Below are 72089 nucleotides of genomic sequence, written 5' to 3' on the forward strand. Positions count from 1 at the left end.
AATCACCTTCGAAAGGTAGGCCGATTTTGCAGAGGCAAGGGCCGCTTTATACTTTAACAAGCTGTCACACCAGGTTTGATGGAAAACCTCAAGCTTGGTAGCGCGCCATTTTCTTTCCAATTTCCTGCATTCTTGTTTAAGGGTTCTAGTTTCATCAGTAAACCAAGGCGTGCGTCTTTTAGGACGTGATTTTAGATTTATGGGCGCTATTGAATCCCGGACACTAGTCAGGGTGGTATTGAACTCATTCATGAGTGAGTCAATCGAGCCATTGTATGAAGGAAAGGACGCAACTGCTCCAGGAAGGAGTTCAAAGAGCTCAGAAACTGTGCCAGTGCTTATACCAGCTCAGTAGCCTAGATGGTAAGGCGCCCGCTTTGAGACTGGGAGGTTCGGGTTCGCGCCCCGGCCGAGTCATTCCTAAGACTTAAAAAGTGGTCGGCGGCGCCCTCTCTTGGCTGCGGCTGCATCGGGTCAGATGCAATCGACATTTCGTTCTGTGTACATTGTTACACAGAATGACAATACAAGGAAATTATTATTATTATTATTATTATTATATTGCGTCCGCTAAATTCTTCAGCTTTTTTAACACTACATTTAGCTAGCACCTCAAATGTAACTAAATAATGATCCGAGTTAACGGTAGTACATACATATGAGTGCAGTACCAGCAATCAACATCGAGCTTAATGGTGCTGCAGTCAGACTGCAATTCTACAGTCCGTGGTTTGGCGGTAAAATTATTTGGGTTTTGGCGCCACCAGCTGGTGTAGTGTAAACGTACACTTGACTCTATGGGACTGAGGACAACAATACATGGGGGCATGTTGGTTTGTAATCCTGTGCAGTCCTTTGATACATTTTTGTGATTAAGGGCTATATAAATAAATGTGACTTTACTTGACTACAAAAATCCTAGGAAGTGCATTGAAATACATCAGGTTAATGATTTATCAAAGATAATGTATTATAATAGATGTCTATGCGTCCAAATAGTTTACAAAGCATGTTTTGTGTATAGTATGTAGCGGGCCCCCAAACATAATAATGTACAAAGCACAGCATAATGCCATTTTGAGCATCTACTAGTTCTCGGAACCTTATGGAAATTTTAGCTCCATTAGATTGAAAATACACACACAAATAAACGAAAATGTACATATTCATACCTGTACGAGGGTTACCAAATTGAGGCGAGGGCCTCACAATATCGTCCCGCGGCCCAAGTACTTGAGACCCAACTGCAGCGGATATGACGTCACATCAAACTGACAGGAAGCACATGGTTGATGCATCCTCATGTCAAGGAGCCTGTTTCACACTTTCACTCGGGACAGCTGTTAGCTCGATCAATATTAAAAAGGACAAGAAGAAAATTCTGTTTACACGTTGAGTTTGCATAGCTTTGCTCTTTTTAGTAGTTTAGTTTTTATTCAATTGATTGTTTGTATCCTCATTTTAGGACAGGGAAAACCGAAAGTGTCGTTAGTTCTCATGGCTAGAAATTTATTAAGCGGACAGATTGGCGATAATGTCCCAGAGGACGGACTGACGGGACAGCAGCTGGTACATGGAGGACATGGACTCACATACAAGTAAGTTAAGTGTTCCAAGTAGCCTCGTCTTGCCTCAAAATATTAATTTCTATTATTACCATTGCGTACAATGTTTTAAGATTTTGGTAAACGGCACATACTAATGCATTAATACTTACCCATACACACAGGAGCAATTTCTGTCGTCTCAATTTCATGCAACTTCGAGTCCTGTGCGCCTTATTAAAATTCTACGATAAAAGACTTTGGGGCTGCACCTTGTAACCGGTGCGCCTTTATAGTGCATACTATATGGTATCTACTTCTCCCCTTTATAAGAACCGGCAAGTGATGTTACAATGAACTACTTTGAAGCCTATGTTTCAACCCATTTCATTGTGTCTATTTTTATCTATTTGACAACCATGCGACTAGTTGCGTCCGCTTGTGTCGCACCAGGAATCATTTTTTGTCTTTTGGAGTAATGGGTATTGCACCTTTCCCCCCACTCAGTTATGAGTGTAAGATGATGTGTTAAAATATATTTTTCCCGTCTATTCAGCCAAATACAATGTTAAAATACTTCAAAACCAAAAAAATATGATACAATTGAGAAAAACAAGTAATTTACACGCTTTGGTCCCGTCCCCTTGGGAGTGTAAACACTTTTCACAATATTATATTCTTTAATTATCTTAGTTACTCTCTGCTGCTATCCCTGGATTTAAGTCATGATTGCAGCCTTAGCTCCTTCAGGGTGTGCATACAAGTACAGTACGTGCATTTCTCATACGCGCTCGAATAAACGCTTATTTTTTTCTTTTTTTTTGTACTTTACTAGAATAAGGCCTCATTACTTTCTGAATTTTCATGCTACACCTACCATAATACATGCCTATGCTCACTTTGCACAATGTTGCCTATTTTTGCACTACCGCATATTGCACTAATACGATCCCAAAACCGTATGTAACATCCTACTTCTTGTGTAAATATTGTGTAAATTATAACTTTTATCTTCTTTGTTCCTTTATCTTCTTTTTTTTCCTTTTATCCTCACTCTTAAATGTGATACTGGAGTGCAACCTCCAATTTCGTTGTCACAATATGTTCAACCCATTTTGTAACAATGACAATAAAGGTATATTCTATTCTATAAAAACACGGGGAGGAGCATAACATCACTCACTATCACTTCCCCCAACACCCATTCCTTGAACGTAATGTGATCACCTCGAAGAGCTTTGCTATAATACAAAAGCAAAAAGGCCCCGTGGAAAAAAACAACTAAGATAAAGCTCTTCGAACTCAGTCGGGCATTGTTGAGACATACTTAATATATTAAACTTCAGCTTGTTAAGGACACCTTAAACGACGCACCCCACCTTTAAGAGATGAACTTTCTTCTTGTTACCTCATGTGCGGTCTCTTCTCAAGGTTTCTTCATTTTCCTCATGTTGAGGTTTTTAAGTTTTTCCTTGCCCTCATGTAGGTTTTAGATCAGGGGATTGTGTAATAATAGTCTGTGGTTTGCAATAATCTGTGGGCTGTGCAGCCCTTAGAGACTCCTTGTGATTAACGGCTGTACAAATAAACATGACTTGACTTATTTTCAGTGACTTCCTCATTCTGCCTGGCTACGTTGATTTCACCTCAGATCAAGTGGTAAGTCCCTATGACTTTTCAATTTCCCAAAAAATGTTACACAAAATTTATAAAAATGTGCTTGTATTGAAATGGATTAAGCAAAGCATGGTGGTTTCAGAATTACCGGAAGATCACAAATTCAAAATCAGATGATAGATTAATATTTTTTGAGGAATTGACAATAATCAGTTGTTGCACCTCTAATAACCTTGATCGATACCCAACAGCGTGTGTTAATTCTCACCTACTTCAATAGGATCTGACATCTGCGCTCACCAAGCAAATCACAATGAAAACACCTTTTACATCTTCGCCCATGGACACTGTGACTGAGGGCACCATGGCAATCGCAATGGCAGTAAGCATTAAGTTCACACTTCATACATTATTTTTCATGTGTGTGCGCACAAATATATATATATATGTGTCATCTCCAATCTATTTGCCCTTCTCCAAGTTAACAGGGGGAATCGGCTTCATACACCACAATTGCACTCCAGAGTTTCAGGCCAACGAAGTCCGAAAAGTCAAGGTACAGAGACCCTTCACCACTTTGCGCTTTGTTTATCACTATTTCACCGCTTCACGGATTTTGAATTGTCTGTCTTTATTGTCATTGATATCAACGTATAACACTTTGTGTTACATTGTGGGCAGATAGCACAGTGGAAACGCTATCTGGGGGCAGGTTAGGGAGGTCTTTCTGTGTTGGGTGGGCATTACTGTCTGTGTGCCCGACTGTGATAGGGTGGTGTACGTTGTCAGTCAAACAGCAGGGTGGGCGCAGAAGTCAATGTGTCCAAAACAAACTGCCAAGCACAGCTACAGCTAGTATTTCAGCAGCTCGTCACATTGAAATTCATCAATTAAATTGGACTTTGGGGAAAGTCAGAAGGGCGCAAAGAAACGGTGATCAACAGGAGGTGCTCAGTGGATTATTATCAGGTCCAGGAAGCGACCTAAGCGCCTTCTGGAGTGAAGGCAATAACAAGGATATAGGTCTGGCCTACTGCTACGGCTAGGCTAATAACACTCCTAAGCCACCCCTGCCAAGGCTGTATCTCACCTACGCCAGATCCATTAAACAGATGACATGGAGGTACAACTCGTGGGGAACCGCTGCATTATTGACTCCTGTATTTTATTCATTGCTGAGACCTGGCTCAACTAGCAATCCCTGATGCTAGTGTGTAGTTAGCCGCACACTTTCTAAATCTCTATCCGACTTTGCTAAAAACCTATTAATACGCAATTTGGTCTTCTGTGTTTTTATATGTAGATCTATAGTCTTTGCTCTGTCGGTAAGGACATCCTTGAGGTAAGTTTGACCCTTGGGGGCTTTTATGAAGGTGTGACACTACTTCTTTGCACCAAATGCAGCCCACTTCAAACCGGTAGCAATTTGTTATTCAAACATTCTTTACAAAAACAAAACTTTGCCATTATTTTTCTGCTGCTTCAATTTTACTTTAACATTTATTTACAAGCCTTAAATCCTTCTTATTTGCCAAATAATTGTGCCCGCTCCGCAACAAATAACGATAAATGCAGGCCTGTAATGGATTGGTAATTGAATTTCCATTACTTACATGGGGGCGATTATAAAAATGTAAATTAACCAATACAAAAGTAAAGTCCTGCCGGGTTTCTCTCGCGCAGTTTTTTAAAAAATGAATATCTGTTTTTATAAACAATGGTTGGATACTAAAATATTAAAAAAACAGAACACATTTATTGGATTTCTTAACTCCTTACTGTCTGTGTCTGGTAAACACTCCTCATTGTTCTTTTTGGTTTCACTGCTGCTCTCTTAAAGTGCCACACTCGATTTTTAAGGACGAACCTGTCAAAATGACGGACGGCCTTAAAATGTTCCCGCCAAATCTTAAAAATATCCGTCAATGATGGAAAATTGTCGACTAATGTAACCTCTGCAGGTACAGAAATGTAAAAGATGCAAATGTTTATCCAGTCTTGTTAAACTTGGATTTCGTTATGAAAGACTGGCTTTAACTCATTCATCTCCCGAGTCTTCCCAAATAAAATATGAAATTATGCGTTTTCTTCGGACTTAGTCCTGCATACCAAGTTAATTCGTCGTGCTGGGTTGGGGTTTAATAACCCAGGGCTTTGATCAGGTGGGGCATGATTTTTTTTTATGCCTGGTCTTAACTCTTGGTTGGGAGTTTAAATGGAACACTTTCCCCAGGGTCATGAGGCTGTAAGGACAATGCTTTGCTCAGTTTTTAGGTCCATGTAATGTTTAATATTTAACTAGAAAATGCGTCACTAATTTACAATAATCATAAAACTCCAATTACTGTTGTTGCAGAGATACGAGCAAGGCTTCATCACGGACCCGGTGGTGATGAGCCCTCAACACCTGGTACGGGACGTTTTCCAGGCCAAGGCTCGACACGGTTTCTGTGGGATCCCCATTACAGAAGATGGACAAATGGGGAGCAAGCTGGTTGGAATAATCTCTTCGAGAGACATCGATTTTCTCAAACCGGAGGAACACGACCTACCTCTCAGTCAGGTGACGAACGTTTTTCTAATGATTACAAATTGATTACTGTATTTTTTTCATGTAATAACGTGCAACCCTGTTTTTTTTTTTAAATAAAAAATGGGTATGAAATTCATCTCAATCTACACTGACACTTGAAAAAGCTTTATATTTTACCTCTTCGTAACGCTGTTATTACTCACTGTACCACTACAGCACCTTTTATATCCTCCAAAAACGTGCAATTAGAACCATACACAGGGTAGGATATCAAGATCATACTCATATTTTATTCCTGCAGTCCAAATTATTAAAATTAGATGATTTAGTAAACTTTTTCACTGCACAACTGCTATTTAAGGTCAACAAAAACATATTGCCAAAAAACATCCATAAATTATTCATTGGGAAAGAAGGAAATTATAACTAAAGGGGCTGTAGTGAATTCATTATCCCAAAGGTGAGAACCACCAGAAGTATGTGTGTGTCTGTGTGAAGTCAAGCTCGGGAATGGTTTGCAAGACGAGATCAAACAATGTCCAACTATTCACTTTTCCGAATTTAAATGCAAAAAAACACACCTGGCGGAATACAGAGATGAAGAAAATTGGGTATGAGTGATACGAGAGATTGGGAATAGTGCATCTAGAACTATGATTAACTTTGTGTTATTGTTGCTGTTGTTATATCATAACTGTTATTATTGATATTATTACAATTGTTATATAATTGGTGTGTTTACTAGGGAAGATGAAGGGGTAGGGAATATAAGCATTTGCTTCTGACTACCCCTTTCGAACATATTATGTAATATTATTTTGTTGTTGAGTTATTGTTTTTGTTCTGTTTTTATTTTAATGTTTGAATAAAGTTTTATTCATTCATTCATTCATACATATACCAGAGACATACGTTAGAGAATGGAGAAACCAGAAAGTTTCTCTGAAAGATATAAGTGCAAAAAAGCACGACAAGAGAAATGACTCTTAAGTGTATCCTGATGATCAATCAGGCTTTAAAAGACATTGAATAAATATGTATTTGTATGTGTATAGTTCCATTCTTTACCATTGATCTCTGGTATGGTGAGTAAAAATAGTCTAATTTAAAACCTCTTCATATATCATTGATATCACTGGTGGTCTTGTGGTTAGGATTTGGCGCTCCTACCGCCGCAACCCCGGTTTGCATACAATATGTTGCGATTTTTGTCAGCTGTGTTTTGCAATACGACATCATTGCACGACTACCATGAAACCTCATGTAGTAACTCGCACCCAAAATTTTAGTTATTGTTTCGGTACAAAAAAGTGCGTGTGATATCCATGAATAGATAAAGTAGATGAACATTAGTGATGGTCAATATTGCTAGGATTCTGAATTGCATACAAAATAAATAACTGAAATAGTAATCTGCATAGCTTATTGTGAACGTCCTTTTTGACTCTTAAAATAAAAGAATCACATTTTTGGACACGATAAACCAATTCTCTGTTTACAAATTTTAGACGAAAAATGAAAGATGTGTTACACATAACTGATGTTGTCTTGCTGCTTTCACAAAACTGTACTGGTGACAAGTAAGTTTTAAATTTCAACTGTTCATGTTGGGTCACATTGTAAATTAGCTCCTGGTTTTCATTTGATCATTTTCAGTGCATTTACATGATTTGTATAATTACATAATTATTTTTGGGAGTATTGTGTTGTAACCTTCCAAATATATATATTTTTTCTTACCCTTTTAAGACTATCTTAGTTTGCATTATTTTGTTACTTCTTCATTTCTTCTACAATCTTCACTGCTCTTGTTCATCTTTCTATACTTTTGTTACTGCGTTTGTCTTTTCGCTCTTGCCTTTCCTCCTGTCTTTCCCCTTTTGTTTATTCTTTTTCTCATTTATTTCTTTTCACTTTTCTCATTGGTTTCTTTCTGTCTTCATTAGTTTTTTCTTTCTTTTTCAACTTTCTATATCGTTTTCACCTTTTTGGTCTTAGTTCATACATATTTTTTATTCCTGACTTATTTCCTTTCTTTCCGCTTTCTTTTTCAATTTGTTCCTCCTTGGTTCTTACCTATTTTATCTGTACTTTCGTTTCTTTTTTTTATACCCTTCTTTATCCTCTACACCTATTTTTTTATTTGCTCTTACCTATTTTTCCTTTTATTTATGTCTCTGCTCCTTTCTTTTCCCCAATCTTTTCTTTGTTTATGGCTTCTTTTTTCTTTTCGTCCATCCCCATTTATTTTGTGTGTCCTCTTTTTCTTATTTTTTTCCTCTTTTGTTTGTTTCTTTCCCTGTCTTTTCTCCTGTCATTCATTTGTTTGTTCTTCATTTCCCCCTCTCCCTACTCCTTTCTTTCCACTCTTTAACACTCTATTTCTCTCTCAGGTTTTCTTTTTATTTTTCTCTTTCTCCCTTTGTCTTTCTAATCTCTTTCTTCTTTTCTTTTGTTACTTTATTTGTCTTTCTCTTGTTTTTTCTTTGTTTCTCCATTTGTCTTTCTTTCTGTTTTTCTATTTGTCTTTTTCACTTTCTCACTCTTCTCTTGCTCTGTCTTTCTCTCTTGCTCTTTCTTTCTCTGTATTTCATTCTTTTTGCCTTTGTGTCTTTTCTTTGTGTCTTTATTTTCCTCCCTTCCCTTTTCTTTTTTTAGAAAGTGGTACAAAACATGTTCCTACATTTTGAACCATCAATACATCCCATAAACACATTTTTGAATCTTAAAAGATTACATGTAATTTTATTCTTATGAAAAATCAACAGGCTACACAACTACATGTGTTTATTCTCAGATATAAATGTTGTCATTAAAACTTTAATGTGTTGGATATTGTGACATTGATGCCAAACTGATATCGCTAAACTTCGATACAGTACAGCCCAGTATTTCCCCGCTCAAAACTAAACTAAAATTCACAGATGACAAGTTCCAAAGTCCTGACTTTAGAGCTTTTTCTTAATCTTTGGATGTCATAATATAATGTTTTTTTGTGTTTCGGGGTCCATGGCCTTCAGAATATTTAGTAGGTCAAGTTTCAGTATTCTTGTACTGTGTTTTAGGTACTTCATTCAAATGGAGAAAAGTGAAAGGGCCTGTTATCAGTTACCAGGTTGTTTTTTTCTTTTTTTTTTACTGATATGGAATCTTGTGCCGTTAGAGGCAGTTAAACCGAGTGCCCAGCCCATTTAAGCAATACAGTTTTGGCGTAAATAGAAAAACTGACCTCAATAGTTGCATTATTCAGGTAGGAGTGGGGCATGATACAAACCGTGAAGACTGCTGTTAAGAAATTTGACCTGCAGTGTTGTTGTTTTTGTGGTCTACTTAATGACAGGTAATGACAAAGCAAGAGGATCTTGTAGTTGCTCCTGCTGGTGTAACACTAAAAGAAGCCAATGAAATCCTACAACGGAGTAAAAAAGGTAAAGAAAAAAAAAATAATAAAAAAAATGTGTTTTGCTTTTATTTTTATATATTTTCCACACTACTGGACTGTCTCAGAAAATTAGAATATTGTGATAAAGTTCTTTATTTTCTGTAATGCAATTAAAAAAACAAAAATGGCATACATTCTGGATTCATTACACATCAACTGAACTATTTCAAGCCTTTTATTTTAATATTGCTGAATTTGGCTTACAGCTTAAGAAAACTCAAAAATCCTATCTCAAAATATTAGAATATCATGAAAAAGTATACAAGTAGGCTATTCAACTAATCACCTGAATCATCTAATTAACTCGAAACACCTTGCGAGAGTTTCCTGAGCCTTAAAAAACACTCAGCTTGGTTCAGTAAACTAAATCACTGCTGATCTGACTGCTGTCCAGAGGACCATCATTGATACCCTCCATCAGGAGGGTAAGACACAAAAAGAAATTTCTCAAAGAGCAGGCTGTTCACAGAGTGCAGTTTCAAAGCATATCCACAAAAAGTCTGTTGGAAGGGAAAAATGTGGCCGGAAACGCTGCACAACCAAGAGAGATGACCGCAGCCTTAACAAAATTGTGAAGAAGAGCCGCTTCCAGAATTTGGGGGAGCTTCAAAGACAGTGGGCTGAAGCTGGAGTCCAGGTATCAAAAGCCACAGTTCACAGACGTGTCCGGGAAATGGGCTACAATAGCCGTATTCCCATGGTCAAGCCACTTCTGAACTCAAGACAACGGAAGAAGCGTCTGACTTGGGCTATGGAGAAGAAGCACTGGACAGTTGCAGAGTGGTCCAAAGTCCTCTTTTCAGACGAAAGCAAGTTTTGCATTTCATTTGGAAGTCAAGGCGCCAGAGTCTGGAGAAAGGCTGGAGAGGAGCAAAATCCAAGTTGCTTGAAATCCAGTGTGAAGTTCCCACAGTCAGCAATGGTTTGGGGAGCCATGTCAGCTGCTGGTGTTGGTCCACTGTGTTTCATCAAGTCCAGAGTAAATGCAACTGTGTACCAAGAGATTTTAGAGCACTACATGCTTCCATCTGCTGAAAAGCTCTATGGAGATGAGGATTTCATTTTCCAGCATGATCTGGCACCTGCCGACAGTGCCAAAACCACCAGTAACTGGTGCACTGACCATGGCATCACTGTCCTTGATTGGCCTGCTAATTCCCCTGACCTGAACCCCATTGAGAATTTGTGGGGTATGGTTAAGAAGAAGATGAAAGACACCAGACCTACAAATGCAAATGAGCTGAAGGCCGCTATCGAAGCATCCTGGGCATCAATAACACCTCAGCAATGCCACAGGCTGATTGCCTCCATGCCACGCCGGATTGATGCAGTAATCCGTGCAAAAGGATTCCCAACCAAGTACTGAGTGTATCAATGGACATTTTCAAATGTTTGATTTAGTTTTGCTGTTATAAAATTATTTTTTTACTTGGTCTGAGGAAGTATTCTAATATTTTGAGATAGGATTTTTGAGTTTTTTTCAGCTGTAAGCCAAAATCAGCAATATTCAAATAATAAAAGGCTTGAAATAGTTCAGTTGATGTGTAATGAATCCAGAATGTATGACATTTTTGTTTTTTTAATTGCATTACAGAAAATAAAGAACTTTATCACAATATTCTAATTTTCTGAGACAGTCCAGTATAATGCGCACCAGACTAGCTTGGAATCAAAACTACTGTAAAGGCTGGGGTTCCGCATGAAGTAAAAGTGCTTTAATTACGCATTGATTGATCCATTGGAACATCATGATTGCATACATTTGCATAATAATTGGATGCAACGGGAATTGAACCCTGATCACAGCGTGGAATGGGCCGGATTCTAAAGACTAGTCAACTAGGGGTATAGACGACAATATTGTTTTTAGTCCCAGTCCCAAATTGTTGATGTTATTATTGGGCCAGGCAGAAAGAATGTTGCATCCTCATTGGTGCCCCTACAACCTATGCGGTTAAGGGATCCGTGAAACGTGATTTTATATATAATTTATGTTTTTTTTTTTTTTTGTCTGTTTTGATGTTTGATGGTTAGTATGGCCGCACGATTAACCGAAATCGATATCGTGATGTGACGTAGTGCGATAGTGTAAGCTCAAACCACTGCGTTTTTTCAAGTGTTTGGCCAGCTAGAATGCTCACATTTCGTGGTTTAACAGCGCCGGCCAATCTGAAGCAGGTTTTTAATGGCACCAACCAATAAAGGCGAGACCAAATTTTCAAGATGTGCGCACGACTTTGATAGGCTGGTGTAAGCTGCCAGTCAGCCATGCAGCGGGTGCACAAATGGCCACCAAAACAAACGCCACAGTTCGGCGTTTTAGTGGCCTGTTGCCTTGAAAATAAATTCATTGAACACAACTCGTGGAAAACCGCTTTATCTGTGACTCTTGTTTTTTAATCATCACATAGACCTTGCAGAAATCGCAGTTACCAGTTACTAGCCATCCGTTCTCTATATTGTCAAATCAAGTCATGTTTATATGTATAGCCCTTAATCACAGAGTCTCAACGGGTTGCACAGGCCACAGATTGCTGTCTTACACTGAGAGGAATAGCCCTCCAATTTCGTTGTCCTTTTTAATAATGGCATTAACAACCATTTATTGAACTGCAACTCTGTTTTTATTTGTACATCTACAGTCATATGCGAAAGTTTGGGCATCCTGATCATTTTCAAAATTTTTCTTTATAAATCATTGGTTGTTCAGATCAGAAATTTTTGTGAAATATATCATAGAGCAGACAAACACAGTAATATCCGAGAAGTTAAATTAAGTTTATAGGATTTACAGAAAGTTTGCAATAATTGCTTGAACAAAAGTAGGCAGGTGCATAAATTTGGGCACCCCAACAGAAAAATTCCATCAATATTTAGTAGATCTTTCTTTTGCAGAAAAAATAGCCTCCAAACACTCCCTATAGCTTCCAATGAGAGTCCGGATTCTGGTTGAAGGTATTTTTGACCATTTGTCTTTACAAAACATCTCCACTTCAGTCAGGTTTGATGGTTTCTGAGCATGGACAGCCCGCTTTAAATCACACCACAGATTTTCAATAATATTCAGGTCTGGGGACTGAGATAGCCATTCCAGATCATTGTACTTGTTCTTCTGCATGAATGCCTTTGTAAAATTTGAGCAGTGTTTGGGGTCGTTGTCTTGTTGAAGTATCCAGCCCCGGCGCAACTTGAGCTTTGTCACTGATTCTAGAACATCGTTCGCAAGAATCTGCTGATACTGACTGGAATCCATGCGACCTTCAACTTTAACAAGATTGTCAGTACCTGCACTGGCCAAACAACCCCACAGCATGATGGAATCACCACCAAATTTCACTGTGGGTAGCAGACTGTAATGCCAAAGATGGCTTTCTTAACAAATATATATTCAAGTACTTTATGTCAACACTGTTGAATAGTGAATTTGCTGTAAAGCTGTCCTAAATATTTTAACAAAAAATGATTACCAATTAAATAAAACGAGCATAAAGCTTGTGGTGTCAAAGACAAATCTTCCATCAACAAAATATTCAAGTTCCTTATGTAAACATTGTAGGACACCCATCTCTTGCACCAAAACGAATTCAAAGTTGTTTGACGAGGTCCGCTGTCTGACTGTACCATTGCACTGGGGTGCTTAGCTTTCGAGTGATACATCAGGAAAGAAGTGCTCCGATGGAAATTACATTCAGCTTTGCAAAGCATACATATCACTTTTGCCTTGTCAATATTCCCATCAGGCATTGTTTTAAAGCGAAACGGTCTAAACATGTTTCCTTTCTCTTTTCCATCGCTAGCATGCTATGCCGCTTTAGCCTTAGTAAACGAAAGAGACTCTTCTTCGTTTGTTGGAACAGCGTTGGTTATTTACAGTGCAAATATGACATAGGTTCAGTTTAATTGATTGCATATTGATTTTAGTATTGTGACAGCTTTGGAGAAGAAGCTGTCTCTGTGTCTATTTGTTTATGCTCAAATGGATCGGTATTGCCTACTAGAGGGTATCAGGCTGAACAAATAGAAACTGGGGTTCAGTAATGTCTGTTATAATGCATTTTGCTCTGTTTAGGCATCTGGAATTGTAAATGTCATTAAGGAATGCAGTGGCTTTCCAATGATCTTTTGTGCAGTATCTGCGACACTCTGCTGCCTCTTCCTATCTGCTACTGTGCAGCTTGAGTGCCACACTGACACAGCGTAGGTCAACAGGCTCTCTATGGTGGAGCAGTGGAAAGTCAGCTCAACTGTTCCTTTTTTAGCACTCTAAGAAAGTTTATGCTCTTCCTTAGTATAAATAGTGTGAGAATGAGATAAGACCAATTGCCTTTTGTGTGTCATCTGTGTCCCTACTGGTTGAGTGGATAAGATCGAGCACTCTCATCACCGCTTCCCTGGTTCGATTCTCATTGCATTCAATGTTATGCAATTATGAAAAACCTTCAATGTTCAGAGTGGCCTGGTGAATAAAATTCAGTAATCCTACTATTGCTATCTTTTCCAATCCCATCACCGTCATTGTAACGCAATTGTGGTCAGCGATTTTATCAACTGGAGTGGCAGTATCTCAGGAGGTAGGTGCGCTTATCTTGGGACAGAGGTCAGTTTCGATTCCCAGCTCCACTGACTAAAATGTCGAAGTGTCTTTAGGCAAGACACTGAACCCCTAAGGTTTCCAATATGCAGGTGTGCATGGCTGACCCTGTTATTTGAGTGTGAGTGTGTATGTGAATGGGTAAGCGTGAGGCACGTTGTGAAGCGCTTTGGGAGGTCTTCAGTGACTTTAAAAGCCTTATATAAATGCAGACCATTTACCATTGACTGATCATTAATTGGACAGATATGGTAATGAATTTCCAGTCTGTCTCCATATAAGGCACACTGGATTATAAAACGAACGTTTAAATTTCTGGCTAGTTTGGTGGTTTTGGGTGCGCCCGAGAGTCTGTTAAATACGTTAAATGCCTTTGTATTTTTAAACTTCATCAAGTTATGTTTTTTATTGAAAAACACCTCCTTGGGCCATGTTCATCTTTCAGGCAAACTTCCCATTGTTAACGAAGACGGCTGCCTGGTGTCCATCATTGCTCGAACGGACCTAAAGAAGAACCGAGACTTTCCTCTAGCCTCCAAAGACTCGCGCAAACAGCTGCTTTGTGGCGCTGCAATCGGCACGCACAATGATGACAAATATCGCCTGGACCTGCTAGTACAAAGTGGGGTGGATGTGATTGTATTGGTGAGGACAAATGCTTTTAAAGCATGTAGCTGTTTAGCGACTGATTGCCCTCTTCCACCTTGACTCAATATTGATGCTTGTCATTTCGTGAAACTGGTATAATTTGTACTGCTTCGGTGAAACTTTTTTTTTTTTTTTTTTTTTTAACTGTTTATTTAGCAATGATTACAACTATGCAGAGACAAATACTGATACAGATTATTGAGGGATCTCGCCTCATGGATCCCTTAACTGCCAGGGTTGCTGAGGCACCACTCCCAGTAGTGTGTCTTGGGCAAGCACAGCCTGGCAGCACCTATCCCACTCGAGACTGTATTTTTACATAGGGTTTTACTCCGCCGCATGAAACAGAACAGTTCTGGTTTCTACTGTTACCAGTTACAGGAGAAGCCTCTTTATCTAAATGAGATACATCACCTTCATCAGCTGGTCGCTGTTGTTTTTCGGTGTTACGTATCATCCGGGTCTTTAGAGATGAGCCGGACCCTCTACATTGATGGGCAGCGGAGTGTGACGATACTAATACTGGGATTTAATTCACTAGGGAAAAATATTTTGCTACAAAATTATGAGGGTCACATTGTACAATACAAACTGCGTCACTTGTGTCTTTCTAATTTTTGGTAAACTGTGGTGGTGATGTTACACCCTTTGCATTTGTGACGGATTGAAGTTTTAATGGGGTGCGCAGTATTATTTAATGCCTCCTAGTCGTAAAAAAACGTCATTCATTAAAACTTCATTTAAAAAAGCTTTACGGAATATTCTCCTCGCATGTATTATCATTGCAACCCTATGTCGTTCATGATACACATGCAAAGTATGTGCATTTTTTTGACGCTTGAATAAAACTTTCATATTTCTTTGGGTTTGGGTTGCCGTTTGACCTCAAAGGGGTTCTCTTACTCTCACCATTTCCATGCTACACAAACTAATGAAAACAAAAAACCCCAGGGGTACAAGCATGTCGTCACTCTTCAGCATTAACCCCCACCTATGACCCCCATTCCTCCCAACTTATGTGCTCCTCCGCAAACGGTTTTGCAAAATATAGGATACAAGCAGATGGGCATGGGGGGAAACATTAGTATTCTTTAAACTCTTTAAGGATTGTAAACGCATCCAAATATTTTCAAGAAAATATTTTAACTTTCAACTTTTTTTAAGGACCCCTAAAACGATACACCCACCTTTTGAATAATTTACAAAAATACATTAACTGTCATAAAAACGTGCATTTAAAAAATATATATATATTGATTGAGTATATATTGCTCGAGTAATGTGCATTTTTTTTCCCCATTTAACGAACTTTAACTGAGGGCGTAACATGGTTGTCAGTCATCGCGCTGCTACAGGTACCTAAAAAAAAAAAAAAAAGCAAAGCTTGCAAAAGGTTCTGCAAAAAAAAAAAGGGTGCAGTTTCGTCACTTTGATTCTGCCTTGTGCTTTTTAGCACGTTTTCGGCTGCACGACGCAATACAGAAACATCTAATGGTCAACTAATACTCACTGTATAATTTGCGTCATTCATTCATGTTTTCATCTTATTCAGATAATGTGCGTTTTCCCTAATTTCCATCCTTCTGCTTTCAGGATTCTTCACAAGGTAACTCAATATTCCAGATCAACATGATCAAATATATCAAGGAAAAATACCCAAACCTCCAGGTCATTGGTGGTAATGGTAAGTGGAAGGTAAATTTCTCACCATTTTCCCTGATTTTTTTCATTTTATTCCTGATTGTGAAAAAACGAATGAATTTGTTTTGTTTTTGATAAGCTAAATTCTACCAAATCCTTTGCAATAAATTAGACTTTGTTCTTTCAGATGGATGGTCCTATTACATTCTCATAACTTTATTCAAATATTGCTCTTTTTCTCTGTACTTTCCTTTAGTGGTGACTACCGCTCAAGCTAAAAACTTGATTGATGCAGGAGTGGACGGACTAAGAGTCGGAATGGGTAGTGGGTCAATTTGCATCACACAGGAAGGTGAGCGTCTTTACTGAAAAGTAACTCCAAATGTCATCAAATCGGCCTTAAGTCCTATAAAGAATTGAAGTATACAGTAATATCTTTATATACAAGATAAGTTAATAGATCCGGCACCCACCATATTTACGGTATCCATGTGTCACATGCGGAGCAAATACAGCAGCCAAAACAACAGCAAGCAACTCTTTAGTTTCTATTCCTGATTACATAGTCGTATCATTTCTTTCCTATGACGAAAATATATCTCAAAAGTCAGAAAAGGGTCTCAATTATTATATACAGTTATATTCATGGTATCAAGTTGTCCAAAGATGCTAATAACCTTTTAACGGTGGATGCAAAATGTTGGATGTCTATGAGGAAGTCAGAAGCCTAGTACCAACTACACTTGGAAATAAATTAAGATTTGTGAGAAAAAAATTGTATACAGAGGATATACTAATATATAATATATAAATTTCCAGCAGCTGCACTGTTATCTCTCACTTTTTGTGATTTATTGTTTTATTGTCTGCTCCTATCTTTGGTGTTTTTCTTCCCGTTTAACAACTACACTTTGGATGACTTTCTATCCTATGGACATGGGTTTTAGCGCACAAAAATGCGTTTATTCGAGGAATCAACTCCCTGCCCTGAAGAATTCTCGTGCCGGCATGATGAGGGGGCCTATGGTGGAAGAAGAGCTGGAGCTAGCTAAGCGGCTAGCGGCGTTATAAGTCTTCGGTACCATCCGTAATCATGGTAAATGTGAACTCACTACCAAATAAGACCAACGAGTGCTGGTGGAAAACATTGAAGCGCACAGGGAGTGCAGTTGCTGTGTTTTGCGGAAACGTGGCTCACGTTTAGCACCCCGGATGCTAACGTGTAGCTACCCGGAGCTATTCTGGCTTCAGCGTCGCTATACAGAGACACAAAAGCCTACGGGAATCGGAGAGAAAACGGACTTGCTAACACGAGGTGGTGTATTCCTGGACACAAAGAAAAAGATTTCCATCTGCCGCAGGAATGTCGAACTTTTGCACTGGCGTGTGACGTCATCCACTCCGCTACAAGCACCCCTAGGGCATCATGTTAATCTGTTAATAAACAACAGGGTAGACTGCTGGAAGTGTGAATTTCCCTACGGGGATGAATAAAGTATCTATCTATCTATCTATCTATACAAATGAGTTACCCAGCACATCACATCAGGAAACAAGTGGCGATATCTCCACCCTTTTCGAGTCTACGGCGAGGAACATATGGAAACTACATCACGAACCACATAAACCCAAAACACCGGATCACAAACAGCAAATCCTATCCATCCCATAACTTACATTTTTTCCTTTAATTACAAAATGCCACTTTCGCTTGTATTTGTTTTTGTCATATGCTAACGAGGGCACAGTGATACACTCGACGAAAGGGCAATTAAAGCGGCCGTAGTAACTATTAAACTTCTCCCTTTGATAACTAACTGACCCAACAACAGTGTAATAAAACTAAAACACCTCCTGTAGAACGAATTACTTTGTTTTGGTTCCCATTGATTCTATGCATGCTGAGATGGTCAAACATCTAGTATGCCATGCATTGTGTGTGATACAAAAAGGGGCAGGGCTGTCGTCTGTCTCGTGTTCTGATTGGCTCAATCCATCCAAGGTCACGCTCATATCTAGAATTGCTCGCAAGCACGTTTTTCCGACATAAAGCATTTGAAAACAAATGTATGTGTTCTGGACCCCCAACAGCATCTAAGTTATCCTATTTTCCGGACTATAAGGTACCTAAAAACTCCAAATTGGGTAGAAATTTTAAAGTACGCCTTATAACCCGGTACGCCTTAATATGCTACAGAAAATTAGATGTACATGTTACCATACAAGGTTATAGAGTATCTTACCGTATTTGAGCAATGGCTGTGCATTGATTGATCAAAACGATAAATATCGCTGACCTACATTGATAAAAATGTTATGCAACGGGAATGTAACCCGTGTAGTTGAGGTGAGAGTGCTGACACTTTACAACTAGACAACCTGCTACAAATAACATATGACAAGGCATTAGACCTTTTTATTTTACACTATTTTTATTTACGGTGCTAGGAGCAGTGATTTGTATAGTGATGGGTTATACAGTCTCCACTTTTTCGGCAGCGAATGCTAGAGAATGGAGAAACAAAGTCTTTCGATGAAATACTGCACAAGCTCTTTTACGTATGTGTATGTATTTTATATCGAGAGGTTATTGATGCACAGGTTAAACCATCTGTTCACTTCTTCACATTTCCGAATAAACTATGCAAATCATTGTTTCTGGCACCGTGAGTAAAAATACTTTGATAATGAGAGAAGTTCTAATGCCTTTCTGTTTGTCATCTATACCACTGGTAGTGTAGTGGTCGCCCTCACCACCACAATCTGTGTTTGATTCCCGTTTTAAACTATGTTTTGCGATTTTAATCAGCAAAACTTATCAACAGATTAATCATTGCACTATTATGTTTAAGTGTATACAGTGCCCAACAGCTTTGTATGAAACTGTATGACAAAAGACTATTTTTCGGGGGTGTGCCTTATAGCGCGTAAATTACAGTATATGTTGAAAAGAATTTTAAATTGTCAAAAAAATTATCTAAAAATAGCCGACTCTGAGAAATATGGCGACACCAATGATCGCAGCAAACCCAAATGTATCGGTACGGCCCGGTATTGCAGTACCTCCGGGAACGGTGCATTCGCAATGATCGCAGCAATGCTTTAGGGCTAGGACATTAGCTTGGCCTTTTGGCTGAGAGTAAGTAGGCTTTGTGGCGTATTATGAACTAACCGATAACGGATAATGGATAATGAATAACGAAGATAGAACAATAACCCTTAAAAACCCCAAAACCCCAGCAAGGCTTTAGGGCTAGGACCTTAGCTTGGCCTTTTGGCTGAGAGTAAGTGTCCCGGCTCCTAGGCTTTGTAGCGTATTATGAACTGACCGATAACGGATAATGGATAATGAATAATGAAGTTAGAACAATAACCCTTAAAAACCCCATCTAAAAATAGCCTTATTGTTATGAATAGTGGCTTTCAAAAAGCTTTAAGCCATAATATAAGCTATAAATGTGATCATTGTAAGACCGGACTTTGATCCCATTTCCGTTGCTTTAAAGCTTCTTGCCTATTCTCTTCCAAACAGTACTGGCCTGCGGCAGACCTCAAGCCACAGCCGTCTACAAGGTTTCTGAATATGCAAGACATTTTGGTGTGCCTGTGATTGCCGATGGTGGCATTCAGTCTGTGGGGCACGTCGCCAAAGCACTGGCACTTGGTGCATCTACAGGTAAAACAAGACTGGTGTTACACAACTTATTCATCTACAGTGGAACCTCGGTTCTCGACCATAATCCGTTCCAGAACCCTGTTTGAAAACCGATTTGTTCGATCACCGAAATCATTTTTCCCATTAAAAATAATGTAAATCGTTTTAATCCGTTCCAACACCCTGAATGTTTACCTTGAATGTTTAACGTAAACTTAAAGCTAACCCAGGCTAATCGTACGTTCGCGTTACGACACGGAACCTAGCTAAAGTTACTCGGAGAGGCTTAAAGTACAACTTTGAAAATGTTCGCCAAAAGCGGTTGTTATTTCTAAGCCTCTGAGTCATATACACACACAATTTGGGATTTATGAAGTAGTTAAGATTCGAATTAGATTAGATTTGAAATACGTAGATAGTTATAGATGGGTTAGATAACAATAATAACATTACAACATTGATAATAATGAGCGTAAATCCATTGTGTAGTCATGTGGAATATTTAGATCGGACCGAAATCACATTCATTAATTTTCTGAACCGCTTATCCTAACGAGAGTCTAGGGGGTGCTGGACCCATCCCAGCCACGCTTTTGGAATGAGGGGAAACTGGAGTGCCCGAAATCACAGGAAAAACATGCAAACTCCGCACAAGGAGGATGGTAGCTGGAATTGATCCCGGGACATCTGAACTGCGAGTTGGACATGCTAACAGCAACACACTCTGGTTCCTATTGCAACGTTTAATGCAAAACGTCACACCAATCCACATGCCAAATCATTAAAAATACAAGCTCACCAAATGAACCAACCCAGTTAAAGGCATGTTGGTGTTACGTGGTTTCGTGTTCTTGACTTAGGGATCCGTGCATCCTCCAACTCTGTTGTCAAAAGTTTTCCATCATGGCAAGTTTGTTTAATATCTTCCTGGCATGACCCAGAAGGCTGCAGTTGATCATTCTTCACAGCTATGAGCGCAAAAGTTTGGTTTAATTCATTTGGCACTGTATCTTTGGCGAGCATGAATACTTGTTTCCAATGTGACAGCTGTAATCTCTATGGGGAAAGTCTAACTTCCCTTGCCTTTTTGCAGTGATGATGGGCTCTCTCCTCGCTGCTACCAATGAAGCTCCTGGTGAATATTTCTTCTCAGATGGCATCAGGCTCAAAAAGTACCGTGGCATGGGTTCCTTAGATGCCATGGACAAAAATCTAGGGTCACAGACGAGATACTTCAGGTAAAGTAAAAAATAAACGCAAGCTTCCCTTCATTTATGAAGGAGTCTTTTGTGCAGTGTGTAAGATATACCGCTAGGTGTCAGTAAATTGGCTTTTGAACATGTCAAAGTGGCATTTCAAAATCTACAAAATCAAAATATTTTTAAGGGCTGAAAGTGTTAGAGGCTGTTAGTTCTTCAAAAAGAGGGGTGCCCAAATGTATGCGCTTGCCTAATTTCGATTAAGTAATTACAGAATTGCACATTTCCTGTACATCGGTAAACTTCATGTTACTTCTCAATTATCTGTTTGTCTGCTATATGAGATATTTTACAGAAATTGCTGATCCGAATAGCCAATGATTTTTTAAGTAAAACCTTGTCCCGCACTTTTTCATAAAACAGTAAAACCTTAGTGTGTAGTGTTTCCAGCTCGGTATCTAAGACTTACAACATTGGTACTTATTGCCTCCCTGCTTGGCGCTTGGCATTAAGGGTTGGAATTGGGGATTTTGGTCACCTAATGACTCCCAACACAGCAGTTGGGTCTAAAATGGCGGCGCCCTGCTTGGCTGCGGCTGCATCGGCTCGCTACAGTTTAACTGTACGGGTCAGGTGTATCGACATTTTGTTCTGTGTGCATGGTTACAAATAATAACAATAAAAGTAAATTCTATTCTATTAATTACTTTGATTAAAGTGTTGTAATGATATAAATACCAACAGATCTATGGAAAACGTAACTTTTTGTTGATGGACTTTAGAATTTTCAGTATCTGACAATAGCTTTACACTCAAGAATAGAAATGTCCCTTCTGCAACAAAATATTTTTTTTTTTTTAATGCATTGTTGCAATTATCAGATTTGCAACTGCACATATAGTCATGATTGTAGGATTCCCCTATCATAACCTCTTTATTATTCCATTTATACATGTTTTATTTAGTTTAAGGCTTCTCTGTTGTTTCAGTTGTGTTTTATTTGGTAGACGGACAAGGCTTTGGCTCATCCTGAGTATTTGTTAAACTGGTTTGAACACGGACGCCTCTTTCGAGCAGAAAATGTAACTTCGTATTGTTTAGCTTAGGTATGGTCTTATGGACTGCCCTCCCAGTATGAAATTGTCAGACATGTTGATTGCAAACTTATGAATCCTACAAGTTCTCGACGTTTAACTCATGTTTGCACAGAATGAAGGGTGTAGATTTTTGGTCCTGACATTGGTGGGGATATAACACATTTTTTTAAAGTGACCACAGGATATTGGCAGGCCTTCCTTGTTTAGTAACATTATTGTTAGTATTTAAACTATTTCTACTGTCTATTTTGTTGATTAATGGTCACTTCCCTAATGAGTAAATTGGTTCATAAGTAATAAAAACAAAATTGACATGTTTTAATTGTAAATGTCATTGACAGGTGATGTAGTAAAAGATACATATCAATCCACTGTAAGTACGATATGCATCAGTTGCACGTACAAGCTTTCAGCCTGTAGTCACAAACTTAAAACTAGCATGGCTGTGCGCCATTCGAGCGTCACCCGCGTGGAGACGAGAAACCATTTTTTTGGTGGCAGTTCCCTTTTTGGCAAGGTCATTGGCACATGAGAATGGAAAATCCAAAGCAAAGATCGAGTCTAGATGGAGACTAAAATCCTGACACGGTGTTGATATTCAATGTGGTTTTAGCTCGAGAGAGTGGAATGTCTGGGAAAAAATTCTAAGGTAACATTAGCAAAAGTTCTGAGTAAGATTTTTTGACATTCTTCACATCTAGAATGATCTACCTGACTGACCGTGAAAGATGGTGGTCATATCTTACCTCCTTGTTCCTTTTCTTGGGTGGATAGACGCACAAACAAACATGCTAAATGTATTTATACAAACAAACTTAGATCCCAAACAAAAAACATTATCACAACCCTCGCTTTGTGAGTGTGAGTGTCTGCCCACAATGAGCTAACTAATCACACTCGGCGGAATTCCTGTCATTCGTCTCGAGTCTCTTCCCTTAAATTCGTACTACTTTGTTTTTAGTTAGTACGATCAGCTGTGTTTTACCTGTGTGTAAATTTGTGCTTGTGTTTCCACAGTGAAAGTGACAAGGTCAAAGTTGCTCAGGGTGTTTCAGGAGCTGTTCAAGACAAAGGCTCTATTCACAAGTTTGTCCCATATCTGCTAGCCGGCATTCAGCACTCGTGTCAAGACATCGGCACCAAGAGTCTCACTCAGCTCAGGTAAATACCAACTGCACACCGGAAAGAGACTATGTTGTGTATGCTCTGGCATAGTCTGCAGGCATGAAAAGTTAAAGGAGCTGCACAGAATTTTGAACTTTTTTACTTGCTGCCGCTATCTCCTGGCTTGTGTAATTATTGCAACCCATGTCGGATACATCATAATGCAAGTACAAGCATTTCTAAGATGGGCTTGAATAAACTCTTCTTTTTTCATCTTTCTTGGGGTTTGCGTTTGGACTGTACTTGAAGAAGGCTTATTACCATTTTTTTAACATTTTCATGCCTCATCAACAAATAAAAACAAAAATAACTTAGGAGACCAGCATGACATCACTCTCCACATTCTTCTACCCCATTCCTCCCTAATGTTTTTTACCCCAAATAGCTTTGTTAAAGGTAAGATAAAAGTAGATGGGTGAATTGGAAAATAAAGCACAAGGGCTCTTTAAATTCAGTTGGGCATTGTTGACATGTAATAACCCCTTAAAATTCCAATCCATGACATACCCAATGTAAATTGAATGCTGTCCTTTATCCGCTTGGAGAATATGGATGATTTTGGTTTCTTTTGAAAGGTAACACTCAGACGTTTTGTCCCAAACTGAAACAATCACTGCACGTGCTATTGATATTAAATTATCTAAGTTGGAACACACAGAAATACAAGGTTTTTAATTTCGCCTGATTTTTTTTTTCTGTAATCGCATGGCTGCATAGTTGCGAAAAAGCTGGGACAATAGCATGAAACCTTACCTGGCCCTAGGTCAAATCTGATCACAATCTGAAAAACTAAACATTGTATTTTACACAGCTATTTCAAAGTGTTTCCAAAAGTTGCCTTTTTGAGACGTTCACAGCTCTGAAACCACAGCGACCGTGTAGTTTACATTGCCCAATTTTTAGACATTGTGAAAGAGTTGTAAATGTTTGACCTTTCTTTGCATAAGTCAATCACTAATTGCACACTCTTGCACTTGATAATCGCATGTATAAAAGGATCCCTGGTTGCATTAGAGCACGGTTTTTTTCCGACTCTGATTTGAATACACCCCGTAAAATTGCATAAATTGATGTTATTTTCTTGGCTTACCAACTTTTAAATTGGTCACAACTAACTAAAGGTGAATGAAGCCAAAGTAGGTCATGTCCTTTTTCCCAGTACAGGCATTCATGGGCTATGGTAGGTTAAGGAACGTAAAAAAAACTTATAATTGGCCATGAGTAGTTTCAATAAAAAGGCTCTTACCTTTTAACGGCCAAATTCGGAAATCGGCTCACCAGTCTGTCTACCTTCAAATGGGAATTATCGGGTCATCCTGGAAGGGGGATTACCACTTGTGAGGCCCCTTCTCAAGGTTTCTCTTTTTCCTCACGCTGAGGTGTTGAGTTGTTCCTTGCCCACATGTTGGTTTAAGATCAGGTAATTGTGTCCTTGTAATCCTGTGAAGTCCTAAATAAATTAAATTGACTTATAGGGTGAAAACAGACTAATTTAAACAAGGAACGTTAAATTATGCAGAAATAAATTTGGGCTGAATTTTTTAAACTTTTTATCTGTCGGCATTATTGTGTGTTTTGGAGTACATTTTTTTACACTGTTGGATTCACTGGACTATCTGGGATGTAACAAGTCCATGTTTGCCCAGCATCATCTCATTAGCGGTACACCAGGGGATGTCAATTGGTGAGCTTTCCCGGCATTACAGTTTTCGGGTATCTTGTTTCAGACTGATATTGGTGATTCTGTAATGAGTACATTTCAAAATGGTCAGCATATCTTAATTCCCAAGAGTTTTTTTTTTTTTACCAGTGACTGGTATCTATAAACACTGCATTTGTTCATCAGCAGTCTGAAAGACCACTTTCAGAACGTTATAGAGTTAATAGAAAAATATTCCACCATTAACTTTTTCATGGACACCTCAAACAATTCAACCCACATTTAAAACGGCACATGGAAAGATCAGATCAGATCTACTTTATTGTCATTCTAGTACATGTGTATACAGAACGAAATGTCGATACATCTGACCCGCACAGTTTCCTTGAATGTACAGATATAAATAAAATGTTGTATTGAGTTGGAGTATTGAGTACTAATAATAAACGTGCATTTATGGAATATGATGCTTTTTAGTTAAAGGAAGCATGCAAGTTTCATAGGTTTAGTTCAGTGGTTTTTACATTGGTTAGTTTTAAGTGAAATACCTAAAATATGTGACGCATGGTGAGGTTTTTGTCTAGCGTGATGGCAAAGTCAGATTAACAAATACATTAACCTACATTTTATTTATCATTTGATAGGCAGAGACAGAAAAATAATTATACCTTCGCTTGTAAATTAAGTCCATGCACTAACTTCAACACTGAATACATTTATCCATCCATTATCTGCACCACTTATCCTCAGTAGGGTCGCCGGGGTGCTGGAGCCCATCCCAGCTATCTTCGGGCAGTGGGCAGGGGACACACTGAAGTTGTTGCCAGTCGCAGGGCACACAGAGACAGACAACCCACTCGCTCATTCGCACCTAGGGCCAATGAACCTGACATGCATGTTTTTGGAATGCGGGAGGAAACCGGAGTTCCTGGCGGAAACACACTCAAGTACGGGGAGAACATGCAAACTCCACACAGGAAGGTTCGAACCCATGACCTCAGAACTGTGCCGCACATGCGCTAACCACTGCGCTGACGTGCTGCCAATATAGGTGCAAGTCCTACCGATTCAAGTGCATTCATGCTGGATTCCTGTTTTGGAGTTACAGCAGCACTATTGCTGAGTGCAACCAGTTTGCTTAATATCCCAGTTGTTGATTCTGCAATGAAAGTGACCACATGAGATTCAAACAAGTGGCAAGTCCTTCGCGTAGACTGTGGAAATGGAGTAATCAATGTAAGGAATAAATGTAACCCATCCATCCATCCATTATCTGCACCGCTTAACCTCAGTAGGGTCGCGGGGGTGCTGAGCCCATCCCAGCTATCTTCGGCAAGGCACACAGGGACAGACAATTCGCTCGCTCATTCACACTTAGGGACAATTTGGACCGGCCAATTAACCTAACATGCATGTTTTTGGAATGTGGGAGGAAACCAGAGTGCCCTAGAGGAAACCCACGCAAGCACGGGGAGAACATGCAAACTCCACACAGGGGGTTCGATCACATGACCTCAGAACTGTGCCGCACACGCGCTAACCACTGCGCTGTCGTGCTGCCCATAAATAGATAGATAGATAGATAGATACTTTGTTCATCCCCGAAGGGAAATTCACATTTCCAGCAGCATCCCTGAGCTGAGAACAATCGAGAACAATCGAAAATAACACGGGAGCTGCTGGAGTGGCTGCCATTCGTGACGGCGCCGGAAGAAAAGATTCAATTTGAATCATGTACAAACAAACAAACAATTGAATCATATGTAACCATTTAATATATTTTAATATGTATAATTCCGCGATGACCAGTGAGGGACACTCCCATCCTGCCTCCCCTTTAAATGCATATCTCTGACAATAATATCCTAATTACTGTTTATGGTGTAAAAACCCATTTGATTGCTGTCGTAATTTTTCCCGATACGAATATTGCAAAATTCAAATCCTTTTTTTCAAAGTATCAACTTGTGTCCATTCTTTTCATTGTCCTACATCAGAGCCATGATGTACAACGGAGACCTGAGATTCGAAAAGAGGACAGCGTCTGCTCAAATGGAGGGCGGCGTCCACAGCCTGCACAGGTAAAAACTTGCGCAAGAGCTCGCCTCCACCGATTTCTCAAGAATTTTCGGCACACGGGTGCATTTTTCATTCCAACGATTACACTCCCTCTTAAAATCAACACCGGCATCGTGGCCGGATATGCTATGGTCAGTCCTGTGATTTCTTTCCTCTTTCTTTTTATGACAGTTATGAGAAACGTCTGTTTTGAAGAAGAACCTTCAGCTTCTGACAAAGCTTGGGCTTCCAAAACTCTCCTGATCTATATGCGGTGTTATCACACACATCCACAACCTCAGAGCATTTCTACACATGTAATCAAGTCTTCCATTGATTGAATTCTATATGCATCCTTGAATAACGTGTGAAAGTCAACCAAGCCTTATAAATCAGTGCACACTGTCTCCTATAATGCCTTTAAGGGTTCGTACGGGTGCTTGAAATCTTTGAAAATGCTTGAATGTTGTTATCAAGGTTTGAAAAGCTGGAATTTGGGGTGCAGTGCTTGTAAATGCTTGAAACTGTTGCCATGTTTCTCTGCATTCTGATTCAATAGACGACGCATTCAAATAAAATGGCTTTTTATGCCATCTAGTTATAAATGTACAAAAATAAGGGCACAGATTGCTAGTTAATATTTATATAAGCGTGGTCCAGACAGTTAAATTTGAGAAGAATTAACTTTCCTTAGCTTGTACCCAACTTAAGAGCATCATTACTGATAGTGAGATATATAACACTCATGATAAAGACAATGAAACAATAATCATTTAAACATTTTAATTATTTGTTCTTATTTCAATGCTTCTGGGGAAATTGGTAAAATGGTTTTGAAAGCTCTTTATGAAGTAGTTAAGAAGTGCTTGAATTTTGGAAGTAAGGTGTACAAACCCTGTATTAATGTCCATTGTGTGTGAGTGTGTTTTTTTTAAACCAATTAAAGGTCAGTGTTTTGCAATTTTCTAAAAAAAATTTTTACCCCAACTCCTGCCACCATAAAAACACGCACACACAGATTATCAATTTAATTTTTTCAAAATAGGTTTGGGTGTGAAATAGTGATAGTATTGAATTTATTGCTTTTGAAAAAAAATTATAAGCATTGTTTTTGTTTCATAAATAACCAAGTGAAATATGTTTTTAAATTGTAGAGGTAAAACAAATGTTTTAAATGACCTTAAAGCAGGGGCTGCCAATGTAGTGGTCCCTTCGGACAGCTGAGGTTGCCACAGACCTGTTGACCAGTGATGGGTCATTGTGATTTCCCAGTAAAATTGTTTTAGTGGTTGACTGAGTCTTGTGATTTTCCAGGAAATCTTATTTCTAATTGACCTGAGAAAAAATATTGACACGATCGGTCTCTTTAAACACAATGTGTAACAACCCTCAATCATGCACAACACACGGGTTCACAGTCACTCGGCTTATTGCCTGCATTTAATAAACAAAATGATACCAAGGAGTCAGGGTGTCTGTCCAAGACTGCATAAATCTAAAACATTAATAGAAACAAAAATACAAAAACGGGACATCACTCAACATGCCGCACATCGTGACGTGGTTGCATTGAAACATGTTGCGTCACGGTAATCATTGTTTCAAGCTGTATTACTTATAATTTGTGCTTTTTCATGCATCGTTTAGCACAACTTATATACATTTACATACTTAAATAGTTTGTGATAGAAGCTCCTATGTTTAGCAAAATATGAACTTATAACCAAACTGATATTGGGCACAGCTTAACTTCAGCACGAGGTGATATAGCTGAAGGTACGGCAAACGCAGAAGCCCATAAAGTGCAAAACAAGAAAGACAGTCGCACACGCTGATGGCTTAACAAATGAATGCGGTACCAGAGTTTTAACAATAATGCAATTAAAAACACAGATTTTGTGAGAATTCAAAAAAACTCAAAATAACCAAATTTCAACTCTTTCAAATGTTTTATGGGTAATGTACTTATTTTCACCCTACTTTCAATTATAACCTATTAATAACGTAGTAACAACGTAACTTGATACGTTTTAAATTTAGACATGCATATCAAACTGAAAGCCCCATGTGCCGATTAGTTACAAAAAAATAGGAGACCCCCTGCCCTAAAGTAATAAGTGATTTTTCAGGTATAAAATCTAATCAATCAATCATTGTGATCAACCAAGAAATGACCACAACCTAGGAAACTGTATGGAGAACAGATAAACCTATTAATTTAAGAAAAGTTTTTGGATCATATTTAAAGCTTTAGTTGAATGCCTTTCTCTGTGTGTTCGTTTTTATATCTGGGTTATGATACAAGAGGCCAATCACCGCAAGAGCTGGAGATGAATTCTTTTGAAGGTTTTATTACAGAATAGTCCAGGCATAAATCAGCTATTTAAAAATGCCAAGACAGAAATGACTTACCAGCATTCTAATATTAAAAAAAGGTAGTACATAAGGATCTATTAGAATCTATTAGAGTTCAGCATTAACTTCCGTGATTGAATGGAACACCATCCTGAAAATGGCTTCGTCATCTTTGGGGAAATCTTACTCAACTTTTGCGTGAGGGGATCAATTGTATTATGTAACAGGGACGAAAGCTGGACTTGATGTGATTTTCCACGCTGGCATTTTAATTACGTCTCTTCGTGAGCAGCTTGAAAAGAATGTTTCTTGTCTCTCAGTGTGTCATATTTAGCCAACTTGTGGGTATGGTATTGTGCAACAGAAAACCAGTGCTAAAAACACAAGAAACAATAGAAACTACAAACACTCAAAGCAACCAAAACACAATATTATTTCTCACTTTTTTTTGCAAAGAAAGCTAAAAGAATAAGAGGGAAGAAAGGTAGAGGAAGAAAGTGTGAAAAATAAATGAAACAAAAAAGGAGAGAAAGAAAACAGTGAAAATGGGGAGGAATGAAAAGTAAAAGAGAAAAAAGCCAGAAAACAGGAAAAAAAGAAAACAGGAAGTAAAAGAGAAAATTAAGTAAGAGAAAGGAAATAGAAATAAGGATAATCACAAAAATACCTAAAATGTGCTAAACATATTTTAAAATGGAACAATTTTGTTCACTATGTTCTCATTTTTGTCTGTATTGCTTTGAGAAGAAATAATCAGAATTTAGTTCAAACGAAAAATATATATATATATATTGAAGGTAGCCTTGGCAGCAAGATGGGGGCCAATCACGTCAGCTCCCTATAGGAGAGAACCATCTTATGTTGTTCATCCATTTTCTGCACCGCTTATCCCCAATAGGGTCACGGAGTGCTGGAGCCCACCTCAGCTGTCTTTGGGCAGTGGGCAGGGGACACCGTTAACTGGTTGCATCTTATGTCATTCAAATGCAAATTTCTCAAATCGCCATGTATTTCAAAAAATTCATGTTCCCATAATAATTCATATATTTTTATTCATTATTTAAATATATATATATATTTTTTTAACTGAAATTTTTTTTTCACCACCAGGAGGCGCTAAATAATACACTGTGTCCCTTTTTTGGCCAATTCAGACTATACAATGGAAGAGCTCACATTTCTATATGATTAAAATAAAGGGAAAACTGAACATGAAAATCATTTCTGTACCCCATAAAAATATAGTTCAATATATGATTAAAGAATGTCCCCAAACGCATTTCCTTCGAGCGTTTCTAAAAAAATGGAGTTCCTCTAGAGCTGTGAGTCAGACTGGGAAGGCGGAGTTTCTGCCTTGTGATTAAAAGTGAAAGAGAAACAAACGTGGAGGACCTTTTAAGAGGAAGTTGCCAGATGAAATGCCACTCAGCGAGGAGGTGAAGCCGAGGAGCAAAAGACATTGTTTGCTGGTAAGATATACACACACATTTCTATTGATTTAGCCCAATTTCATCATTTATTTTTGATATTTAGTTCTTTAAGTGATTCTTCTGAACCAGGGGTGGCCAACCTGGTCCTGGAGAGCCGCATGTCCTGCATGTTCTTGGAGTGTCTCTGCTTAATTTCAGGTAAGTCCAATCACCTGAGTCATTATCAAGCGCCCACACAGCTTGCTAACAAGCTTTAAATTTGCATAACCTGAGTTGGAGAAGAGAAACCTCCAAAACATGCAGGACATGCGGCTCTCCAGGACTGGGTTGACCAGAATCCAAACTATGAGTGTATTCGCTTTCCTTATATCCTCATCAGTTTGTGAGTCAGAACAGTGAATGTGTGTGAGTTCCTCTCGAATCACGATCTGTTGAGACCTTTGACTCCTCGTCAGCAATCTTTTTCCATCAAGTCTTACTCACTGTGCCACACTCGATGTTTTGCTTTCCCTTTGAGGCAACAGGTTTTTCAAGACCAGGCCGCTCCTTGTACGTCTCCCTTGAACCAGGTGAGTGGACACAGGCAATGGTTTCAGAAGATGCATCATTCCAGAATGTGTGGGTGAGTGATGTGGATTGGGCCGTTGTGCAGAGAAAATAAATCAGCTTTCCAAAGAAACGAAAGTAAATTCTTACACGTGCAAAAAGTGAGGCAATAGTACATGTTTTTGGAATAAAATAAATATATACTATATTTCACCATATATTCCAAATATTTTGAAGACAGCAAGACCTGTCTTTGGCATCCTGAGCTGTGACGTCATCAGAAGAACAACATCACCCTAGCAAACCACTCCCTATAAAGTTATATGTGTTATTTAGTCGCAGAGCTGTTTTAAGCAAAGTTTTTTGCAGAGAACACTTTGGCATTGTATACTATAATGGTACAACATGAGGAGCGCAGCCAAAAGGTTCTGACCTACACGAAGACCCGGCAACGGCTAACTGGGAACCAACAACAAAAAGCAGCTGCGGCGACAAACATGAAGCCGGATGCAGTAAACAAACCAAGGAATACAGCAAAACCGACGCAAACGCCGGGCTATCCGATCATAAAACACGCAGCAAACAGTGAAGCTAACCGGGAACCAACAACAAAACCCGGCAACAACGATAAACCAGGGAACAAGGCAAAACCGATGCTATCGCTACGCTAGACGATCAAAAAAATACTCTGAGCAGCTAAGCTAGTTGGGAACCAACAAAAAAAAAGCGACAACTGATGTAACAATAAACATGAAGCCAGCCGGGAATAGACAAACCAAGTGACACGGCAGAACTGGCGCTAATGCCTGGCCATCCGCTCAAAAAACGCTATAAATGCTAAAAGTCGTTACACTCTTCAAAAGCAGTCACATCTTTACAGTGAGAACAAAAACGAGCCTTATCTGGTGACCTTCACCCACAGCTGAAAGTGAAACAAACAATTGCTGATTCCTGCTGAAACACAAAAACAGTTTCACCAAAGAGCTAGTAGATTTGAAAATGGGACCTATATATATATATATATATATATATATATATATACATACAGTGCATCCGGAAAGTATTCACAGCGCTTCACTTTTTCCACATTTTGTTATATTACAGCCTCATTCCAAATTGTATTAATTTAATCTCTTATCTCAAAATTCTACTCAAAATACTCCATTATGACAATGTGAAAACGTTTTTTTTCCTTTTTTTTTAATTTATTAAAAATAGAAAACTAAGAAATCACATTTACATAAGTATTCACAGCCTTTGCTTAATACTTTGTTGATCCACCTTTGGCAGTAAATACAGCCTCAAGTATTTTTGAATATGATCCCACAAGTTTAGCACACCTATCTTTAGGCAGTTTTGCCCATTCTTCTTTGCAATAAGTCTCGAGCTCAATCAGGTTGGATGGGAGACGTTTGTGCACAGCCATTTTCAGATCTCTCCAGAGATGTTCGATCGGATTCAAGTCCGGACTCTGGCTCGGCCACTCCAGGACATTCACCGAGTGGTTCTGAAGCCAATCTTTTGAGATCTTGTCTGTGTGCTTTGGGTCGTTGTCCTGCTGGAAAATGAAACTTCGCCCCAGCCTGAGGTCGAGAGCGCTCTGGAGCAGGTTTTCATCCAGGATATCTCTATATATTGCTACATTCATTTTTCCTTCTATCCTGACTAGTCTACCAGTTCCTGCTGCTGAAAAACATCCATACAGCATGATGCTGCCACCACCATGCTTCACTGTAGGGATGGTATTGCCCTGGTGATGAGCGGTGCCTGGTTTCCTCCTGGCATTTACACCAAAGACTTCAATCTTTGTCTCATCAGACCAGAGAATTTCGTTTCTCATGGTCTGAGAGTCATTCAGGTGCTTTTTGGCAAATTTCAGACGGGCTTCCATGTTCCTTTTACTAAGGAGTGGCTTTCGTCTGGCCACTCTACCATACAGGCCTGATTGGTGGATTGCTGCAGAGATAGTTGTCCTTCTGGAAGGCTCTCCTCTCTCCACAGAGGAACGCTGGAGCTGTGACAGAGTGACCATCGGGTTCTTGGTCACCTCCCTGACTAAGGCCCTTCTTCCCCGATTGCTCAGTTTAGAAGGCCGGCCAGCTCTAGGAAGAGTCCTGGTGGTTCTAAATGTATTCCATTTACGAATAATGGAGAACACTGTGCTCATTGGGACCTTCAAAGCAGCAGAAATTTTTCTGTATCCTTCCCCAGATTTGTGCCTCAAGACAATCCTGTCTCTTAGGTCTACAGACAGTTCTTTTGACTTCATGCTTGGTGTTTGTGCTCTGACATGCACACTCAACTGTGGGACCTTATATAGACAGGGGTGTGCCTTTCCAAATCATGCCCAATCAACTGAATTTACTGCAGGTGGATTCCAATTAAGCTGTAGAAAGATCTCAAGGATGATCAGTGGAAAAAGATGCACCTGAGCTCAATTTTGAGCTTCATGGCAAAAGCTGTGAATACTTAAATGTGATTTCTTGGTTTTCTATTTTTAATAAATTCAAATAAAAATACACTTTTTCACATTGTCATAATGGTGTATGTTGTGTGGAATTTTGAGATAAGAGATTAAGTTAATACAATTTGGAATAAGGCTGTAACATAACAAAATGTGAAGAAAAGTGAAGCGCTGTGATTACTTTTTTTTTGGTTTTTTTTTTTGGTTTGAACAATTTTATTGACACTATTAACAGCAAATAAACAATGTGAGGTTTGAACAATTTTTCTCGATAATTTTAGCAGCAATTAAGCATATTCACAATTTCGTTATATCTGACAATATGACATTAGCGCTGTGATTACTTCCGGATGCACTGTATATGTATATACAATTAGGGCTGGGAATCATCCATCCATCCATTATCTGTTCCGCTTATCCTCAGCAGGGTCGCGGGGGTGCTGGAGCCCATCCCAGCTATCTTCAGGCAGTGGGCAGGGGACACTCTGAACTGGTTGCCAGCCAATCACAAGGCACACAGGGACAGACAATTCGCTCGCCCATTCACACTTAGGGACAATTTGGACCGGCCAATTAACCTAACATGCATGTTTTTGGAATGTGGGACCTGTAGTGTGTGTGTGTGTGTGTATATATATATATATATGTGTGCGTGTGTGTGTATGTATATTTATGTATGTATGTGTATATGAATGTGAATAACAAGTAGAGAGGCCTGTAGCCATCCATGACTTCAACTTTTTGCCACAAGAATTAACCAGAATCAACCATTCTTTGTTAACAATGAACTACAATAAAAAAACAAGTGTTATGGACAGCTACCATACCATTCATCAATGAAATTATATCGCAGAAAATATCAAAACTTGAAATAAAAGCAGCAAAGCAGAAGGCACACGCGCGCAGACATGCACACACATGTGCACACACGCGCACACACGCTTCTTTAATATATTCGCCATCAGTAAATGGTTTTCTGTGCTTTGCTATGCAGTGAGCAATGTGTTAGCTTGCTTCAGTGGCGCCATATTTAGCAGTGACAAAGGTCTTCAGGGTCTGTTTGTTTGCCGTACCTGGACACTGCGCGTTTTAATGTCTCTGCTATGTCAGACTCATCCTTGAATCCACGTTCATGTTTAGTCTCGTAATGACGTTTAACACTTGATGTGCGAGGTACAACACTCTCGAGGCATAATGTAAAAACCAGCACGGTCATTTTTTTGTACAAAGCCTCATTCGTCTGTCCACGCTGGCTGGAAAGAACGCGATGTTTTTGCTCGAGGAGCCGCCATGATTTGTTCATTTATCTCACGCGTGTTTCATTGGCTGGGTTAAAACACGGATCTCCCCTCGGCGAGGCGACGGGCAAACACACAATGAAACACGAAGCAGAAAAGGAGGGGCGCAAACGTAAAGCCTCTAAATAACACAGCACCCAACTGAAACTGTCTAAATTCCAGGTAAAAATGTGCATTTTTAAAATATAATCATTATTATTTTGCCATGCGCTTGCGTGCCACTGGTTAACCCCATGCGTGCCACTGCTGGCTTGATTATTACGTTAGTGTATTTTGATAGAGTTCCCTCTTTTACGTCACAACAATACCAATAACTAGCAACCATGAGATATTCTGCGAAGTTCTACTTTGATGAAGATGATGGCCCAGTCTTTGTCCTCGGTTGTGGAGCAATGAGGAATCCCTGTAGGCTTGAGAGCCTGTTGGGACGAGGACCACAGGATGCAGAGTCTTGAAGCAGAGGTTGACTGCTGATGGCTTGAGGCTTCTCTGAGGTTGCTAGCTTTGTCCCTCTGGTTTGGGCGCTAGCTAAAAAAAGTCAGGCTGCTGACTCGGAAAGGCTTTCTGGCTTCCCATTGAGCTGAGACTTGGTCCAGTTACCCCTGTTAGGACATGCCCTCTTGCTTCTTGGTGGCCAAAATTCAGACTGCCTTTGCAAGGTTGGATGTGCACCAGCTTTCGGTTACGGTCTCCTGGGAGAGGCGGACCCCCTGTGGTGGAGTTGTCACGGCAACCTTTGATGTGCAAATGAGAGATAACGTCCCCTCCGCAAACTCCCACTCCACCAGCATCAGTCAGGTAACATATATATGTGATTGACTTAAAACGCAGTATTTACTTGGAATTCTGACCAAACGTTGAATACTTTACATTCATAATATAATGTGAAAATTCAGCGATTTTGAAAATGAAAACCGACAAATTGTAGAGTTTAATGAGAAATACCTTTAACACTGAACACACATAATGCTGACCGGCGAGGCCCAGACGCAACTGCCTCTCACATAATTGGCAAACTCCCTGTCAAATGTAAAGAAGTGGGTTTAAGTGTTAAACCAATGATGCTGCACTTAATGGGGAATTTATTCTCTTTGCATTCAAGTCTAGTTAAAGTTCCACACCTGAAAACACAGTTCTACCACCAGTCATGGTAACAGTCATTTTCATCCAAATGTCAAAAGCCATTTGTCGTGAATCTTTATCCTTTGTGTATTTTTATTCAAGATCGTGAGAGAACATTTTCAAGATACAGTCTACTACATTACCAGGGCAGGGCCTTGCATTTCACACCTAGGCCTTCAGTAGGTGGAATCAATCTAGGCCTCAATAATTATTTTATGGCTATAAAACATTTACTGCAGCTACAGCTTTTGACACATGTAAGAAACCTGAATAATCACCTCATAAATTTGCACATTATTTAGGAACACAGACACATTTTACTTAACAAAAAATCATTTTTGATTGTGCACAAACCCTCCTGCTTTCTCTGCTCAAAAATGGTTTATTGACTCTGTCATAGAGATTTTCTGTTCCGTTTCAGTTTTATAAAGAACTTTTTTTTTTTTCCGGTATTGCTAAAAGTCCAGCCTGTCCCGTATGGCATATGTTTGTAATTGAAAATGTCCATTCAACAGGGGAAGTAGAATTTTCTTTTCCTATTCACATTACCTCATGTGCGATCCCTTCTCAAAGTTTCTTTATTTTCCTCATGCTGAGGTTTTGTGTTTTTCCTTTCCCTCATGTAGGTTTTAGATCAGGTGATGATGCAATAATAGTCCGTAGTCTGTAATAGTCTGTGGTCTGTGCTTTGAGTCTCTGTGATCAAGGGGTATACAAATAAACATGACTTGACTTAACTTGACAATACTGCCCTCTAGCCAATCGTAGTTTGTGAAACCCGTGGTGTTTCTTGAGGCCAGCTTGTCGGCGCTCAGCCGCCAATTCGGAATCTAATTTGCCCAACCAACAGCTATATCGAACACTGGTGTTATGTCTCACAACTCTCTGAAGTCTTTGTGAAGGCCCATGGGCAAACTACTGACCCTGGCAATAAGTAATGGCTGAAATGTGATTGGTTAAGGGAAAGTAATCAAAGAAAGCTAAAATGTAAATGTTCTGCATTTATATAGCACTTTTCAAGTCTATGAAGACCTCCCAAAGTGCTTTACAATGTGCTTCAGTGTCTTTGACATATAACACGGAAGGACTGGGAATTTAATCTGTGGCCTCTAGTTCCCGAGATGAGCGCTTTAATTCCTGAGCTACAGCCACCCAGCTGACAGACAATTTGGAATTATTTAAGTATTCATGGACGATATATAATAACATCACATGAGTCAAATATTTTCAAGGTCAGTAGTGGAGGCGTTGCAGGCCCTGGTGGCCCACCACTGTACATTACATTGTCTGTACATGCCCATAAATGGATTTTGTGTTTTGTACATAGGAGATATGGACCTCCTGTCCTTTTCAGGAGTGATTTCAATACAAGATTCCGACCTGGAAAGTGGGGATTATTTTAGCAAGTGGGATTGTAACGGAACCCATAAGCAGCTGTCGTTGTAATTTCCAGCTGGTTTGAGGCTCTGTTTCCATCCCTCTAAGCAAAATACCTCCAATCTGTATCTTTTTCCCTAAGAGTTTTTGTGTCGTAAACATGATTAGGAAAAAATAGAGTGGGTCCACTGGTTTTGTTGAATTTTCTCTAAAAAAGTGTGGCTCTCTCAAATAAAAAAAGAATCAAAATGTTTTGCTATTATGTCTCCTTGTGTCAAAAAGGTTCCCAACCTTTTCTTTGTGCTTCTTACCTTGTGGCAGCACGTGTTGAAAAATATTCTGCAATCCATTATTCTTAATCGCTTAAAACTGCAAGCGAGGGAAGGCAGTGCACATTTTCGTCCGGCCTTGCAGTTCTTGTTTGCTGTTTTGTCCACCTAAAAGTGAACTGCACTCGTGCGGCCATGATCCATTATCCTCGATTGCATATTGCTGCGAAAAAGAAACTTTTTAATTTTTTCCCTGTTTAAAATTGTTTCTACAGCATACACAATTTGAAATGATCAAATAACGTATAATATATGAGGAAAACGTTTACTTTTAGAGATATGTTAAAAATATCCGTAAACATTTTGGGTTAGGGTTTTTATGTAACTTATATGCACATCTTATCTGAATATCTTTAGTATTTCCTTTATTCTTTGTTTTTTTACATTCTGTGCCTCACTTTTTATGGTTATAGTGCAGAAATCTAATTTTAACATGTACTTGTTTCAAGTTCTGATGCTCTTTTCTCATTTGTTAAAAATACATCATATTTTTGTGGGGCTTGGAACAAATTACAAATGTTTCAGGTTACAAATCTACTATCAGAACAAATTAAGTTTGTAAGTAGAGGTACCACTGTATAATAAAACCCCAACCTATGAGCTGAGTTTAACATTATTATCTATTTTTATTTTATTCATTTCTCCCTAGCTTACTTCTGCAGAATGTATTGTTCCCTTGAAAATTGTTAATTCTGTATTGATGTTGGACTGTCTTGCCAATTTTGTTCGTAATGATGCATTTTAATTAAATAATAATAATAACAATAGTAATAAAGACAATATACAGTGCAATATATGCATTCTGATCAATAAAGAATTTAAAAAAAATGGGATATGCACAGAAGACTAGATAAAACACGCCCATTTGAGTAGCATGCCTACTGCGAGCCTAAGCTAGTCGGGTCAAACCATCAAAATCCCGTGAACGAAGCGAAAAAATCAAAACAGTCCCTTTCCAGGGTTTCTAGAAACGTTTTATAGTTTTCACACTCCATGACCATACTGTATGTGGTGACTATATTATGTCACTTCAGACTCAGTTGACATAAAAACCAGATTAATAACTTCCTTTATTTTGTGTTTATTCTCCTTTTAAAATATTTTCATACATACAAGACTATTTGTGGTTATGTAGATTGTTATGTGTGTGTATAAATTTATATGTTGGTTATTAATTTACGTACTTTGATTTGCAAAATAAAACATTGTTTTTTTAAAAAAAAGTCCTATAACAAATCCTCTTGACACTGATTTTGAGTTTTAAATGTTTTTTGTTTCATATAAAGTGTTAAAATTTTACTGCCGTTGTTGTAACTTGTATATTTGTTCATACATTGTTTAAATAAAAAGTTTGTTTTTTCTTTTCTTTTTAATTTTACGTAATAACTGGACACATTGCGCTAACAGGTTGACAGGGACGTTGACCCGACCAATACGGTCGCCATATAGGCCCGCTAGATAGCGGGTTACCACGACGCGCCTACGTATCTAGAGTTCTGTTGATTCCGTGGAGGTAACCGTTTCCTGGTTTAACACTGAAAGACAACCGGTAAGAAACACAAACTAGATTTTTGGTTCCTGTTGGCGGAAAAAAACAAAACAACCATTGCGCCTTTCCACTTCAGTGGATTTCTGACATCGACGAGCGCTCGCCTGTTCCTGTTGACACTCGGCCAAATCCACGCGTGAATGGAACTGAACCGCCACTCACTACGACTGCTTTGACAATAACATGGCGCAGATGTGCTAGGTCACTACAACTAGTTTTGTTGTTACGATAACGATGGAGAACATGGAAGAGTCGTCTTCCCCGCTCCGTATCACTCCCACGGTCCGGGCGCTGAGCTCCGCACTGCGGACCACGCGTGGCAATGGCAACAGCAACCTACGAAGGGACTGCGAGAAAATGTTGCCGGAGCCGGAGAAAGAGAAGCTTTGGTTTAAGGAGAGCAGTGCCAAGAACCTCCGAAGCCGAGACTTCTTGTCGCCGAGTTCCATGCTCAACACGCTCTATGGGGATGGACAGGTTGGCTACTGGCTCGTGACATCGCACGACCTTTCTCTGTTTGACACGATATTTGTCCAAATGCGTCCACAACCTTTACAAATTACAAACTCTGTCAAACACATTTAGCTCGGGGGTCAAAATATCGCAGCGGCCAGAATAGTCCATAGATGGCGTAAATAGTGTGCCTTAGCAGGAGGGCCTGGGGTCTTTTCGGAGGCTCACAACGAAATCGTAATTCGCAAATATTAGCTTTGATTATCAAACGATTATTGACGGGTTTTCCCTTCACTAATATTAAATCTCCTTTCGTTTTTATCAACTGAGTATTTTTTTAAAAATAAACCAAACAACAATTACATTTATTTCCACACTGTTTATATGCCTCTGGAAAACTCACGCTGACTGGGAAGTGATAGAAGTAGCGCACAAACGACGATTTAAATTATTGTTACAGTGATTAAAATGTTTTATTGCTTTTTATGTTGTCATGAAAACGTTTAGCTGGTTATCACTGTTAGTTTTCATACATATTATAGAAAGGAGCTTAAACTTTTTTAAACTTCAGCAAAGATGCTATTTTTTCCAATTTTGTATTTTTCGTATTGCCGTAAACAGCGTGTCTGATATTTATTTGAAGTCAGATAACAAAGTAGATAGATATATAGATGATAGATAGACACTTTATTCATCCCCGCAGGGAAATTCACCTTTCCAGCAGCATCCATTGGCTGAGAACAATACAATAATAAAGCAAAAGGAATACAATATACAAATACCCAATGTGACGTGCTAATACCTGCTGTAGCGTGTTGTATAGAGTATTTTAATAGTGCTACATAAAATACACACTGCAATAAAAGTACGGTAATATGCAATGTAGTGGGTGTGGTTTAATATGGGCCTTTACTCCACCAGGTGGAGTTAAAGAGCCTCATGGCATGAGGAAGAAAGGATCTCTTCAGTCTGTCCGTGGTACAAGACAGTGACAGCAGTCTGTTGCTGAAGCTGCTCTTCTGTCTGGAGATAATGCTGTGTAGTGGATGTGATGAATTGTCCATGATTGACCGCAGCTTTTTTAGTGCCCGTCTCTCAGCTACTGTTGTCAGGTTGTCGAGCTCTGTGCCCACAACAGAGCTCGCTTTCCTTGCCAGTTTATTGAGACGAGAGGCATCCTTCTTCATGACGCTTCCTCCCCAACACGCTGCCGCATAGAAGAGGGCGCTTGCCACAACTGTCTCATAGAATATTTTCAGGAGATTTTTGCTGATGTTAAAGGACGCCAGCCTTCTGAGGAAGTAAAGTCGGCTTTGACCTTTCCTACATAGAGTTTCTGTGTTGGCAGTCCAGTCCAATTTGTTGTCCAGCTGCACACCCAGGTATTTGTAGGTCTGGACAAATTCTACACCTTCTCCTTTGATGTTTACAGGAACCGGGTGAGTTTTAGTTCTCCTAAAGTCCACCACCATCTCCCTGGTCTTGGTGGTGTTCAGGTGCAGGTGGTTTGAGTAAGGGGTTTCCTCAATATTATCTAGTTGATTAATGGTAGTTAGCAAATCATTTGGAAGTGGTTAGGTTTGGCCACATCCACTGGTCATATTTAAAACTGAAAGTCATTACTTGACGCTCATTTTTCTCTAGCGTCTCTCGGTATTGTCTCGCAGGCCACCAAATATTATGTGAGGGGCCACATTTGGCCTGCAGGGCAATGAGTTTGACACTTGGAGTGTAAAGGGCTGGGCACTTTACAGAGACACATCACTAGTATCTCTGCTTCACTCCTTCGTGAGTAGAACAAATGCTTGATTTAAAAAAAGATTGTATAAAAAAAAAACGCAAAGCAACAGATGCTTAATGAATGTTTTAGGCTGCCAAGATTCAAGCGGATTGGCCATTCTGTTATTAAGAAAAACAACAAGGAATTAGTCTTGCATTGACAGAATCATTTTCATAAAATCACTCGTGCTGTGGCTGAGTCCGATTGCTGGCTCGACTGTGCGAGAGGGGTGTAGTGTGGGGGCGCGGGCAGCCAAGATTCTTGACTTAAGGTCTCCGATGCCAATTGGCCAATTCATATCATAGTGTCTTGCATAAGGTACGGTGACTGCACACCTGCTACACATTCCTCTGCATCTTGCTTAAAATGTGTGTCCAGCGCCTTGGAAGCAATGCATTTGCCGAACCCCAAGTTCTCTCTGTCACCCTCTCGCGCACACACACACACAGTGGGACAGTCGGCATGGCTTTGATCAAGGGCCCCGTCTCCATTAAAAAAAAATATCGACTATTTGAAATACGTACTGGTTTTCCGTTTGTTTTCTCTCTCTCTCTCTTCCTAAGTCGGCAGGGCTTTAATTAAAGTGCGACCCCCCCACCCAAAAAAGCAACTCATTTTAAAATTAATACTATTAATACTGTCCTTTTTCGCTTTCTCTTTCTTTCTCACTCTACTTTGTGGATTTTCACTTTGGTTTTGGTCCTCATTAACAGCGAAAACCGAGGAATTCCTGCATTTTTCTTTCAATGTTCTTAACCAGGAGTCACCAACTTTTTTTAAGTTTGGTACGCATTTCTAAAACAGCAACATATAATTTCCTTATTATGTTGTTAGCATATTAGAACCCGGTTTTGATTTTTAGAAGTAGTGTTAGATAGGCTAGATCAACTCCCAAAACATCATGCCAGTTAGAAATCCAGTTTCCGAGAATATTGCAATTGACTTATCACTAGGGAGCTATTTTCAGTACCTATCTGCGCCCTCCTCAGGCGTTCTTAGGAGGCTATCTGTTGCCCGCAAGCCCAACATTTAAAACCCCTGCTCTTAACAGTAGCAATTTTTGGTCTACAAATATAAGGTCAGGTTTATGTAATCAGTTATGTGTTTAAATCAAATCTGCATTTAGACAAATATAACATGGGATGCAGAAAAAAAATACTGCAAATTCAATCTCGAGGCACAACATCTGTTGAAAATTTTTAAAAATTAATTCACGCCACCAGTTCCAAGTTATTTTTGTTAAAGCTTAACTTATGTTAACTTAAATTGACTGTACACAGTCTTTTTAATATTTATGGTTACCGTTGCTCAGGAAATACAGTAATTCCTGCTATTCATGTTGGTTAATTATTTTGCTGTCAATTTGGATCGTACTATATTTTAAACAGTTTTTAAGTTTTACTGTATTTTTATCTTGTTTTCGTCGAAAAATAACATTTATATTTCAAGTTTTTACTGTGTTCTTACTTGTTTTTTTGGTAAAACAAAACAAGTTGGTAAAATAAGAAAATAATCAACTTTCTTGATGAATTTCCTTATTATTTTCTAATAATAAGGAATACTAAAACTGCTTCATCAAGCAAAATAAGGTATGAAATATATTTCTTTGTACTGCCTCATGAGCATATAATTATTATGTAAATAAAAAGTTATCTGCTGCCACCTATTGTTATGGAGGAATTTTATAGTTACTCGGCTGATCACTGTAAAAAAAGCAACTCTACTGAACAATGGTATGCTTTTTTGCAGATATAAAGTTACACAACTTCCCGTCGGAGAGTAGTCAGTCACATAGAACAGTAGTGTGACCTGGCTCCCTGTTTTATGAACACTGATTTAGGAAAACAGAAATATAAGGAAACAATTGTTTTATTTTTCTGAATACACGATTCTAATATTTTTGGGGGAGGAGCCGTTTCTTATAAATGACATAATGCAAAACCCCCGCCTGAATTAGAAGTCACAGGTTTTAACCACATGGATAAGACAAAAAAATGTGCGTATCCATAAAAAAAAAGAAAGACGGACCCAAAATTCTTAACGTCAAGTCAGCAGAAACAGTACATGGAGTATCAATGCATTTCCACACAAGGTAGTATTCAAAGATCGACAAGGCATTGTGCTTTAGGCAATAATCATGCACCCATAGATAAAAAATGGGTCAGACAGTCGCACACACACAACTGCAGATCGTTGAGAAAACACTAATGTCTGCTTGTGAACGAAAATCAAACCGTGACGGTTTTATGTATTGTGATATGAGTGAGCTACAGCCGATGCCCGCTAAATGAGTGAGGGGCAGGGACAATTCTACAATTTTGTTATTTATTTTCAGGACAAAAGACAGATAAGTGATAAGAAAGTGATAAGTTCCATATATTCTAACCAGCAGGGGTAAGAAATAAATGGCTAGCAGGCCTGATATGGCTCTTTTCGTGAGTAAAGATAAAACTAGTGCTGTGTTAATAATCTCTATAACTGTCCAATGTTACTGTACACAATGCTGAAGATATACAGTAAGCAGGATGCTCGGTCCAGAATATATAGGGCAAAGTTATTCCACAGTTTACACTCAGAATGTTTAAGTAACAGACTCCATTTTGACTGTATGTCTCTAAGGAATCCTTTCTATGGAAGGTCATTAAACAACCAATGTGTACTGTTGACACGCTTATTGATGAAAACCCACCTAAAAACTGAAACACCCAAAACCGCCATTAAAGCACTCAGAGCAATTTGATTGGGTGAGCAGGAGGGCTATGCGGACCTCGGCACACATAGTGCACTCCACTAAATACATCCGTATTCTTTTGGTTTGCAGTATTTTGTGACATGTTTACAAAATAACTACTTTCACCTTGTTTTGAAACCATTGTGTATGACAAAAACGATGGTTGAAATAAGCCTCAACAACCTTGAGTCACTGTAAGAGGGAGACACATTTTAAGTGGTGTATTTGTTGATTAAAGACACAGGCTCTGGCATTATTATTATTATTATTATTATTATTATTTCATAGATTCCATCAAATCATCAAACTTCACAAGGTGAAATAAAATGTGCTGAACAATTAGCTTCAGTCTGGAGAGCAGGTTTGTTGAATGTTGTATTAAAACATATATAGTGTGCCTTTCCAAAAAATAAAAATCAAAATATTTTGCCTTAATGGCTCTTTGAGTCAAATAGGTCCCTGACCCCTGTTATACACAGTCTACTGTAGTCATTTGTGATTTAAATATGTGTAAAGGTGAGAGAACGTGAGGTGAAGTATTTTTTTCGACTGCGACACATGTACTGTACCTTGGAGGAACATTGCTTTCGTTAAAACATTTATACAGTATATTGAAAAAAACAAAGCAAACATTTTCGTGTTTTTCCTTTTTATTTTTTTACTCAGTTACCTCCAGCTGTGATGTCCAGGATCTTGTCTGTCCGGGGCCGTGGCGTACTACCCTTGGTGGGCGGAGAGGTGATGGATGAAGGTCTGAGAGTTAGAGTGGACCGAGCTGCCTCCTTCAAGGCTGTCCTAGATGGTGGTGCTGCTGAGTATCTGGTGCCTGCTGCACAGAGGAAGGGCCACGTGGTGCTCAATTGTCCAGCTCTACACCACAAACCCGAACCCCCAACTCCTGAAGGTCTCTCTCTCGGTCATCTCAGGACCATTCTTTTGGCTGATCACATGCGCGCGCTGTTGAGAGGGCAAGGGTGAGTACTGTAGTTGTTTTTACTCATTTCCAAGATCAGATCATTTAATGGCCTTCGATATCTCTTTGGGGATGTTTATTGTTGTCATTAGTGTCTTTTGTATAACTACTGTAAATTCAGGACTACAGAGTGAACTTAATTAAAAGCTGTGTGCTAAAATTTAAGAACAAAACTCGCTTTTGTCTTTCTACAAGCCTCACCAGTTAATAAGCCTCAGGCTCAAAAAGCAATAAATATGAACTAATTCACGTACATTCTCTATATTTTAAGCTCGACACACAGCTGACGCCAACTGTGTGGGGGATCGGGTGTAGACGCCGTTGGCTGCAGAAGACCAACGGCACCGTGCCCTCTCACACCTAATGCAGTTTTCAGCTGCGTCATTTTCAGTTCTGCTCCGAGTTGTTAACGATCAAGATGGCGTTTACAAAGACGAGCACATATTTATTTCTGCGCGGAAAGAAAATGCGAACGAGGGTTGCATTGCATAAAGTGTAAGCCATGTATTTCTAGACAAGAGTGCCAAGAGAACCTTACTGTGGAGAATAGTGCCAGATTGCAACACAGACGTGTCTTTTTGAGTTTTCATTGGCGGTTGCCATGGTAATGGCCAGAATTGCATTCGCCTGGTATTGTTCCTCAAAGATTAAAGCAAATTTAGCGGAATAATATTGATAACGATAATATGGAAAGAAAAGTGTAGCGTTTTTTTATAGATAACTTCCACTGCTGTATAATTCAGTTGTATAAGTTTATGATTTGTCTTTTGGGTTGAAAAGTTGAAATATCATAAGTACGTTGTAAATATTCACATTACAGGGTTGTACGGGTGCTTGAAATTATTTTTAACATGGTGTTTTCAAGGATGGAACAAGTGCTTTAATTTTGGTGAAGTGCTTGTAAATGCTTGAAGTTGTTGCAATGTTTTTCTAGAAGTCTGTCTTAAAATGAGGCTGACATTGGCTTTACTTCGCCATTGCATTTCTTCCCTTGTGATTAATGGCAGCTGGCATGAGTTTGTATGGCATTGTCCCATGAAACATTATTGCCTCTTACGAGTCACACCCAAGAGGAGTGGTGCATGGTGCACCTGAACAGGGCACTATGAAATGTGTAGTAGTCTAACGATTATGTATCAATTATGGACATTTATTCTGGGCTTAAGAAAAAAGTTAAGGGATTATTTCCCAGTGGTAAATTGTAATGGGAAGTACTTCCTGCAACTGAAAATGTAAGCTAAATATTACCGTCATTTTTACCAGACAACTATTTTGGGAGAGGTTTGTCTCGAAAACAAATTTGCGGTTGACTCAAGATCTAAAAATCATATGTCTTGATAAATAGATACGCAAAATCACATATTTAGGTCGCCGATATATTTTTGGATTTCCAAATGCATGATTCACGCTAGATATTTTCTTTTAATGGTACTGGGGAAATTGAAAAGTTGGCCCTTAAAGTCTTTAAAAAGTGCTTGAATTTGCCCGTCAACAGGGTGTATAATCCCTGAAATTAGGACTGTCAAACCTCCGGTCATGTATTATATTAATGATGATGGCCAAAACATTTTTATCAAAGGGTGTCATAAATATTTCTAGAGGTCACTGCAGTCTTTTGTGTTTAGAACACATGCATTAAGGAAAAGAGCAGCTCGGTGTTTTACTCGCATTTAAACTATTTAAAGCCACAGTGTTTAAAATGTAGCAAAAAGGTAGCGGATTGACGTCCGGAATTTACTGTATTTGCCTCTCTTTTTTATTTCAATACTTTTCCCCATAATACTTGTAACAATTTACCCTATGTTTAAGATTTTTAGTGTCCCTGTGCCCGGTGCTGCCCGAACATAGCAGCATCATCACCTTTCTGCACACCCTGGGCATTGACTGGCCAACATTCCCGGCTAACTGGACCAACGAGGAACGCGAGGAGAAGATCCAGGAAGCACTGGAGAAGTCTCAATACAGAGAAAGGCAGATTGAGAGAGACCGGAGAAGGAGCGAGGGATCAGACAGAAAGAAGGTGGAAAGGAGCGAGAATGAAGGAGTTGTCAGGATAAATTTAAAAAGAGTGTTCCAGGAGGAGGGACTGCAAGGCTATGACCCCAGCCTTGGAACCTGTACAGGTAAGGTGTGGCAAAGAAACCTCAGTTAATGGGTGCTCTAAAGCAATTATTCTCAAGTGGTCTGACTTGATAGAAAAATATATGAAAAAACACTATATTTTGGGAATGTGCCTAATAGTGCAAAAAAATGGTACATCCCAAATCACCACTGAGAAAAATCATTGCTGGCACTGGGAGAACCTCCTTGAAAGTCGCCTACCTCTAAATTTATGAGTTCAATAATCAATCGATCTTTTGTTCACAATATTTGCTACTCAATGTTTATCAGTCCGTGTTTTGCATATAAGTCCACAGGGACAGCGTCTCCCATCTGGCTCAACTGGACCTTGCCGCATCTGATTGCACTGTAAGAGATCGCCCAACAGCGAACCCCCCGGCATAACATTATTGAATGCAATGACCCAAAGCAGAGCAAAAATCAAAGCTTTATAGAGGTTTTGTCTGGCTATGCAGGTTGCCATGGCAACAGCTGTACACGTGACTTCCTGCCAGGATGAGTTCCGCCAGCAGCAGATAGCGATGTTGTGGAGAGCCAGCGGTGCCACGCACACACAGGTACACAACTACAACCGCCACGCACAAATACACACACGTTCCTATTTTTACCTGTTTTTCTTGGGTGTGTGCAGAGACATCTGGTGTGTGGGCCTGTCAAGACTCCTTCATCTCATCTTTCCTCTGCACAGTACTTGCAGTAAGATACGCTTTCATCTTCAAATAGTTTTTCTTTTCCTCCTTTTTATCACATGTTCTTTCTATCTGCGACAAATATTCACGCACAGTTACCTTAACTGTGTTGCAGCGAGACCACTTCCTGTGGTGTGTCTTGAGCAAGTAAAGCCTTGCGGAGCCAATCCCTCTACAGGCCGGTTTTGATGGGTAGTGGTTTGCTCCCCCCACATGAAACGGAACAGTACTAGTTTCTATGGTCATCACTAGCAGGACATGCCTCCTGATCCGACTCAGAGCTAGCACTGTCATCATTTGATCGCCGTTGATTTTTGATATAAGGAACTCTGCGTTGATTGGCAGCAGCCCCAGCGATATGGCTTAAAGACTCCTGGTACACACGTGACCCTTAACCTTCCAACGCCCCGGACTTATGATAAACGTGTCTGTGCGATGTCACCAGTCGCTGAAATATGTCATGCCACATTTCGCTGCCCAAACCCAAGCTTAAACAATTGGGATTCAAGATATGATGACCAATACAAAATATACTTATCACAGAAACTTCACGATCAGTCTAGAACCGGATACCAGAAAACTATAAAGTCACCATTACGCGGCAATGCAAGGCAATTTTTTTTGTACATAAATATCGAAAAAAATAAACTGTTCGGCGTTACAAATTTTTCAAGGCCATACACAAACACAGACCCATCTTACATTGAAAGTGTACATTTCTGAACCATCTATGTCTCAACATCATTCTTCTTCTTTTGGGTGATGGTTTTGTATTGGAATTAAAAAACAAATAACAATAATCTAATGCTGTTAAAGTTTTACAGGATGTGGTGGATTTTACTGCTCTTTTTATACAATATGGTTATTTTTTTCCTTTCAATAGGCTTAGAAGAGGTCAAATGAAAGAGGCCTCAGAGATGAAGTATGGTGATCAAGTAGAAGGTCAGTGGCATGTGTAGCCAAGCTTGCATGCACGCCTGACTAATAATTTATCGTTACATTCGACGCTCTAAATCAATTTCATTTTCGCTTCATGTACTGTAGGTCAGATGTGGGATGACATCATCAGGGTCATGAGCGCTGCTACAATCAGATTTGAGCTTCTCTCGACAGTCCACACCAGTCCAGTAAGTCTGCAAGATGGCGGCCCATTTCATAAAGCTACAGAAAGGATTACAGTTACAGACGCTCCCCGTTCGACTTACGTAAAATGTTGGATACGAACATTTTTTTCTGGATTTAGAAAAAATTCCGGACATTGCTGTATGTTAGATTTTGTATTGTGTGCACCTTTTTCCAAGTACAGGACATTACTGTAGTGCTTCCTTCCGCCGCTACCGGTGTGTGGCGATGTGAGAGGTCACAAAGCATCCACCCGGAAGTAAAAAAAACAAATCCGCTTCCTGTTCTTAGTTCGTGTGTAAACATCTCTCCTACACCTGCTCTTAATCCCACCGCTGCCACCAATGTAGCGTGTCGTTTTGTGTGGGTAATGGATTGCTCCTCGATCACAAAAAAATACTCAGAAACGCCTACGGTCTTTTTGGAAAGCGACAACCGTCAGCACCTGTTTATTGTAAACACACCAAACTCTCCAAAACTAAACTCTCTCACCAACTCTCGCGACATTCGTTGCCCTACTGACATCATTCATGCGCGCCTCACATTCTACCACTACACTATATCCAGCACGCTAAGAACTTTGATGTTTTAATTGTTTAATATCTCATGCATCCATTCAATATGGTTGGTGGAAAGTGTGAAGAAGAGGCGAGCCGTTCCTTTTGAAACAAAAGTGGAATAAGAAAGCTTGACGCGGTTGAGAAAATAGTTAGAATGCTTTTTATCGGGCACTCTCTAACCTCTTCAAGCTGATCTTCCGAAAGTAAGTTAAACTTATTTACTTTATTTATCTTTGAATAGCATTTTATTTAATGAAATGTCTATTTTTTAGTACAAAACAATACGTGTTACTTAAATATACTTATATAAACCTTAAACATACAAAGTATAGCACTGAGGCAACTTACAAACAAATTCATCTCATTCGTAAGTAGGGCAGCGTCTTTATGTTTTTGCAGAGCTAGCAAATAATAATAATCTTCTGTAGTTTACTCGACCAGTTAATAACAGATTACATGTTATGCATTTTTGGCGAAAACTACAAAAATTGAGAATAAAATTAAGCAATGTTCATTTTTACTCCTTTCAATGGTACTCTTGGTCTAAATACACTCAATACATCTCCAGGTCATCTTTCAATAAAGAGTGTTACCTAGAAGAATCATTTAATATTGCAGTTTTTTTTAATTGATAACATTTAAAGCCACCTTTATCCAATATGAATTAAGGGTGGGACCAAAAAAATCGATTCATATATATTGTGATTTTATTTTGGGCGATTTTTATAATCTACGTTTCTGAAGCCGGCGCTAATCAATGCTATTATATGACCACTGAACATTGTGGATGTGAGGAAAATCAAAATATCAAATGCAATACGAGACAAAACGGTGTTTCCTGTCGAAATTTGTGAGGCCCTTGTGGGGGAACAGTCTACGGGGCCCTGGAGGCATATTCTCTAGCAAGGAAATGTTTTACATTATAAATTCAAACGCATCAATCTGGTGCACTTGTAGAGCAAAATCCAGGAGCTAGTTCTATGATTCTTCTATGTTAAAGCATTGTAAGTGACAAATAATTGTCATTGTAACATGTTAAAAGGCACAACAAAATCAACATTCATCTCTGGTACAGTAACTTAAAATAGCGTGCTAATGAGATAAAATCGGATTCCTTTTTTTACATCATTTATACTACTTTTGGTCCGGTGGTTAGGATCCGGTACATTCTCTGCTGTGACTTGGGTTCGATCCCTGTTGCATCCAACAAGTGTGAGCTGAGAAAAAGTGAGTAAATACTTTATACCAATTTTTAATTTGAAATTAGGGGAGCTCGTTTTTACGAGTGCACGTTATACAACCATGAATACATGTATCTAAAATATTTCAATATTTTTTTAATAACACATATTCATGACACAATGGTGGGACCAATTAAACCCAGGTGGCCCGCCAGTATCTTCTTATAGCACATGTCTCCAACTTGGTGCCCCCTAAGGACAGCTGAGGACCTGTTGGTCTTCTATTAAAATGAATTGTCTGGTAGTAACCGAGTCTAACCTTACTTCCAATATGTAACCAGGTAATAACACACTAAAAACATGGTAATAACACGATATTCTTTTTCTACAAATGCATATCAAACTAGGTGCTCTTTCTGCTAATTAGTATCAAAAATTAGCTCTCAGCTTGAAAATGTTGTACACCTCTGTCCTATAGCATGGGGAAAAATTGCAAAGCCTGCCTGTGTGTTCAGGTTACTCTGGATGTCCAGAGGGAAGGTGGCGTGTCCACTAAAGGACCAAGAGGCGGCGTGTTTGTGATGTATAACTGCGCCAGACTTCACACGCTTTTTGACAGCTATGACAGAGGAGTGGAAAAAGGTGAGTCCAAACATTGAAGAAACATTCACAAATATTAGGGTGTAAAGCGTAATAAAAGTAAGACATTTTACAACACACGACTTACATCAGGGTCTCAAACCCATTTTACTTGAGGGCCAGTGGAAGTAGGGTCCAGCCGAGCGGCAGCCTTTCCAGCAGCTCCCCTGTTATTTCGCACTTTTTGTGATTCATGGTTTTATTGTCTGCTTCTATCTTCGGTGTTTTTCTCCTCTTTGACAACTACTCTTTGGATTACATTCTATCTTATGGACATGGGTTTTAATGCACAGAAATGCATTTATTCGAGAAATCAACTCCTTGCCCTGAAAAATTCTGGTGCCGGTGTTATGCCGAGAAATGCACCTCTGCCAAGATTTGCATCTCCTAGCTACCATAACCACTTTTACCTCGTTTTATCTCGCTTTTATATCACTTTTCGGGAATGTAATGGCGAAGATATAACCAAAGCCACTTCGTCTTGCATTTGTTGGGAATGTAATACAACTTAAACCATTCAGTCTATATAAATCACTTTTGAGCAGCTAACATGTTTATTTTGCCTTTTTCTACTCAAATCGCTCATATTGAAACTGTTATGCACTCTACCATAAAGCTTATTTCAGCATAATAAGATTTATATACGGTGTGCATTACCGTTGGATTACATTCACAACAAATACAAATTTTCTCCGTTAAGTTTTGGAAAGGTTTGTACTTCTAGGAGTATTTTTAAACCCCTATACTTTTTCATAAGTAGATTTGTGAAAAAAACCCAGTAAAAGTTGTTTATGAATGAAACAGATGAAAAATGTCGCCTGGCAATACCGACTCGAATACTCAGAAGAGGAAGAGCACCCCTGGCCTCACATCAAATGCATTTTGCCCTTAATAGGGGTGCAAAACACCTGCTACAATGTGCAATGTCTCCTTTGTTTAATTTCATGGGCTAGCTTGTTGTTCTGCTTGCAGAGCCTGTTAAGATAAGTATTGGGGCTTTAAATGTGCTACTTGGTGCTACATGTGCTTAATTTATTCATTTTATTTATATTGTTTTTATTTTTTAAGCACTTGATTTTACGTTGATTATTTTAATCTACTTTTAAATTTAAGAAAAATGAGGAAAAGATGAGAAATAAGGGTAAAAATGTAAATAATAGTTCATGGATTTTGCTTATTTCTTTCAATGAATTTTTTTACCACTAGAAGGCTCTTAACAATTCAGGTGGGGGCCTCAACTTGTCATGACCGTATTACCCCAGCGGGCCGCATCTGGCCCGCAGGCCACGATTTTGAGACCTCTGACATTTCCAGTGACGAGCAAATCCAAATGGATAGGCAATCCAAGTAATCATCCTCATTCATTATGTACCCCTTACCCTTGCTGTCGGAACGTAAAATCGTTAGGAAACAAAGTAAACTCTTCACGATGTCACCAGTCACTGCCACATATCATTGAAAAGCTTAAACTATTGGGATTAAAGATATACGATGACCATTTCAAAATAAATTTATCACAGAGACAGGATTAGTCTGAAACAAGATACCCGAAAACTATAAAGCAGGTTTTGCTAACCAATAGCGTCTCCTTGGATTCAGCTCATGATATGATTCCCCACAAATATTGTGTGGGCTCCACTCACTTAAGTCCAATTAATCCAACCGTGTAAAATATTTACTCCAAAACGATCGATCATGCCGACAGATAAAACAAACCCACCTAAAATCATTCCTGCAATGTTTGACAAACTTTGTTGTGTCTTTCTGTTTGGCTTCATTACTTCCCTTTAAAAATTAACGTCGTCAGATGATTTTCAATTCTTCCATTAGCCCCTTCCCTTTTAATTCACACCGCTCTTGGCCAATTGCAAGCTTTTTTTTTCCACAGCCCTTAGCCTGTGACAACCTATGAGGGCCTGTATTGAAAACATCATCATGACCAATTCAGTTTCAAAAGTCTTAAGCCAATAGTAACTTTTTCAAATGTGATTACCCAATGAATTCCCGACATAAATATGTAAGCATTCACGGTGTGTATTCATTTCAGAGCCGAAGGTAAACGTGCTCAAAACCAATTGTGGTTGATTTTTACACACCATTATTTCGCGCAAGTGTGCACAATCTTGGAATGACGATGATATTTACAACTCTTTCACAATGTCTAAAATTGGAAAGAAAAAAATACACGAATATAAGTTTTAAGGGCTGTGAACAGGTCATCTCCAAATGGCCACTTTTGGAAATGCCTAGACCTACCCTAAGAAATTTGTGTAAAATACAATGTTTAGTTTTTCAGATTGTGATTGAATTTGACAAGGTACAAGGTAAGGCTTCCAGCTATTGCCTCACCTGTTTTTCAGCTAAAATAAAAACCTTTTATTTCTGCTGTTCCAACTCAGATTACTCAATATTAGTAGCACTTGCAATGATTGTTTTGGGACACACTGTGTTACTTTTCAAAAGAGACCAAAACCGTCCATATTCTCCAAATAGTTCAAGAACAGCATTCAATTTACTTTGGGTACGTCTTGGTTTGGGATTTTAGACATTTTTTACAGGAACGGCAAATGGGGTTAATGTTTTTTCTTGATTTTCAGGTCTGTACCCAGAAATCCCTGATTGCTCAGAACTAGACTTTTCTGCACTCAAAGAAGAGGTACTCTTTTATTAATGGCATTTGCACTGATCTTTCTATGCTTAACAATATACTGTTTATGAGTCTGTGAACTGTGAACACAGAAACTATTAGGTTACAGTACACATATTCTCCATTCCACCGCCAAAATCTGTGAATTCGCCACTATTTTTTTGTTGCTATCTGTGAAACCAGGTTGCCCCCCATGAAATCCCGAGTAGCCACCAGAGTGGTTCTGGAAATATATTTTGGTTATTTTGATTTTCTAGGATATATGATTTGTAACCGGCATGATCTTTAGTGGGTGACTAAGCTTTTCAAAACCTGTAATAATGACAACGTGGTAACAACATAGTAATAGCATGTTATTTTAGAAATACATATCAAACTCATACCCCTTTTGTGCTATTTAGTGACAAACAATAGCTCTTGACACCTCAAACATTTTCACACTCCTGTCCTATACAATACAGATCCATAAAATGTGATTTTTGGTGGCACAATATTAGATTTTTTTAAATGATTCCAAGCAAACAAGTGCACAAGACTGTAGAAAATATATATTTTGCCCATGTTTAAAAAAATGAGCATTCATATCTTCTACTTATACCATCTACTTAACTTCTAAGGCTGGTAAATATTAATGCAATATCTTCAGTGCACCATTATAACGATGCAACTTTCTTTCATTGCACTTATGTTCTAAGGCACTTACAATTTATGCCAGTCTCAAAGCACTGAGTAGGAGATATTTTCACCTATTAATCCTGACATTTTATTTATCTTATTGTCCTCTTAATTACGTGTTTAACCCATAGTGCCCAGTCTAATCTCGTTGCAAACAATGTTCGCTACGTTGTTATTAATTAAAGAAAATACAAATTCAAACTTTACATGTATTAAGAAAACATATTTCTGTTCAAGAGGTTTTGGATGGAAATTTGATCTGACTCCTCTCTGGTTTGCATTTGCAGGGTGAGTGGCTCCTCCTCTTCAATTACCTCATTCCCTTCTCTGAGCTTCTGGACCAATCAGGTCAAGTGGTGGATTGCGATGGGGGAGGAGCTAGAGTCAATCTAAAAACCGAGCAGGTCAATGGCCGCCAGTGGTTATAATTTGCATAAAATAGTGACTTTATTCTTTTCATTTATTCTGCTTTACTCAGATCTGCAAGTTTCTGGTGTCTCTCAGTAAGGACTTCAGCTCGTATTATAACAGAGTCCACGTTCTGGGGGTAAGATGACCTTTTTATTTCTTTAATGATTTCAGATCATTCAGGTTGGATTATCTCTGATCTGACAAAATAGCTTCTTTATAAACGCGAACAAAAGCTGTACAGAAGTATGTGAGCAAAATTGAGGACAAGTGTGAATGAGTTTTATTTTTGTTTTTTTGTGGTGGGATTGGAATGAGATGGGTTTCTGTGCTGAGCGATGTTCAACTGTCCTCTCAAGCAGACACAGAATACAAACGTCTAGCTTGACTTTGACCTGTGAAAACAGTATGCTCATTGGAGCGACATTGGTCGGTGAGATCAACGCCAAGATGCCATCACCAGCCTCACCGAACAGACCACCCTGGAAAACACCTTGATCAGGCTGATGTCATTTGAGCTGCAAAAAAGCAATGGAAATAGGGTCTCCTCGGGCCCTTGTAGCCTGCACTTGGTTTATGTCCAATGATATTTTACATTTTTCATGAGAAAATACTGATTTGATCAGATTTTACACATTATATTGTTGTTAGAGAGTAAGGAGGAGAAAGATGGGAAAAGAAACAATTCTCAGAAGTTATAAAAATGCTGAATTCATCGTGATTAAAAAATGGGTTAATTTTTAGATAGATTATTCATTCATTCATTCATTATCTGCACTGCTTATCCTTAGTTGGGTCGCGGGGGAGCTGGAGCCCATCCCAGCTATCTTTGGGCAATGGGCAGGGGACACCTTGAACTGGTTGCCAGCCAATCGCAGGGCACACAGGGACAGACAACTCGCTCGCTCATTCAGGCCTAGGGACAATTTGGACCTGCCATGCATGGTGCATGTTTTGGGGATGTGGGAGGAAACCGGAGTGCCTGGAGGAAATCCCTGCAAGCAAGGGGGAGAACATGCAAACTCTGCACAGGAAGGTTAGATAGATTAACAAATAATTATTATAATTATATAAGATATGATAATTTGTTTATATGATTGATAGTAGAAACGTCCAAAGTTATTTTGAGGATGGTCCTATTATAAGCCTTTGCCGTCAACCTGTCATCCTTTTTCCTTTTCGGGTGATTTGTTCGTCCTGTGATGTGATGTTTGTTTCAACACAAAGAGGAAGGGAAGATATTCTTAAAAAAATACAACTTATCATCGTTTTTATTCTACATAGTCTGTCTTGCGTTTGCGAGGTTTATTGTTGCCTAATAAGAGCAATTGCAATCATCAAGTAGGAGAGCAGTTGGCTAATGTTGACTGGTTAAGCTTTTATTTCAATTAAAAAAAAAACCTTAATATTCTCTGGTCGATTAATGGCAGGATATACAGCTACAGTGGGTACTTTGCAAGTGGCGCCTGGCTTTGGCGACCTATCTTAAACTGCCAGTCATTGTGTGATCTCTTGTGCTTCTCTTAGCATTGTCTCTCAGGCCACATAGAATGATTGGCATGTCCCATTCTACCCGTGGACCATGAGTTTGACACATACGATCTAACGTGGTGTCCCCATCCTTTTTCTCAGGAGCCGTTGCCTCATCTCTTTAACCAGATGTTCTGCCGCCTACATCTCTTGAGAGCCTTGCGGGAGCTCTACCACAGCGCCCTGGAAACTCTCAACCTTCCCCCCATTCGCCAACTATAGCGTCTTTGTCGCGAACATGACTTTGCCCTACCTGCCACACACCTGTAGCACTGAAATGCACCAGGTCATTGTGTTGCTTTTCTGACCTTTTTAAATGTATTCCCAAACAGTTTTTTCCCCATTAGAACGTGTAGTGTTCCTCCCCACAAATATGCAAATATGTTGCGAAATATTCCACGTGCCAGGGGAAATTTGACCAGTCTAGCTTGTTTGCTGTAAAGCTGTGATTTCATAGGAGGAACCCAACACTTTCAAAATGGCCAATCTCGTATGCACAACTTTTGAGGCGTGCTCCAAAATAGGCAGCGATTGTAGTCATCAGCGATTGCATACTGCTCATTTGTGCTAATTACAACTTTGCTCACTCTGTCACTTTGCCCTACAAAGGTTGCATGTTTGCCGCTGTCGGGCCATGTTTTCCCTGTTTGCCTCATTTTCCGTGGGTGATGGAGGCTTTTCCTTGGTGTTTTTCACCACGTGTATCGCAGTTGGTATAATTTTGTACAACTAGCCCCCCCCGTTAGGGTCGGGGCTGCTGAGAGCTTTCTTCTTTAACTTGCTCTCGGTAGGCACTCCTTGGCTGCTCACTAGTAGGTTTTTGGCCAACTGGCCTGGTGAATGCGCTGGTTTTGCCGTGTCCCCTGGTTTATTCCTGCTTATCTCTGGAGCCGTTGACACATTGTGTTGTTGTTTCCCCGATGAACCTGGCTTCTCACCGCGTCTTATAAGATGATCAGCAAGCCTCGTGTTTGTCTTTGTCTATTCCCAGACGGTTTGTCGCCGTAGCCATTGCTGTTTTTGTTTTTGGCTCTCATTTAGCTTGGCTGCTCACTGCAAGTTTTTTGGTTTATCCGCCAAGCTTGGGGTACACTTTTCGTTGCGCATTCCCGGTTACTCCACCCTGTTGGTGGTTTTCCGGGTCATTTTTTTCGACAGTCCATTTTTGGCTACTTGCCCTTTGTTGTACAATTACTGCATCCACTTGCGACACAACACCACAAAAACTACCAAAACTTAACTTAAAACACGTAACACATCTACGACTAATTACCACGCAAGATAATATGGCGACTGACTTGGCGCTGGTGTTCCTCTGTTGAAGTCATAGCTCAGGATAAAAAAGACAAGGGATGCTGTCTTAAATGCATTTTCTCGGCAAATAATTGGAACATACCAATGAAATATATACAGATTTTATGCAAAAACCATGTACTATTTTCTCACATTTTGCATGCTTAAGAATTTGGGCTTACTTTTAATAATCAAGTTTATATTACATTTAGTGTAGAGTAGCTCCTGGGGCCAGTTGCCACTGGAGCTCACCTTTTGGCTGTTAAGTCCTTTTTCATGTGATTCCAAATGTCGACTGTAAAATGTTGTGTTTTCAAATCCTTGTCTCTGTGCCAATACACAACACCAAAACCTGCTTTTAATGAGCCATTTTCAATTCCTTTGATGATCTTTAGTCTGCTGTATTTATGAATTCCCTATTAATATTTATTGCATCGCTGTACAAAAACAGATGTTTACAGAATTGCTTTTCACATAACAGTATGATCTTTACAGCCCTAATCGAGGTGTTAACATAATGCATGAAAGAGCATTACCATATTGTTGGATTCCTGTGGTGTGTCTTGAGCAAATACAACTTGGTGGCGTTCATTCCTCTCCAGGCAAACATGTTTCTACCCGGTACGTGTTAGGCAAATGGGCTAACCACTGCACTGCGGATACTCTTAACCATCTTGTTTATGAAAATATTTCTTTTTCCCAATACTATGTATCCATGTTTAGAAGACTGCTGATTTATTATAGGACTGTATGTATAACAAAGTCAACGTGCTCCCATTTCACTTGAACTCAAATGTGCCGTCGCTTGTTTTCAAAATTACTCTGCAAGTAATTGTCACTTCACACTGCATGAACTAAATGTTAATTGTCTTGTTTATTCCAATGTTTTTATTTTCATTTGTAAGCTTGCATCACTTAGGAGAATGGAGGCTGGCAAAATGAGTAAAGTATGCTGACTCATTCAGTGTAACAGTTGTCCTTGTCCAAACGCAGCTATGCTAATATTATTGAAATAAAGATGGATATTATGTTTCCAAAGAGATTTAGTCTGTTTGAGTGTCCTGTCGATTGGTATTTATTATTAAGTGTGTGCAAAATAACCGTTTTCGGCGGGCTTTTACAGAGGTATGGTGATGATGCGGTATACTAGATTCGACACAAGGGGGCGACTAGTTTGCAGGCGGAGGGTATTCCACCTACACTAGTGTGTGTAAACCTTTTTTGAGCCAAGGCACAATTTTTGTCATTGAAAGTAACCCAGGGCACAAGATTAATCATATTTTCGAACCTTAAATTATTGTGTTGCCTAAATTGACGGTATTACGTTTTTCTTATCATCTGTAATCACCATGGCTGGACAGGCTGATGAACTTGCTGTTATATTGCACTTTAATTCAATTTTTCAAAAGTGAAATGCACATTCGTCAAAACAAATTCAATGTTAAAGACTTGAGAATAGTTGTGGAATAGTTGAGCCACTGCAATGTCTAAATCACACAAAGCAAGTGCAATGAGGTCAAAGACCCGACTGTTAGGTACATAGTCAACCAAACGATTCAGAAGTGAGAGGAATTTGTAAGGATTTAGAATGTTTTTTTTTTTATTGTTACAATAAAAACGACAGAAAATGTATTACAAGTTTATAGTTTAGTAGACACTCTAAGGAGAGAAGATGGATGAATTTTGAACTTGCAAGGAGAACAGTAAATGACTGTACAAAAACCCTCAAGATGACAATTTCTAAGTTGCTCTAAAGTTTCTCCCCTAAGACATTTCTTTTCATTAAATGCAGGTTACAAAAAGAAGGGTGTGGAAATCAATAGCAACATTATTGGGCAATAGTGACAATGACGTAAACAGTGCATAATGGTGAAACAAAATGACAACCTTGGCATCCTATGCTATTCCCTTTGCAGGTTTCCAATAGCAAAAAAAAAAAAAACGGAACAGTAGTCTTAAATGTAAGCAAGTATGATGAACCTCTCACAATAGAAATGCCGACTGTGTTTTTGTTTCTTTTTTAATGGTGTGCATTGGGGAAAAAACGTATTTTTTGTTGGACATACTTGGTGCCCTTTTACTTACCTGTCAAATTAAGGGGCCGGTCACACAGCCTTTTGCGGCTGAATCACGGCTAAAATTTTGCGTTTTTTTTTTGCCCGTGGTTGCCCGCGATGGAAAATACGCAAAATTGGCCAACCCGCTGTTCATCTGTGGTATGCCCGCAAAGCAGACGCCGGCGACTGTTCCGCTTCCTCATCGCGTCATTTCTGTGTCATTTTCTCGTGTGGACCACGGGTATAAAAGCTCCCGAGCCGGTGTTGTGCCCAAATCCGACTCCTACGCAACACACCCACCCACCCCACCCCCTCGCGTGAACGCGCATTCTGCTGCGATCGCTTTTGTTGGAAGCGTGCATTGACATTGGTGACGTTTTTATCCGCGTTAACAAACGCATTTTGTAGAATACAATCGCACTTTATTGTTTAAATAAACACGTTATATAGACTAGGATCTCCCAATTGTTATAATTAGCTCGCTTTATTGTTTTAATAAGCGTTTTATATAGAATACGATCGCTTTTGTTGGAAGCGCAGCAGAATGCGCGTTCACGCGAGGGGGGGAGGATTTACCGTTCGATTACGTTCACAACAAAAACAAAGACGGAATGGTTTAAGTTGTATTACATTCCCAACAAATGCAAGACAAAGTGGTTTTGGTAATATGTTCGCCATTACATTCCCTAAAAGTGAGATAAAACGAGGTAAAAGTGGTTGTAGTAGCGAGAGGATGCAAATCTCGGCAGGGATGCATTTCTCGGATAACACCGGGCTGTAGAAATCATAACCGCTCAAGACACAGTCCCGTGAAGATCAAGATTTCAAGCTATGGCATCATTTTTATTTTATTATCTTGAAAAGAAATGTCAAGAAATAAAAATGGATTAAGACGAGGTCACTACGCTGGCGGAGATCCATGTTCACCCCCTTGACATCTCGAGCACAACTGACGTGTGCTCGGCAAATCGCGCTGTATATACGCGGGGAAAGGCGTTTGACTGTCACACGCGTAACACGCTAATTTCACGTAATAACACCGTGATACAGGCGCAGAACATGCTATTACCATGCTCCACCCACGATTACCCGCTGAAATTTCCCGTCCTACCCATGTGTAACCACGCCCTGGCCGCGGCCAGAGCACGTCGTTCCGCGTCATTACCTCGTGTTGACCACGTGTGCGGCACGCGGTTTAACACGTTCTCAAACTTTTGAGCAGCTCAAAACTTTTTCGCGCGGCCAACCGCGTGTGAATTTCCGACCGCGAGTAAAGCACTGCTGTATCTCGTCTATATGGCGGTCTCAAAACGTCCTTCAGTGCCCAACAGCGTCTGCTTCACGGCCAGAAATTTCTGGCCGTGGTTCAGCCTCGATACGCTCGTGAAAGGCTGTGTACGCGCTCTGAAGAATTGGGCAGCGCAAAACTTTTTCGCGCTGCCACCCGCGCGCGAATTTCCGACCGCGTGTTAAGCACTGCTGTATCTCGTCTGTATGGCGATCTCAACAAAGCGTCCAATAGCGTCCGCCTCACAGGCAGAAATTTCTGGCCGTGATTCAGCCGCAAATGTCTGTGTGACCGGCCCCTAACATAGAGTAGAAGCTAAAATAGGCGCTTTCACTCCAAAGTCTCTTCTAATGCCCACAGAGCTGCACTTTCCTTTTGAAATTTTGACTGCCGTGCCCATTTGTTCTGATTTCCCACAGCCCTGCTTGTGCATTCATCAGCAATTTGTACAGACATGACACATTTAGTTACTTTTATTTAAATTATCATTTTCAGCACATTATTACAATCAGTGACATGCGGTGAGGTTCGTCTCTGGTGAAAGACAGTCGGTATTATGAAAATGGTGCGAAATCTTATGCATTTGATCGGCATAGCAAAAAGCAATGTATAAACTGTAGCTTTTAGTGTCTTACCATCACTTAAAAATGAAGTCTATGTGCTGCTCCTTTTGAATAAAAGGATTAATACATAGATAGTCCTCTATTATTAAAAAAAAAAAGGCCCATACAAGGATATTGTAAATACGGAATGGTTTGACTTGCTTTTAGCTTGCTAATACTATATTTTGGGGCTTAGGTTTGCACCAAATAAAAATCCCTGGTCTCACTATCGCCCACTGCCCTGAGGCAGGAGAATTGCATGCTTCACTCTGCTTCTGCAGACGCTCAGCACTGTAGTATGTTACATACTAGTTGTATTACGGTAGTTGTCGGACTGTAAAGCCCATCCCAGCCATCTCCGGGCAGTGGGCAGGGGACACCCTGAACTGGTTGCCAGCCAATCACAGGGCACACGGGGACAGACAACTCACTCGCTCATTCACACCTAGGGACAATTTGGACCGGCCAATTCACCTGAAATGCATGTTTTTGGAATGTGGGAGGAAACCGGAGTGTCCAGAAGCAAGCACGGGGAGAGAACATACAAACTCTGCACAGGAAGTCTGGAGCTGGATTTGAACCCACGCAGGGGGTTCCCATGACATGAACTGTGCCGCACATGCGCTAACCACTGCGCCGCCATGCTCATATAGGAACAATAGATCACAAAATACTATTTTATGGGGGTGCGCTTTGAAATCCTCTGAAATCGCACAACTCCAAAGCAAGGAAGCCTTCTAATGGCAGTAAAAGGTTCTGTCGGCCACCATCTTACTAGAGGTAAGATCTCATGCCCAGGTCCATCTCGACCCTAATAGAATTTTAGCCTTTTTAAAAATTATTATTCACCCGTCATCGTTCAATGTCACTCTTTATAGAGTCTTGTTTAACTCAGATTTTGTGCTAAAAGAATGGTTTCACGTGTCACGCCAGGGTCTTCGCTTCTCTGAACGCAACTGTTTTTACTCTTTCTCTTTTTTTCAATTTTTTCCCCTCTTTTCCCTTATTTTGCCTTTTCTTCATTTCATCTTTTTCCGTGATGGTTTGGCCCAAAAAAAAAGAAATATTATGCTTTATGTCTATGTTTGAGTCTCTATAGTTTCTATTCTTTTCTTGTGCTCTTTTACATTAGTTGTTGGTTGCACTATGCAAAGCAGTGGTGAAGAAATACACACATACATTTTAAATTAAATTCATAATCCTTAACTTTACTAACTTTGTCTTCAATATAATAAATCCATATCTCATATATCCTCCGCTATATTTGCGTGTCATTGACCTGTGAGGCCAGTGTTGTGCCTAAATTCCACTCCCCTGCAAAATCTGACCCCCTACGCATAAACGGGCACTAAGCTTCTCAGCACTGCACTTTTAACAACGTTTTAGGCGAACATAGTCTGTACTATGTGTTTATTAAGTCATATTGAATGCAAAGATCATAGTCCAAATAATGAGTTGATAAGACATGCAAACGTCACCAAAACTGGAGACAACCCAATCTAGCCAAACGCTTTAATATTCACGATCACGACTAGTTGCTCATTACTAGGCTTTATTTGCTCTACTATTGCAGCTTTGTTATAATGTATAATTCTCATCTCATCAGCTACACCGCTTATCCTCAGTAGGGTCGCGGGGATGCTGGAGCCCATCCCAGCAATCATCGGGCAGTGGGCAGGGGACACCCTGGACTGGTTGCCGGCCAATCGCAGGGCACATGGGGACAGACAACTCACTCGCTCAGTCACACCTAGGGACAATTTGGACCGGCCAATTCACCTGAAATGCATGTTTTTGGAATGTGGGAGGAAACCGGAGTGCCCGGAGGAAACCCACGCAAGCACGGGGAGAACATACAAACTCTGCACAGTAAGGCCGGGAGCTAGATTTGAACCCACTCAGGAGGACCTCAGAACTGTGCCGCACACGCGCTAACCACTGCGCCATTGTAACCAGAGGACCATTGTGAATGAGACACCTGCCAAATTCGAATTCCCGACTTAAATTTAAAAGACTGCAGCGGAGTCGGATTTAGGCACAACAACCAAATGGAAAGGGCCAGAGACCCATTTTTGGGTCCCAACCCAACAGTTGAATACCACTGTTTAAAACTGTCCGCCACTGGTATTACTATATAGGAGTCACAGTGTGAGCTACCAATCAAAAGGTAGGTTTTTTTTAAAAGTCCCCTCTTGTTTGTCAATCACTTTCCTCAGGCGATAGGTTGGAGCGACACAATGAGAAAAGAAAGCAATTGAAAAGGAGTAGAAAACAAGGAAGAAGGCAGTGACGAGATGCTCGTGGGGGGGAGGGAGGGGGATGAACGTGCTTGATAAAAAGACAAGAAAGCAAGTGTATGGCACATGGAGCATAATAGCCGATTTCATGAGATGAGATGAATGAATGAGGTCGGGGACACCCCCGAGAGTAGAGAAAGCTGCAATGTGGTTGAGACTGTGAAAATAAGAAAAATGGATGAGCAGGGTTCGTACAACTTTTTCAATTTCAAGCAATTTTTAAGGACTTTTAAAGCCAACTTTTTCAATGTCTCCAGTACCATTAAAAGAATAAATCTGGCATGAATCGTGTATTGTGCAGAACCACAATTATATTGGCAATTTACATATGTAATTTTAATCTTACGTGTGGATTTATCAAGACGTAACATTTTTAGATCTTTAGTAAATCACAATTATATTTGTGGATCTGAACTATAAGTGTGTAAATATTTTGGAGACAAATCTCTCCCCGTAGAGGGGCCGGGTAAAAATGATTGTTGCAGGAAGTCCTTCCCATACAAATTTACCACTGTGAAAAGCTTCCTTAATTTGTTTCATGACCATAATAATGCTTATGTGATTATAGGCCAGTGTCAACTCTACCATTTTTGGCAAAATTACCTGAAAAGGTTGTTACACAGCTGCTGAACGACTTTATGCCAGAAAATAATATCTTTGAATCTGTCCAGTCAGCATTCAGGGAGAAGTACGGTAATTGATTCCGGGCCGCTTCAATGCTGCTGCTGCTGCTGGATCTCAGTGCTGCTTTTGATATGGTTGACCACAACATTTTACTTGATCGTCTGGAAAAAAATGGATTGTTATCTCAGGAACCCTACTTTCGCGGTCAAGGTCCTACCCGTCAGACAGGACGCTACGTGTTAACTACGGCAACCTGTGTCGTTCCACAGGGCTCTGTACTTGGCCCTCTTCTTTTTAGTATTCAAATGCTTCCGTGATATTATCTGCAAGTATAATATTAGTTTCCATTGCTATGTAGATGACATTCAACTGTATCTGCCACTGGAGATAACCACTTTGTTTAGTTGTTGAAATTTGGAGGCCTGTCTTACTGAGTTACAAAACATGGATGTCACTTATTTTTTTGCACCTTAACTCAGAAAAATCTGATGTGCTGATTGTTGGTCCAGCTCATTGTTCTGACTTGTTCTCGAACACTGCTCTGAACCTTGACAAAAGTAATATTACCCGTAGTGACTCGGTCAAAAATCTAGGTGTTATATTTGATCCTAATGTCGTTTCAGTAACGCATGAAAAATACGACTCAATATTGGGAAGTTTCGCCCGATGCTGTCGCAATCAGATGCTGAAGAGTCATACCTAAGACTTATAACATTGGTAAAATGGCGGCGCCCTCTGTTGGCTGCGGCTGCATCGGCTCGCTACAACGGGTCAGGTGTATCGACATTTCGTTCTGTGTACATTGTTACAAAGAATGACAATACAAAGGATATTATTATTATTATATTATTATTACTACTCAGCTTGATTACTGTAATGTATAACTTTCTCATCTCGTGATGTATAGCATAAAAAATATGCAGCTGGTTAAAAATAAGGCAGCGAGACTTTTGACCATGTCAAAAAAGTTTGACCATATTACTCCTTTATTAGCTGACTTCAATGCTGATGATGTGACTTTAAGGTTATCTTACTAACATACAAATGTTTGCATGGACTTGCCCCATCTTATCTCTCTGATTTGATTTCACCGTAGTTTTCTGCACGAAAATGCTGGTCTACTTGTGACTCCAAGAGCCGAGAAGAAATCTGCAGGCTCGAGAGCATTCTCCATCCGGGCCCCAGTGCTTTGGAATGCTCTGCCTCCAGAGATAAGATATGCAACCTCAGTGGAAGTTTTTGAATCTAGACTTAAAACCCACTTCTATTTAATAGCTTATGATTGATTTTTGGATACCTTTTACCCATGACCTATGTTTTTTATTGATGTTCACTATGTTTTGTATATTGTTACCCAATGCAAAATCTATTGCATCCTGTTCATCCTGCAAGGGATCCACTTGTGAGGCCTCATCTTTAGGTTTCTTATTTTATCATGTTGAGGTTTTGAGTTTTTCCTTGCTCACATGTTGGTTTAAGATCAGGGGAGAGTGTAATTTGAGACATTTTGTAATTAGAGATTTACAAATAAATGTGACTCGACTTTGAAAAATAAACAAGAAATATAAATACACATACAAATGTGATTAGTTAAAAGATTTTATATGAAAGCACACATCTGGAAGCAGCGCCATTAGGGGGAGAGGAATTAAAGGAAGCTGACAGAGTGACTGACATATTTAAGTATTTCTGCACTAAATATACTAAATTACACCCAATGATTCTGAGGATTTTTTTTGGGCCAACAGAGAAGGCATTGCAGACCCTTATGGCACACCACTGTATGAACATGATACATCACCTTATTTCAATTATTTAATCACCAGTCCTTTGTGTACTACATAAGCTGCTCTGGCTTAAGTTTGTTTTACCTATGTGGGAGACAGCCAAGGAGTAGTAGCTGCAGGTAAATCTCAAGTAAGATACAAACAAAATTCCAACCATAATATTCGGCTTGATTTTTCACAACTTTTAGAACTACACCAATTCTTTTCTTGGGGACCTGTCTGTGTGCCTTACCACTGTTTAGTTTAAATTGTTTGTAACAGCATTTAGCCTCGAGATGCAACCAAACATGTTACTGTTCCTTAACAAAAACATGGTAACCTGTTGTTGGCATGGTAACCGAGCAGCATTCGACACTTTTGTGCATTTCTGGCTTCATTTTCCAAATATTGGGCAATGGATAGTATTTGAGTTCTCTTGTTGACATTGTTGTATAGTGTATTTACATACAGTGCTGGTTTTATTGGTTTGGCTTTTGTTCTGAATAGTTCTTTTCTTTTTTTAAAAAAATTGTTTTCGATGTAGTTATTTAATGAAAAAATAAACTTTTTTTTTTTAAATAAGCGACTGCACTCTTTATGTGGCGTTTATTTTTAATATGAACTTAATTAAATTTCTATCATTGATTGATGCCACCTTGCATTTACACGGATTGATACAAAAATTTTCCGTCTCGCCACCCCTGAAGAAAGCTCTCTGGATAGCCAATAACCGCCATCTTGTATGATGTTTCTAAGCCATCTGTTGGAAAGCAGCAATGACAAGCTTCAAAAATATGTAATACTTGTTCCATTTTTAGCTCTAGAGGAAAAATAAAAAGAATTTCCGGGGAATAAAGATGAAATTAGTCGGAGTGGCCAAGGGTTGGGGGTGGTTGTTTTGAGAAGCTCCAGCAAAGCCCCTGTTCTCCATTAATTGACTAAATTGAGAAGTAAATTAAATCAAGTCATTTAAATGAAGAGTCCATGTTCTACTAATTGCTATGAGCTGCTGTGGTGTGTTCAAGGCCACACTGCCCTTTTTGGATAGATGTTATTCTCTTCTTAGGAAATAGAGCTGTGGCTTTTACAGACAGTAAGAAGACAATTCATACCCAGTCATGAATAGTTAAACTTAGCTTTTTGCTTATATATATATATATATATATATATATATATATATATATATATATATATATATATATATATATATATATATATATATATATATATATATATATATATATATATATTTTTATACATTAAATCTGACGTGGAGCACTGTTTTTCAACCACTGTACTTGGAGACCTTGTCTAGTGGTCCACAGTAAATTGGGAAAGAAATATCCCTAACTTTTACATTTGCAAAATGCCAAACCGTTCAGGTTCTTTGCTATCTTTTAGCAATCAGCTGAGTAATTGAAACATTCATTTATACCAATAGGTGGGAGCAGATTACTTTTTAACTTTTACTATTTTACTTATCTGCTCGGTCAAGTTCCTTTAGAAGCGCGTGCCCATACGTGACATTCTTAGACGTGCTCGAATAAACTCATCCTTTCATTATTTGTTTATTATTATAAACAAGTATGAACTCAGTTGGGTGTCAAGTCCAGTATGGTCGCCGTGGCGACCGGCTGGCCCCGCCCCCTGGGCACCGGCTGGAGCAGATCGTCTAATTTGCGTGTGGGCTTCTTAAGGGTGCGTTGTGGGTATTGCGGGTTGCTGGTTCATTGCGTTTTCTGTTCTGCATTAATCTGTTCTGTCTGTCTTGAGGAAACCTGTGTTTGCACGTTCTGAGTTAAAGCCTGTTTTTGTTTTGTTTTGTCCCTGAGTGTTGGACGACTTTTATTTCCTTAATAAAAGTATCTGATCGTTAACGCGAATGAGTTCTCCCTTCCTGCCTCCTGCCTCCGTTCTGGTCCGGTCTCGTGACATTGGGTGTGGTTAACACATACTTAATAAATGAAATGTTTATTTTAAAACTTTTTTTAAGGATACCTCAAACTACGGACCCCACTTTTAATTTGTCTGATGAAACTGTTTAGGATTGCATTGTAGAAAGTTTTCAAATATTTTGCACATAACGGATTGTAATTATTTTTTTATTTTACAGAAGAAAAGTTTAGACTTAGTTGGAACCCCAAAAAAACCTGTGCTCATTAAGCAATGAATTTTATTTTATTTTTTTAATTCGTACACAGGTTAAATATAGTAAAAATCTATAATTACAGCACAATTAACCAAAATGAATATCCTGTATTATCTTCTGAGCCACAGTGACCACCAGTGATAAAACACTTTCTACTGTCAATTTAGGTAATAAGATAGTTAATGCTCTAAAAAAACAGTAAACGGGAGCAGGGGATTAATTTCTAAACATTTTCGACGGTGTGCCTTGGCTCAAAAGGTTGAACACAGTGATAGAGAATACTGGGTCGTGTGTGTGTATGTATATTTTTTGTAAATAACTTTTCAAGCAATGAATTGACACAGTATAAAACATTCAGTGCAAAATAAGATAATCACCCCCCCACCCAATACACATCGTGATAGAGATAAATATGATTATGGCATCTGAATAATAAACTAAATGGGTTTATTTTTCCGATTGAAATGATTGAGGTCTGTCTGTACGTTTTTCTTTTTTTTTTCTTCCATTTTTTCCCCCCTAACTGTTCCATCCCTTTCCAGTCTAATCTTTAACAGATGTTCCGCTGTACACACAATCACATAATCAGCCAAATCTAACAGAACTCAACTGCATTCGTGCTTTGACATCACAAACAAAAATGATACAATGTGGTCCTCCCTGAATTGGTCCTTTAACTCATTCAGTGCCAGAATGTATAAACACGTTTTTGAAGACATTGTCACTGTGTGCCAAAACATGACAATACGTGTTTTCTTTTTCTAATCTGTATATATATATATGTATATATATATATATATATATATATGGTTTGGCACAGCTCATCAGTAGGTATCAAGCCTTTTTGAAAATTTCAGTATGAAAAATCACCATTAGATGGCTTTGATAGGTCTTTGACTGTACATCAAGGAAGCCCCCACTTCCAAGTATGCCTTCCATTATCCAGCGATTGTAGTGTGTAGGTGGCCTCGTGTGGTGAGAAAAGCAAATACATGGATAAGGACAGACGCTTCAAAAGAGCGTTTTTCTTTCTAAAATAAATAGGGTCTCATCGTCTTCGTAGAGGCAGATGGGGATGACATTTCTTCCACATCCGCAGGAACGCGTTCACCGAAATCGGGAAACATCAGGCGCTGAAAAGTTGTTGTAAAGTTCATGCATCAGTTCAATGTTCTTGCAATAAACTGTTATTTCATAAGCAAAGTGTCCTTGTGTATATGGAAAGAATTGTTTACATAAATGCAAAAAGAAAGCACTAAAGTTAATTTTGCTTGAAATACATACTTTTATAAAAAGCCGTTTTTAGTTGTCTTTGTAACGAGTATTTCGAAGAAACTTTTCCATGTTCAACGATTTTGTTTACTAAAGAATGGTAAAAGCTAGAAACATTTTTTCCTAATGCAAGATAAGGGTAGTAGCTTTCTTTTGGTGCATAGGTGAGCACATTCTCCTAACACACAGGTCCCCGGTTCTAGACTCAATGGAAACATATGTTGGCTTGGAGAAAAGGTGGGTGCCACCAGCCGGTACTTGCCCAAGACACACCACCGAAAATAGTGCCCTTATGACCCATGTGGTCCAAACAACCAATGGCTATATAGCTAGCCCTAATTTTTCTCTAGGCCTTGAAAAACGAGTCAAAAAGACAAATTCCCATTTGAGAGAAACTTCTGGCATAGTTAAGTTTTGCAATATATGTTTAGTCTTTCATAACCATAACATGCATGACACTATGCATTGGTTTAGTTTTAAAGGTAAATAGATTAATGTAGTTGTATTAGTCAGTCTGAGAAGGAAATCATTAGGATTCTTTTATTAAAGGCCAGGGCTTTGATAATTTTTATTTTTAATCTTTGAAAACTACATAGGTTTGACTGTACATGTTTGTTTAATATCTGAGTTTTGCCACAGGTAAATCAAGTGCTGGAGAATAAAACAAATATTCTGGGTTTGTGAGTACTGAACGATGCTAAGATAGCTAACAAGTCCACTTTCAAAATAGCTGAAAGTTATTTTACATACCAAAGCAGCGCAACACTATGACAAAAATGAAACACATCAATTTTCAGATCTGATTACCCCCTATGTCCCGGTCCGAAGCCTACATTCTGAGAGTGCCGGTCTTCTGGTGATCCCAAGAGCAAAGAAGTGTTCTGCTGGTTCGAGAGCGTTCTCCATCCGGGCACCAGTGCTGTGGAATGCTCTTCCCCCTGAGCTCTGATCTGCAACCTCAGTGGAAATGTTTAAATCTAAGCTTAAAACTCACTATAGCATATGAATAACCTACTCTTCTCCTCGGCTCCAGAGCAGGGGAATGTATAATAATATTCTGAAAAATAGTCTGTGTAATATAGTGTAATAATCTGTGAAGCCCTTTGAGACTTTTCGTGATTTAGGGCTATACAAACAAAAATGACTTGACTTGACTTGGAAAAACATCAGTCATTTTAAGACTAAATCCCGCAGTTGGTTTGCTAAGACTCAAGGCTGGTAAGTCACAACACCACTTAGGACACTGTAGAATGAGGTGTCATCCAAAGTAACTAAACCATCAACGAAGGCCCATGACCACAGTGGACCTGTAACTGTAGCATTAATTCCTTTTCTGAATAGTGAAAACTGGAAGAGGTACATTACAATGCATTGAGACCATGTGCCAATAGGTTCATACATAAGTACATAAACCTTACGTCTGTCTAAACTATTACATTATATACAGTAGTTCATTATCCCGGCTCCTTGGCTTTGTAGCGTAATATGAACTGACCGATTACGGATAATGGATAATTAATAAAGAAAATAGAACAATAACCCTTAAAAAAATCCCCCCCCCCGCCTTGGTAATCCTTCATGGATGGATACAGATAAGGAAAAGTATTTGTTCTAGTCAGCCTGTAACGACTAAAGCAGCTAAATCAAAGAGCAGGATGGGACAGGGAAAACCTGGAAGTAGTATTACTACACTATTTTTTTTTAACTCAAGCTCATTGTAGAACACTTCTTGATGAACTTGCATTTCAAAAATGGTACCTTAAACGTATTAAACAAAACCAGTTGCTGTAAGGACAACACGTAGAGACTGTATAAAGACTAAATGAATGGATACATTAAGAAAATAACTGTAATTTGAATACATGGATAATCATGAGGTGCATTAATTACCACTAAGTGATTAATATGATGTG

At 39.3% G+C, this 72089-nt stretch overlaps 2 protein-coding genes across 3 annotated transcripts; both read left to right on the forward strand.

Annotated features, from left to right (window-relative positions):
• The first annotated feature begins 1276 nt into the window (after window positions 1-1276).
• Window positions 1277-28314, forward strand: impdh2 (IMP (inosine 5'-monophosphate) dehydrogenase 2). The gene is made up of 15 exons (XM_088331908.1): window positions 1277-1391; window positions 1466-1598; window positions 3155-3203; window positions 3442-3543; window positions 3643-3717; window positions 5518-5724; window positions 9035-9122; window positions 14173-14372; window positions 15969-16059; window positions 16273-16368; window positions 19549-19692; window positions 20765-20909; window positions 22985-23128; window positions 26789-26872; window positions 27042-28314. The coding sequence occupies exons 1-15, from the start codon at window positions 1286-1288 to the stop codon at window positions 27061-27063; spliced, it is 1686 nt and encodes a 561-aa protein (XP_088188034.1). The 5' UTR covers window positions 1277-1285; the 3' UTR covers window positions 27064-28314.
• A 2681-nt stretch (window positions 28315-30995) lies between these two features.
• On the forward strand, window positions 30996-59163 carry dalrd3 (DALR anticodon binding domain containing 3). Of its 2 annotated transcripts, none has more exons than XM_088331915.1 (13): window positions 30996-31203; window positions 44950-45257; window positions 47066-47379; window positions 47667-47725; window positions 47833-47934; window positions 48009-48073; window positions 48950-49008; window positions 49111-49193; window positions 51445-51571; window positions 54166-54224; window positions 55178-55294; window positions 55369-55437; window positions 56931-59163. In XM_088331915.1, exons 2-13 carry the CDS (start codon window positions 44965-44967, stop codon window positions 57048-57050), a joined length of 1467 nt encoding a protein of 488 aa, XP_088188041.1. In that variant the 5' UTR covers window positions 30996-31203; window positions 44950-44964; the 3' UTR covers window positions 57051-59163. The 2 variants fall into 2 exon arrangements, with proteins under 2 accessions (XP_088188041.1, XP_088188040.1); XM_088331914.1 differs by lacking the exon at window positions 30996-31203 and adding an exon at window positions 39362-39796.
• The last annotated feature ends 12926 nt before the right edge of the window (window positions 59164-72089 follow it).

Source organism: Urocampus carinirostris, chromosome 3, assembly GCF_059441175.1.
Source record: "Urocampus carinirostris isolate Australia breed hairy pipefish chromosome 3, RoL_Ucar_1.0, whole genome shotgun sequence".
Classification (NCBI taxonomy): Eukaryota; Metazoa; Chordata; class Actinopteri; order Syngnathiformes; family Syngnathidae; genus Urocampus; species Urocampus carinirostris.

Bases quoted from the DNA above. Each gene is read 5' to 3' on its own strand.
- impdh2 (XM_088331908.1), top strand. From the start codon at position 1,286: ATGGTTGATGCATCCTCATGTCAAGGAGCCTGTTTCACACTTTCACTC. The intron at 1,392-1,465 runs GTTGAGTTTGCA...TCCTCATTTTAG, and splicing joins GAAGAAAATTCTGTTTACAC to GACAGGGAAAACCGAAAGTG. The intron at 5,725-9,034 runs GTGACGAACGTT...ACTTAATGACAG, and splicing joins ACGACCTACCTCTCAGTCAG to GTAATGACAAAGCAAGAGGA.
- dalrd3 (XM_088331914.1), top strand. From the start codon at position 39,554: ATGGAGAACATGGAAGAGTCGTCTTCCCCGCTCCGTATCACTCCCACG. The intron at 47,935-48,008 runs GTACACAACTAC...GGGTGTGTGCAG, and splicing joins GCGGTGCCACGCACACACAG to AGACATCTGGTGTGTGGGCC. The intron at 55,438-56,930 runs GTAAGATGACCT...CCTTTTTCTCAG, and splicing joins ACAGAGTCCACGTTCTGGGG to GAGCCGTTGCCTCATCTCTT.